A 72,089-nucleotide genomic window follows, 5' to 3' on the forward strand; every position below is an offset into this window, starting at 1 on the left:
ATATTAAAAGAAAATGCAAGTCATTTATAACACAAAAACAATGTATACAAATAGATAAAACAGTCAGTTTTGAAGGCAGAGAGACTTGCCAAGTGAGCCTGTCACTAAATATAGGATGCTCCTTTTATTCTGACTCCAGTGCTAGCATGCTCAGTCATTCAACAGCTTTTTTGTTTGTTTGTTTGTTTTTTCGAGACAGGGTTTCTCTGCATTGTTTTGGAGGCTGTCCTGGAACTCGGTCTGTAGACCAGGCTGGCCTCAAACTCACAGAGATCCGCTTGCCTCTGCCTCCTGATTGCTGGAATTAAAGGCATGTGCCACCAACACCAGACCCATTCAATAGCTTTGACATAACATACAATACCACATTATGCCACAAGGTCAGAATGTTTAGATAACTAGTTCCAAGTGAACCAAGTAAACAACCAGGGCAAGGTGAAATTGCTATCAGAAATACCTAAATAAGGCCTTTAAGTTTACCAGATCTTAAGTAATCAGGGATTAGTTTCCAACTAGCTTCACTGGAAACATCACTAGGTATGTATCCTAGAACAATTGCCTCGGTTGCTTTACAGAAACTTGAAGGCCATTTTTTGCTAAAAAATAAATAAATAAATAGCAAAAAAAACCCACAAACACAAACAAACAACAAACAAAACCTTTTTCTATAGCCTATGGATATCAAATGGATGACCGTAGTGTCTTGACATCTGTCTTCACATTGAATCTATTCCCTTGGTTGTCATACTTTTTTTCAGACATGGTTTCTCTGTAGCTCAGCTTAGCCTTTTTAGGCATGCCAATCCCTCTGCCTCATCTTTCCATATGCTGTGACTATAGGCATGAGCCAACACACCTGGCTTTGCTCGATTAAACCTCGAGTCTGACTCTACTCAGTCAGCTCTCTGTATAGAGATGTTGATATTTTGAGTTCAAGACTTAATGTGGCTTATTACCTTTGTAGCAGCTCAAGAGCAATATCCCTCAGCTTTATAATATGGAAAGGCCATGTGGTGACAGTAAGAAAAGGAACTTAACAGCTCCAGACTCAAGTTCCAAAAGCCCTTTAGAAAAGCAATGATGCCAGCAACAGGAGAAACTCAAGAGTTCCCTGGATAAATCACCTCAAACTAGCCCATCAGGTACAAGACCAAGATGTTTGCTGGAAAGAAGAAAGACGCCCACAATTAATACACAATTGCCAAACCACCCCACTCTCCCCCTCAAAAGAGTGAGTAAAAACATGCTGCTCCTTTTGTTCAACTAAGCCTGATAGATTCTGCTTAATGTTAGCTCCCTTCTGCTCTGGACCTCAAGTCCCAATAAAGCCTTGTCTGTCTTGTCTATCATATGCGACTTAGCAAGCAGGAAGTGGCAATAAGAGGGCCAGGAGTTTCTTCTGTTGCGTAGGGATTTGAGGTCAGTCAGAGATAGACACTTTGTTTTTTGTTTTTGTTTTTGTGGGGTTTTTTTTTGGTCTTTCGAGACAAGGTTTCTCTGTATTGTTTTGGAGGCTGTCCTGGAACTAGCTCTGTAGTCCAGTCTGGCCTCAAACTCACAGAAATCCGCCTGCCTCTGCCTCCTGAGTGCTGGGATTAAAGCTGTGCACCACCAACGGACATTTTGTTTTTAAAAAGAGAGAATGCAGCCAGGCGTTGGTGGCTAGAGGATGTAGTTCAAAGTTACAGTATATCCCTGACAGGCTCAAGGCCCTACGTCCTTACCTCAGGAAATGATCTAGGTTGGTGGATCTATACTTGGGCTACACAGCTACAAGACTGAGTTTTAAAACATACAGACTTAAGGCTGTTTCACAGAGTCTCTGATTTAACTAGTCCTGGCTATACAATAAGCATAAGGAATTTTAAACACCCTTGGTGAAGTTAACATGCACCCAAAGCTGAGAACTATACTCTACTTCATTGGGCAGATGTTCAAAGCTCTGATTGTTTTTTTTTGTTGTTGTTGTTGTTTTTTTTTGTTTTGTTTTGTTTTTTTTTTTTTTTGGTTTTTCGAGGCAGGGTTTCTCTGTGGCTTTGGAGGCTGTCCTGGAACTAGCTATTGTAGACCAGGCTGGTCTCGAACTCACAGAGATCCGCCTGCCTCTGCCTCCCGAGTGCTGGGACTAAAGGCGTGAGCCACCAACGCCCGGCCCAAAGCTCTGATTGTTAAAAGTTTCAGCTGATTTATTTATTTACTTATTTCATGTGTGAGTAGGTAGAAGGACAGTCTGCAAGGACTGGTTCTCTCCTATCAAGTCGTTCCCTGGGACTGAACTCAGGTAGTGAGGCTTGGCACCAAGTGCCTTTACCTGATGCGCCATTTTGCCAGTCCTAGAGTGTAGGCATTTCGGGCTGGATCCGGATGGGTCAGGTATTCTGGCACTCAGGAGTCACAGAATACTGAGTGTTACTCAGGTGGAAAGGTATCCTGGAGCTCGGGAGTCACAGAATACTGAGTGTTACACAGGTCAGATGGGAAGGTATCCTGGATTTCGGGAGTCACAGAATACTGAGTGTTACACAGCTCAGGTGGAAAGGTATCCTGGAACTCAGGAGCCAAGGACCACCACAGGTTGTAGTAAGCTTAGCAGCCTACAGCCCTGCCTCAGGGAAAGGCTTCCCCATTGTATTGGCTCTGCTCTGGCAGGACAGGGTCGTCCAGCTGGGGATGTTTGCCCAGTGTAGCAGTTTTGCTCCGCAGGAGGTTTCTCGGGCTAAGTTGCTATAGTTCAGCTCTGCTCCCGGAGAGCTGAGAGTGGAGAGCAGGAGTGTAACAACTCTGCTCTGCCAAGAGAAGGTTTCCCACCAAAAGTGTTACAGCCCTGCTCACTCTGCTCTGCCTAGGGTCGCCTCTGCTCCGCCCCCGCAAAAGAAGATCTTCAACAAAGCTCATCCAAGGGGTTTATTGGGAGGGAAGAATCCAGGAGAGTGACTGCCCTCTGCCAGAGTGAACAGACACAGGGTTTATATAGGGCTTCCAGGGTAGGGCTTGGTCAGACTTTAATGCTGATCTCAGATTAGCTAGAGCTCTGCTCAAAGATTGGTTAGTTTTCCGCACAGGATTAGGGCCAGATTTGACTCTTGTTTTAGGGCCAAAGTGTGTTCCTTTCTCTGGTCCTTTTTAGCCTTTTGGCTCCAATTTTAGGGCCAGGCTGCATTTCTTTCACTGACTCTGATTCCAGGGACAAAGTGTGTTTTTTTGGCACTGGTTTCAGGGTCAGGGTCCATTTCTTTAGTTCTGGTTGCAGGGCCAAAGTGTGTTTCTTTGGCTCTGCTCAGGGTGTGTTTCTTTGACTGGTCCCTTTTCCCTACATAGAGCACCATCCAAAATGTAATAGTAGCACCAATCTCAAGTTTTTGATGAAAAGTTTTTAAAAATTAATCGACAGCCAGTTGTTTTGGTGCAGGTGGATCTCTGAGAGCTGAAGGCCAGCCTGGTATACATACTGAATGTCAGGTCAGGACTGCATAGTAAGACCCTGTCTTAAAAACAAAGACAGTAATATAGACATATCTTTTTAAGCGTCGCGCGAAATAATCCCTGTTTAAATAATGTGATTCTATTTATGCAAAAATCAGATTATTAAAAAAAAAAACAAGAATGGAACCGGGGACAGAGATGACTAGGAGGTTAAACTAGGAGGAAATTCCAGGGATAGAAATGTTACATATTTGGATTAAGGTACACAGATATTTACACTTATCAAAACACGAAAACGGCCAACAGAGATTTCCATTACGATGTTGCCGTAAATAAACTGGTTACAAAGAGAGGCGGTTAATCTGATCGTGGGTGTGTATCATCCTGATAATCCCTTCTACATTAAAAAAGCACAACAAACTGGAGATAAGAATCAGTGAGAAGGGAGAGCCCACAGCTGGGAGGGTCAAGCCTAAGGAATCACTAGAAAACTCTGGCAGCCGAAGCCAGGTGCTTCTAAAACTGCCCAGCCTGAGCGTACCAGGAAAAGAAAACCGCGCTTTTTCCGGCCCGCACAAAAACCGGCGGAGTGTCCTCACCGGAAGGGTCCGGAGGGAAACGCTGCCACCGAGGCAAAGGGCCCGGTAGCAACTTGGTTCCTGCGCGGATGCTGGGGCTGTAAGGCGCCAGGCGGCCGGCTGGTTGTGGATCGCAGAAGGAGGACGCTGGGGCCCGCCGTCCATCCGCTGCTACTATGATTCCGGTGTCGCTGGTGGTGATGGTGGTGGGTGGTTGGACTGCTGTCTACCTGGCCGACTTGGTGTTGAAGGTGAGGGCCTCGGGCCTAAGGCCTTAATCGGCGGAGTCCAGGGCTGGTGCGCATGGTCCTGTGCTGCCCGAGGCCTGTCCTCCGTCCTTGCCAAGTTTCCTGCGGGGGGGGGGGGGGTTGGGACCCGCTCTGCCTGTGCGTGCACCCTTCCGCGTGGTGCATCCGTCCGGCGGAGTAAAGAAAGCAGGCCAGGCTGCGGGAGGGGTGTGGCGGCCTGCGCCGCTGCTGCTTTGCGGGCGCCCGGGTCCCTGCCGCTTTTGGCTCTTTCCCCGGGAGGAGCCTGTAGTGTGGGCTTGGGAGACATGCTGCTGGTACTGGGAGAAATCGAAAGCAAATCGTAATTTAAATCACCGATGGCAAACTCGAAACTGCACACGATCACCCAAGTTTCGGTTAAAATTTAGATTCTGATTCAGCAGGTCTGGGAGGAAAGCTAAGATTCTGTATTTCCAACCAGTTCCTCTGTCCTGCCGACGGTGCTGACCCACAGACCATGCTGTGAAGTACCACGCTGAAGTAGCAAGATAGCCACGTTTTCTACTACTCAAATTCTAACTTACACCCTCCACTCCCTTCTTCATAGTGACGACACACACCCTGGGCATACAGTGCGTTTTTTAAGTAGTGGGTGTTGGGATGGTAAAAAATTTCAACAGTTGTCTGAGCACATGGTTTAGACACCTTTGGAATGGAATGGGTGTAGAATGAGCATAGAAATTCCCAAGGGTTTAAAACTTACAATCATGAGTAGTAAGTAAAACCTTCATGTGTTCTTTTAAACAAAATGCCACATGGCGTTGTGTCTTAGAGAACAATAACACGAAATGGTCCCTGTGCTTCTTCCTCGTATTTAAACTTTAAAGCCAGATCTATGAAGTGTAGTCCTTAGGAGGGCTAGGCTCTACCAATTTCTAACCTTTGTGACCTTGGGCAGATTACTTACTACCTGTGCCACCATTTCTTGTTTTTGCATGGGGATAACAACAGGAAGGATCGCCTGAAATTATGGAGAGGATTATGTTAATGCACATCCATAATATATTACATAAATGTGAGATTCATTGACCAATAACACTTGGATGATCTGGGCACTTGTTAGAATGGAAGAATCTCAGGTCTCAACACAGACCTGTACAATCACAACCTGCAGCTTAACAGGAGCCCCCACTGATCTCTCTGCACATTAGTTTGGGAATCACTGAGGCGATTGATTTGGCATAGTCCTTAACAACATAGGCCACAGTCCTTAACAGCACAGGCCACAGTGATCTCTGGCGATTGGGTTCAAAAGAAAAAGCCATGTGATTTCTTATTGTCTTGTAAGTGGGGGAAAATCCAAAATAAAAAGAACTCATCAAACTTGTACAGTCAGTCTCAGGTCAAATAAATGAGTGATAAGGATGTGGCTTCAATTTCTGGAGCATCTTCTATCTTCATGAAAGCATCAACCCCTGAGCAATGGCACTGATCACAATCTGGGGAATGGAGAGGCCTTGCCTTAAGAAAAAGCGTATATGGTTGTTTTGTCTGCTTGTATGTACGTTCACTACATGCATTCAGTGCCTTGGTGAGCAGACGAGGTCGTAAGACCTTTCTGTGCCCCAGATCTTGCCTTTCCAGCACATTCACCTTCTCTTGGTCTCCTGTTCTAGCGTTGATCTTTCTAGCTTTCCACAGTAGACCGCTGCTGCACAGGTATGCCAATCTCCATTTCAAGTCCTGGGAAGCACACTTAAAATGCCATCAGAAGACAGGAGAGACAAGTACAGATACTGGCATTCAGACTCGGGTCATTTTTTTTATGATGGTAAAAGAGCTGAACTAGCCTTATAGGACAAATGCATTTTTCATATAGATGACAGTGCTTCCAATGCTTTCTGTAACTGCCTTGGTATTTATAGATCTACCTTAGTCAAGGACTTCAGCCTTTCTAAAAGATAAGACCCTTGTAACTGTTTATAAGCACCTAGCACGGTAACCCCTGGAGAAACTTAAGAGGACAGCAGGTAGATTTTGTACTTTGATTTGGTCAAAATTGGTTTAACTTGAGGCTTGCTTAGATGAAAATAGAAAATACCGATTCAACAAAAGAGATAGGCAAGACTTCTTTTCTTTCTGTGGCAATAAAATAGCTTGTGCTGTCGGCTGTGGTAGTCATTAACTGTATGTGGCTACCTAGCATTTGAAAAAGCTTGTTTGAGGATATTGGATACACCAAAGCTGGAGTTCCACATTTGTGAGCCACCTGGCAGGGGTGCTGAGTCTGCAAGACCAGTGTGTGCTCTTAACCTCTGAGACATCTCCTAAGGTCCTCGATTTAGTACACTTAAAATGTTAAATATTACAATTAATATGCAGTATAAGTTAATTATAAACAGTTTTTACCAGTTATAAATACTGTTATGCTAATAAATCACAGTACTCACTCTTGAATGAAAAAAAAAAGAAAAAGCTTGTTTGAATAGAGATGTGCTATGAGTATACTCTTGATACCACATTTCAAAGAATACTAGAAACAAGTGTCTCAGTGTTCTTATATTGGTTACACATTAAAATGACAGCTTGGATAGTATACCACAAATATATGAAAAGGAATCTCTCCTTTTGTAAATTTGGCTACTAGACAGTTTAAATTAGACGTGATTTGCGTTTTTGACTCATATTTCTTATGGACTTCATGGTTCTAATCAGAGGTCAGGTTTGGGTTGCCCCCCTCCTGCCTGAGACAGGATTTCTCTATGTAGTCCTGGCTGTCCTGGAACTGATCTGTAGACCAGGCCCGCCTTGAACTCATAGAGATCCGCCTGCCTCTGCCTCCACCGTGCTGGGATTGAGTGTACACCACCACCCCCTGGCAAGGTTGGTATTTATTTTAAGGGGTGGAATAGTAAGTACCTTAAACTTTATGGTTCATGGGGTTTTTGTTACATATTCTTGGGTTTTGTTGTTTGGAGGAGACAGGGTTGAGACAGCATTCCTATATGTGTATTTGACTGACCTGGAACTCATGATGTCAACCCTACTGGTTGTGAACTTGCAGAGATACTTCTATCTTTCCTTCTCCAGTGAAGTAATGGTATTACAGGCAAACACTACTGTGCTGGCTACTTTTGATTGTTGATTTAGAATCACTATGGAAACAATTGTCTGTGCTTGGCTGCAAAGGATTTTCTATATTAGGTTAATTGAGGGGGCCCCCTTAAATGTGATAAGTACTATTCCCATGGAATGGGGTCCTGGACTGGACAAAAAAGGAGAACACACCTAAGGGCAAGCTTTCATCTCCCTCTGCTCCAGACTGTGGATGTAATGTGACCAAGTGCCTCAACCACCATCTTCCTTCCCATCTAGCATAGCTTCTGCTCCATGATGGGCTATACCCTGGAGTTTTGAGCCAAATCAAACCCTTCCTAAAGCTGCCCTTTTGTGACAGTATCTAGACAAGTAACTAATATAACCCCCATCCCCAGAGGCTGTTTTTTTTTAATCCCTTAAAAAGTAAAAACCATTCTTATATTGTAGGTTATATAAACCAGATTTTGTTTTTAGACTATATTTCCCTTGGACCCTAAGTTAATCAGAGATCTTTAGTACTTTGAAGAATAAATGTAAGATTTTAAGATTATAAGCATTTGAGACTGGGATTGTAGCTTGGTTTGTGGAGTGCTTGCCTAGCATGCACAATGCCCTAGGTATGCTCTCAGTACTGCTTAAACCAGAAATGGTGTCAAATGCCTATAATCTCAGCACTTGGGTGGTAGAGGCAAGAGGATCAGAAATTCAAGGTCATCCAAGGGCTATTAGAAACTAGAGGCCAGCTGGGATATGTGAAATTATCTCAAAAATATATAAATCACTGGTTTCTCTCCCTTTGGGTTGAAACCCCTTTGGGGGGGGTCGAATGGCCCTCTAACATGGGTTGCCTAAGACCATCAGAAAACATCATAGCAAAATTACAGTTATGAAGTACCAACAAAAATAATTGTATGGTTGGGATCATCACAACATGAGGAAACATATTAAAGGGTCACAGCATTAGGAAGGTTGAGAACCACTGTTGAGCCACTAACATCTTGATTTCCTATACAAAGTACTTATTTTCTTTATTTTTTATCTTTATTTAGTTCTTTATGTTATAAATCTGTCCTTCAAATTTGAGTGATACTAAACTGTTCTTTCTCTTAGTCATCTGTGTATTTTAAACATTCTTATGAAGACTGGCTGGAAAAGAATGGATTGAGCATCTCTCCTTTCCATATAAGATGGCAAACTTCAGTTTTTAATCGTGCCTTTTACAGTTGGGGACGGCGGAAAGCAAGGATGCTTTACCAATGGTACTTTTTATCTTTAATTTTGGGGGTTAAATTAGTAATTTAATTAAATTATGATCATCAGAAATAGCCTATAAGAAATTCTGTCTCTGTGCTTTTTCATACATTAAAAATCATGGCACCTAATCATAGTGGTGCATACCTGTTGTTCCAGAAGGAACATGAGTTTGAGGCTATCCTAAGTTAGATTTCAAGTTTGAGGCCACTCTGATCTATATGAAAACCTTGTCTCAAACAAACAACAAAAAAGTAAAATGGGGGAGGCTGGAGAGGTGGTTCAGTAGTTAAATTTGCTGTTCTTCCAGAGGACCCAAATCAAGTAAAAATGAATAAAACAAAAACATAAATAAGTAAATAAGACACTGAGAGGAATTTATGATTTTGTGTTTTCCGTGGTCTTTGGGATACCTAATATCCTAACAATTTCTTTTAAAGATTTATTTATTTTTATTTTGTATGCTTGTTTTCCTGAATATGTACCACCTGCATGCAATACTCACAGGAGCCAGCCAGGTGTAAGATCCCCTGGAACAGGGGTGACAGACAGTTGTGAGCCATCATGTGGTACTAGGAACTGAACCTGAGTCTTCTGCAAGAGCAATTAGTGCTCTCAACCTCTTAGCCATGTCACCAGCTCCCCACAAGAGGTTCTTAATCCAGAGAATTTTGGGTTCATGAATAGTGTACTCTAAATTACTTTTTGTTAAAGATAAATCTCCAAGTAGGAAGCCCAACACTCAGAATATTGAGGCAGGAGAATTGAGGGAAGCCTGGACAATACAGCAAGTTCCAGGCCAGTCTGGGAAATCCCTCCCTCTCTCTCTCTTTCTCTACCTCTCTCTACCTCTCTCTATATATATGTGTATGTATATATGTGTATATATATATATCACAAATATACAAGTATAAGTTCCAAATGTGTTCAATCTAAATGTTAACAATTAGATAGTCAAAGTATACAGTAATAATTAGACAAACCTAAAATTCAGTTCTTTGAAAAGACTAATAAAATTGATTAAGCCTAGGTCATGACTAAGAAAAAACAGTAGCTAAAAATCATAATCGCAAAAGAAGACAATATTTCAAATTCTGTGAACAATAAAACAAAAAAATTATTACAAACAATTCAACAATTCTTATATTTTACAACAGAGCTCATGAAGAGGAACACATTAGTCCCAGCTGTAAAAGAGTAATTTTAATTATTAAAATAGTAGAATAATAAAACTATTAAATTAGAGTCCATTGATATTTAAATTAGTTTATCACAAAGTGAAGCTAAAATAAGATGCACATAGTAGAACAGATGAAAAATGAATGCAAGGCCCAATGTTAAGAGCATTCCTAGCTATATTAAACACAAACCAGTGCTATCTAAATAATCAAATGGAGAGGGACTCCCCAATCCCTTTTTAAATTTGGCAATAATCTGCAGCTTTTTTGGGTGTCAGAGTATTGTAGTTTGTTAGAACTGCCTATGAATCAGTCAGATAGTTTAGGTAGGGAAAAGAAGGCCAGCTATTTGTCTTTTTACCCATTGTTTAAAAGTTAGAAAACAACCCTGTCTCGAAAAAAACCAAAAAAAAAAAGTTAGAAAACATGGTCAGTTACTTTGTTAGTATATACATTGTGAAGAGTTGTACACTTACATGTTTGTTTTTGTCCTTGTTGCCAGGTTCAATTTTGGAATGGTGTTTGGTGTAATTGCCATGTTCAGCTCATTTTTTCTCCTTGGAAAAACACTGATGCAGACTTTGGCACAGATGATGGCTGACTCTCCCTCTTCTTCCTCTTCCTCTTCTTCCTCTTCCTCCTCTTCCTCCTCTTCATCTTCCTCCTCTCTTCACAATGAACAAGTGTTGCAAGTTGTGGTAAGTATTTTCTTTTTTTGTTGTTTTAAACTGCTGAAAACACAAATATGTTTTTCTGGCTGGTATAGCTACAATGTATAACATAACACTAAAGTAAAAACACCTCATAAGTTTTCAAATTACATTCTTAACCAAGAACCATTAGTAGGACATTAGCAGAAATTGTCCCAGTATTTGATGGCAGTGGCAGTAGCTGTAGTAGAGACTAAACTGACCACTAATGAGACAGACAGGCAGCCATTGCAGCTTACCCTTCACTCAGGGTGTCTTCTGGAGGTGTGAAATGAGTAGGCATTCTGACTTGAGGTCTCTGTAACATGGAAGAAAATGGGCAGCACTTCCCTGTGCTTCTCATCGTCTTCAGAATTTAACCAGGAATCTCCTTTTAATTAATAGTCGAAGGCTGAAGTTGGGGGTAAAGGTATAAGACATTTTTGAATGCTCACTGTCATTTCTTTGAAGTTGCCTCTCACTCTGTTAGCTGGATTAGCCTAGCACTTGCTCTATAGCCCAAGCTTCCCTCAAACTCATGGAGATCATCCTGCCTCAGCCTTTCAAGTGCTGAGATTTCATTTATGAATCACTACAACTATGCTGTGATATTTTTAAAGATTTACGTATCTTATTTGTGTGTGTGTGTGTGTGTGTGCACACGCGTGCATGCGTGAGTGTTTTAACTGCATGTATATGTACTATATGCATGCCTGGTACCTAGAGAGGTCAAAAGGTGGCATTGAATTCCCTGGAACTGTAATTACAGACAGTTGTGAACCACTGCAAAGGCAGTAAGGGCTCTTAACTGCTAGTCCATCTTCCCAGTCTGTACCTTGTGGTTTCTTAATATAAAAAATAATGTGCTAGGTTGTATTCCTTAGGTTGTAAGATATTATAGTAATTCTTATTTTAAAGTACATGTGTAGGCTTGTATCTTATATTTTGGCAGTTCTGGGGTTTGAAAGTACATCATCATGCACAGAAGCCAAGTGCTCTACTGAGCTGTAACCCCTGCTCTTATCTCTTACCTTTTGCCATCTTCAGTTTGTAAGAGTGTTTGATATTGGCTCACTTTTGCTTCATATTTTTTCAACTTTTTTTTCTGTTTTTACGAGACAGGGTTTCTCTGTATTGTTTTGGAGGCTGTCAGTCCAGCCCGGCCTCGAACTCACAGAGATCCGCCTGCCTCTCCCTCCCGAGTGCTGGGATTAAAGGCGTGCGCCACCACCGCCCGGCTCAACTTTATTTATGTATTTCTAACTCTCATTTTTAGACTTGTAGTTTCCATTCTATGATTTATAAAAGTTGCATTCGATCATATTCTTGTTAATGGGACATTTAAAGGTTAGGAACAGATTTTTTTAAAAAAAAGAAGAAATCTCATCTATGACTTCTGCTAAGCTGGGCCAATGGGGGGAAACTTGGAGAAACTTGGATGTGATTTATAGAGAGTAGTAAAGGATGGTCACAACTCTTTCTTAGAAGTTAAGGCGATTTTTTAATCCCAGCACTCGGGAGGCAGAGGTGGATCTCTGTGAGTTCGAGGCTGGGCTGGACCGACAGCCTCCAAAACAATACAGAGAAACCCTGTCTCGTAAACCCCCCCCCCCCAAAAAAAAAGAAGTTAAGGCAATTTGTCAGGTGAAGCTGCGTAAGACATGATGTATTTCTTCATTAAATATTGATGAGTGTGTCTTGCCTGCTAGCTACGTACTGGGTCCCATTTACCCAACAAAACCCAGTGCTCACACTCATGGAACTTTTAGTCTAGGAGGTGAAATGCTATGATTGTTATTTCATTGGACATTATACAAGGTGCTGTGGCAACAAAACTGAGTGTAAGGTGTACCCGGCACTAGGGAAGAAGAGAGCAGAAGGGTGAGGAACTCGATGCAAACTGAGCACCTCAGGAATAGAAGGATCTCTGAAACATGGAACACAGAATTATCATAGTAATCATAAATAAGTAGGTGACAGGCAATGTTTTCCACATGAGGTTTCTGTATATCTTTTATTTTGTTCTCTCAGCACATGGCCAATAGACAGGGTACCTCATGAAGTTTATTTTGTTCTCCCTGACTTACAGATGAGAAAACCAAAGCCCAGAGACATTACATCATTTGCCCATGATCACAGTTAGTAAATAGTGTGTACATTATCCACGATGATAAGAGTCTATGCACATTATGTTGTACTCTTTTAAAAAGATAAATAAGCCCGGCCTAGTGATGCAGGCCTATAATCCCAACTACTCAGGAGGCTGAGGCAAGAGGATTGCAAGCTTGACTTGGCTACAAAGTATGTTCAAGGACAACATGGGCAACTTAGTGAGAACCTCTCCCAAAGTAAAAAGTAAAAAAAAGTGTTGGGAGGCATAACTCCATGATAGATCACTTGCCTAGCATGCATTAGGCCCTGGGTTTAATTTGTGGCTAAAGGGGAGGGGAGAGGAGAGGAGAGAGAGACAGAGACAGAGACAGAGACAGAGACAGAGACAGAGACAGACAGAGACAGACAGAGACTAGGAGGAAGGGAGGGAGGCAGGTGAGTAGATAGGTTGGTTCATTCATTCAAAGAAGTATATATAATTTTGACCTGCCCCCATGAATAATATGGTGAAAGTTTAGGTAAGTGCACAATAAGAAAACAATAAAAAGTAGGAGATAAGATGGGAGATGTAGTATCTAAACCATGAAAGTCTTTTCTAGAAATTTTCTCTTTTACCTATAGATTAGCATTCTGTGCAAAATGGGCTAAAGTGAGTTAGATTAAAGATGGGGAGACTATTTAAGAGTACAGATGGAATGATTCTTGTTAGAAGTAATAAGGATTTAAACTAAATTTGTACCAAAGAGAATGAAGGCCCCTGAGAGGGTACTCATGCAGAATACGGTCCTACACTCATGCGCATACTGGCAACGCTAAGAGGATTCAGCTGATCAAAAACTGATGAGGTTGGGAGGGAAAAGTGGTGGTGGGATAAGGAAGGAGTTAAGAGTGTTGAGGATGGAGGGTGGACTTGATCAAAACACGTTATCTGTATTATGAAATTCTCAAATAGTTTCTAAAGGAGAGAAAAGAATAAAGGTGATGGTTTTTCATTACGATTCTCAGACAGTGATTAATTTAATGTGAAGCTGCATGATGCAGGGACAGTTTAAGGATGAGTCTTGACTTTACAACTAGTTAGTGTTCAAAATAGAAGAGGGAAGGGAGCCTGTGTAGAGAAAATCTGCTCGGTGGCCTGTCTGCCTGCTAGAATTCCAATGGCACTTGTCATGTAGAGAAGAAATTATTCTTCTCTTTGTTTCTCAGTTTATTCTGTGTTCATAAAAATACCAGGTGTGCCATGCTTTGGAGTCGTTAAAAGCCCAGAAGCATACTTGTGTATAATTTTAAGAATGCCTTGTCTCTTGTCTTTGATATAGTCCTTGGAGCTAAAGGAACATACTTCTGGCTTCCTCTCTAATTCCCTGCAGCCTTGTTTGGTATTAATTCCCACAACCCTGGCACTGTTTGCTGTTGAAAGGGTGTTCTGCTTTCAGTGTTCTGGTACATCTAATACTCTGTGCAATCGTGGCAGAGACAGATGGCCATCTTGTACTGTTGCCAGCCATCTGTTGCTGTAGTCAGTCACAAACTCAGACTCTTGTCTTCCTTATTAGTGTATTCAGAAGACAGTGTAGAGAAGGAACAAAGATCTGGTTGCATAAAATGAAGTGAGTTATCTGAAATAAAGGCAAACTGTGCTTTGGTGTATGTTGTTTTGTGAGCTAGATGGCATGTATGAAAGCTAATCTTAAGGGAATACATTTAAAGAGGTATCAGAAACAGGAAAGCTACTAATCTGAACAGATGACTTACCCAGCATGGGAGTGGAAAAATTGTGGAACACAAGGGACACTGATATTTGTGGAAGAAAGAAGTTGTTCAGTAAGGTCTGAATAAAGAGAATTCCAGATAACAAGACAGCACACACACATTAAGAATGTTGATTATGAAAATGGGTTTCATAAGGAGAGTATGCACTTGGAATCGGTGGAATTTCAAAAATGACTGAACCACATTCTGTAAACCCTCTTTGATTATAAGGCTTAAAACGTGAAATGCATCTGCTGTGCAGCCCCCAAACAAAGTCTGATTGAGAGAGTGGTAAAAACTCAGGGTCACAAAAGTCCTGGAAAGAAAAGGAAAAATCAGGTTCTTAATTCACTTGAACATAGAATGAAGAAGACACAAAACTAACATCAGAACTCTGGGATGTTTTTATGTAACACTAAATAGTATATCTTTGTTCTTAGTTATTATTAATTTTTAAAGATGTTATTTTTAGTGCAGGTTTAAGTTTATAGCAGTATTGAGAGGAAATATAGAGATTTCCCATGCACTTCCCATACAACACAGCTGCTCCAACCAGAGTGGTCCACTTGCTACTGTTGGTAAATCTAAACCAATGGACCATCATCACCCAAGGTCCATGGTTTACATTCACAGTCAGTCTTGATGTTTTAGAAAACGTTGAATATTGATATAGATTTGATAACCCCTAAGTTTTTTAATATCAAAAATTAAAAGCAAAGTAAGATTATATGTCAAATAAACTGGAGGATACATTTCTGACATATTATTACAAAGGACTTGTACTAGAGTTTGATGTGTAGTTAACAGACTACTAAAAAATAGAGGAAGACTGCTGAACATGATAGTATGTGTCTGTAATCCCAATACTCAGGAGGCAGAGGCAGAAGGATCACTGTAAGTTCAAGGTCAAGCTAGTCTCCCCACCAAATTACATGTTACCCTGTTTCAAATAAAACTACAAACATATGAATGAATTATATCAGGAAAAAGCCAGCTGGGTGATGAATATACTACTGAGATTACAGACTTGAATAAAATGAGCAGCTAAGTCTGTTTTAAAGAAAGCACCTTGAGGGCTGGAGATAATGGCTCAGGACTCAGGTTCAACTCCCAGCACCCACATGGCAGCTAACAACTTTCTCTAACTCCAAGATCTGACACCCTCACACAGACACACATGCAAGTAAAACACCAAATGAAAATAAAAAAATAAATATGTAAAAGGGAAAACAGAGTAGTAAAATGTATGTGTGAGTGCTAGCTAGTCTTATGCCAATTTGATACAAGGTATCGTTATCTGAAAGGAAGGAATCCTCAGTTTAGAAAATGCCTCCATAAGATCCAGCTGTAAGACATTTTTCTTAATTAGTGATTTATGGGGTGGGTCCAGCCCATTTTGGGTGGTGCCATCCCTGAACTGGTGGTCTTGGGTTCTAAAAGAAAAAAGGCTGAGCAAGCCATGAAGAGCAAGCCGGTAAAATAAGCAACACCCCTGCTTCCAGGATCCTGCCTTGTTTGAGTTTCCTGTCTTGACTTCCTTTGGTGATGAACAGCAATATGGAAGTGTAAGCCAAATAAACCCCAACTTGCTTTATGGCCGTGGTGTTTCATCAAAGCAATAGAAACTCTAGCTAAGACAAATACCAGCATAGCGGGGTGTTGCTGTGACAGACGTGACCATGTTTTGAGGAGGATTGTGGAAGGACTTTGGAACTTTGGGCTAGAAAAGCTATTGAGTGTTAAGAGCTCAGTGGGATGTTCTGTGGGATCTTCGAAGATAGGAATGTTGAGAGCAGTGCAGGGGATGGAGGCCTGGCTTGTGTCATTTCAGAGGGAAGATTATAAAGACTATCAGGGCCATTTGCTGTTTTGATTTAAGATTCTGTCAATGTAGTTAGCGTGGGCTGAAGAATCAGCTGTGATTAACAAGACACAAGAACTGCTAAAGTGAAACCTTTGCAGTGCTTGGATACTCGATGCTAGTCAGCTGGAGCTGAGAATCTGGCGTTGATTAAGAAGAGACCAGCATTGTTAGAGTGACATCTGGGAAGTGTTTCCAGAGAGCACAGAGAAGCTGTGCTCCGGAGGTGGCCAAGGTTGTACCTTGTGCTAGCAGGCAGACTTGGTAATGTGTAGAGTCAGCCAGGTAGTACTGGTTTTGAAGGCATGAAGGGGGTCATGGAGAGCAGCTGAGGCTTGGCACTGTGAGAGGCCAGGAGAGGTCATTGGGGAAGGTGCAGCCTCAGTGGCAGTTGAAGGCCCATGATTGAAGGGGTCATGCAGAGATGCTGAGAGTACAGCCCAAGAGAGGACCCCAGAAGTTTCGGAGGTGACAGTACAATGGTGTAACCACCAAGGGTGGCAGCAGCAGCAGTGGAGTGGAGCCAACCAAAGCCCAGAAGACAAACTGTGTATGCTGCACAGGGTGGAGCATAGGAAGTGGTCTTTGGAGGGGCCCAGAAGATCGTGAGTGGATCCCAGACATTGGACATTGCGTTGTTTCCACAGTTGGAGTTTGGTTTGCTTTGATTTGATTGTGATTGTGCCCTGGTTCTTCACTCTATCATTTTGATTTTTACAGCAGCCCGCAACTGAAAGACCTTGGACTTTTAAAAGAGGTTTTGGATTTTTAGAGAGATTAGATATTTTAAAGAGACGGAAATTTTAATGGATTTGGATTTGGAAAGACTGTGGTACTTTTAAAGTTACTTTTTATTTTAACGTGAGATATTGATGTATAAGAAAGGAAGGATTGTGGCCTACTAGTGGTGTGATTTTGTGTCAAGTTGACAAGGGATCAGTTGTGCTGGCTAGTCGTGTCAACTTGACACAAGCTAGAGTTCTTTATAATGAAGGAACCTCAACTGAGAAAATGCCTCCATAAGATACAGTTATAAGGCATTTTCTTAGTGATTGATGGGGGAGGGCCCAGTCCAGTGTAGGTGGTGCTTGTGTCAAGATAACACACAAAACCAGCCAGTACGTAAGAAAACAATTATAAGAAGTAGCACAGTGATAAGCTGATAGAAAATTTCACGGTGCTAAGTCAAATTTGTCACTTTTTGGATGAAGAGATTGCTTAGTGGATAGCAGAGTACTTGGCTGTGAAAGCAAGAGGCTCTGAGCTGAAATCCCCAGCACCCACGTGTCTTTGCAGCCTGCAACCCCAGTACCATGTGGTGAAGACAGGCCCGTTTCTGGAGTTCAATAGCCATCTAGCCTAACTGAGATAATGGAGCTTTGAGTTCAGTGGGAGACCCTGCTTCAAAACATAGGGTACAAGGGACCAGCATAATGGCTCAGTGGGTAAGGGCACTAGCCACTCAGCCTGATAACCTTAGTGCTATGTGCAGGATTCATATGTTGGAAGAAGAGAGCCAACTCCTTCAGTTGTCCTCCAGTTTCCACAGGCACACTGTAGCAAGTAATTACCCCCACACGTAATGCAACAATTAATTAGTTTAAGATGGAGAGTAATAAAGGAAGACACCCACCATCCTCCTTAAGCTTCTGCCATGTGTGTACAGAGAAAGGTGTGTGTCTCTGCACACACACAAAACTTCACACTTGAGAATTGAATCATCAAGTCACAAAAATAATCACAGAAAGCAAAAACTTGTAAAATAGTTAAATGACCAACAACCCATTCCACAGAATATAATGCGGCTGTTAAAAACCACATTGAGATGATGGTTTAAAACCAAAACAAACAAAAACCAGGCCTGATGGTGCACACTCACAATCCTATGCAAGAAGGTAGAAGTAGAATTCTTGGGACTTTCTGACCAGGCAGCCTAGCCTAATTATTGAACTGCAGGTCGTGTTGAGAGAGATCTTGTCTCTAAAAACAAGGTAGTGGCTAGAGAGGTGGCTCAGATGTCAAGAGCATTTGCTGCTCTAAAGAGGACCAGGTTTGATTCCCAAAACCTACGTGGTGGCTCACCACCATCCACGACTCCAGTTCCAGGGGATCTGATGATACATATATGGTACACATACATACATGCAAACAAAACACTCATACACATAAAATAAATCTGAAAATTTTTGATGTATTTTGTATTCAGGCAAAACATTCACACATCACAAAATACATCAAAGATAAAAAATTTCAGATTTATTTTATGTGTATAATACATATATGTACACCACATATGTACACCTGTTACATTCCCTGAAACTTGGATTATGAACTGTTGATATCCAAGATATGGGTGCTGGATCCTCTATAAGAACAAGTACTCTTAAATACTGAGCCATCTCTGCAGCCCTAAAAAAGGCATGTTGAGTTAGGTATTGTATAATGAAGACATGTAATGCCAGCCCTCTGGAAACTGAGGCAAGATTTTTCTTAGTAGGTAGGCTTGGCTGTATACATGACTGTCTCCAAAACAAGACAAGAAAATGTAAACATAGAACTAGAAAATAGATGAAAGGATGTTACATGAAAACACAAGTTTCAACATCATGTTTATAATTATAGTATACGTTCTGAAAGTAGGTGTGTAGGCAAAGACTGGAGAGATGGCAAAGCAGTAGGAACAGTTCTGTTGTGTTTGCAGAGTGAGCAGGGTCATAGGCTTCTATTCCTTTTCCTGTTTTGATTTTTAAGGATTTCTTTGTATTTTATGTGTAAGATTGTTTTTGTCTGCATGTGTGCACATATGGGTTTGGTGCTCAAGGAGGCCAGAACAGTGTGTCAGATCCCCTGGACCTGGAGTTACAGTTGTGGGGGTTGGGTTCTTAACCACTGAGCCACCTCTCCAGACTCCAATTTGCCAGTATTAAGCACTTTTAGTTAATATTCAAATGGCAATTCATAAATGAAGGGATTTTTCTCCAGAGAGATTTCTTTGGGCTTTTAAGTCTTTTACTGTGAGAAACATGTGTTTCATGGTTCAGGCTCTCTCCTTAGCAGATGATTTACCTTACTCCTGGGCTCTTTTCGCTATCAGAGAATTTTCCTGTTCAGCCTGGATAATAGAAAGCTTTCCTTATGTATACACTGATATTTATACGCTCATCATTTTTAGAGTCCATGATTGTAACACAACTGCTTCTTCCTTTGTCCATGAGTCTATTGCATTAAGTCATGCATCTTTGTTTCTGTTTTCTGATAGGCAGATTGATAAGGGTAAGAGGACTGAAGGGCCTGGTGCACCAACACTGACCAGGCGCTGTGTTATAACAGCTTCCATTACCTTTTATTACCTCTTATAACTTGTGAGAGTTAAAAAGAGCCTCACTGATTTGCTGTAAGGGAGAATATCCTGTATGGCTCAGTACAAGCTCTTGAAATTTTATAACAGTTCAAAGGCAGGGTCTCTTTGTGGTAACCCTGGCTGTCCTGGAACTTGGCCCTATAGATCAGGCTGACCTTGAATTCAGAGATCCACCTGCCTCTGCCTCCTGGGTGCTGGCATTAAGGGTGTGCACTACCACCTTCGGCTAGGACTAAGATTTTTAAGAAGCGCTCCCTAATTGAGCCTCCAACCCTGAAATTAAGGATGGATGGGACTGAAGAGATGACTCAGGTTAAGAGCACTGGCTGCTCCTCCAGAGGTCCTGAGTTCAATTCCCAGCAATCACATGGTGGCTCACAACCATATATAGTGGGATTTGATACCCTCTTCCTAAGGGTGTACATGCAGATAAAGCATTCATACATTAAATAAATAAGTCTTAAATAAAGGGATAGATCAACCACTAACACCTTCATTGTCACCCTGCTTTCTCTGACACTCAGGACACCCTCATTCTGTCCCACTGTGAGGCTCTTGGGAATCTAGATATGTAATTTTTTAATGCAGTCCTTCCCATTTTTTCTTTCAATTGATAATAAACCTGATTTAGCCTAGGTAAGAAATTGTGGTAGAAATAAAAATGGATCATTAATGGTCATAATACTTTTAGATCATGGAATATTAACTTTGAAGGTTTCAGCTGTAAGACAGGTGAAAGTCATGCCTCTTTGTTTACAAATAGGATTCCACTGTACCCACACTGATAATCATTGCTGTGTTATGTCTGTGAACAGGTTCCTGGTGTAAATTTGCCTGTCAATCAACTGACTTACTTCTTCGCTGCAGTCCTCATTAGTGGTGTTGTACATGAAATTGGACACGGTATAGCAGCTATTAGGTAATAAGGCTTACCTTTTCTTTTCTACTACATGCAAAGAAGTTTTTATTTAAAAAAAGATTTATTCCTCAAATATAGTATATTTTTGAGTTTTTTTTTCTTCTGGTAGATATCACTCAGTGTATGCCCACCACTTATTACTTTGGGGTAGTGTCTCTTTTATAGAAAAAAATGTTGCTGATTTGTCCTTCTAATCATGTGATCATCTATATTCTAAGTCTTTCTGTCTTTTGTGTTTTGCCAGCATGATTATGATCTGTGTGCTTCAGGGTTTTTCATCTGGTCTTTATTTTTAAAACTGTATTAATTCATTATATATGTGTCTGCCTGCATGCACATGCTGTGGCATGCTTGTGGAACCTGTGGGAGCCATTGTTCTTCTGCCATGTGGGTCCCAGAATTCAAACAGCTCACAGGATTGACAGAAAGCTCCCTTATCCACAGAACCATTGTGCTGACTGCTCTTATAGTATTCACTGAACTCAACTCTCTGCCACTGCTTAGAGTATTTTCTGGGGGGGGAGTAGGTATTCAGAAGGAAAGGTCTCTTTGGCCTAGGCTAGCCTCAAACTCAGGGTCTTCCAGCCTCGGTCTTCCACGTATTAGGATAGTAAGTGTGTGTCACTGTACATGGCTCTACCTTATCAACTGAAACAATTTCCTGTTTCTATTCATGTCCCATGTTGGCTAGAATAAAAAGCTAGAAGTGCTCAGTTCAATGATATCATATCTATACCTAACTAGAAATCCAGGTGGAAGATAGAGGATGAGACCTGGGACTGACTTTGGGAATCATGCTGTGTTGGTGGTTTTGACTACCCAAATGTATCTTTCTTTTTACACCCAACTAATTAAGATGGGAAGAAGGCAAGGGTGGTCACTACTTCCCTGATACCCCATGGCAATTCCTGCCATAATCAGAAACATGCCGACAGGCATCTTTTCTCCTTTGTGTATATGGACCAGGGAAAAGGCAAATCAGGAGAAGTTTGTTATTGTTTTCCAGTTGCTTATAAACAAATCTAGCTTCTGATAGTAAACATTCATCTTAACACAGCATGTTTGAACAGATGTGCATACTACTGGTTTAAAGAGGCAGTTATCTTAGCTGGGCAGTGCTGGCGCACGCCTTTAAGCCCAACACTGGAGGCAGAGGCAGGCAGATCTCTTTGAGTTCAAGGCCAGCCTGATTTACATAGTGAGTTCTGGGACAGCCAGTGCTGCACAGAGAAACTCTGTCTCAAAAAAAGGCAGTTATTCTAAAAAAATTTGGTATGTGTTATGTGATTGTAGGAGTGGGTGTGCATACATGTGCCACAAGTGTGGAGGTTAGAGAACAATCTTTTAGGAATCATTTCTCTTCGTACAGGTGGACTCCTAGAGTTGAGCTCAGGTTGTCAGGTTTGAAAGCAAGCAGCTTTATTACTGAGCAATCTCACTAACCCTGGTTACCTTTTATAAATTTCATTTTTGTTTCTATATATTTAGCCTTGTAACCCTTAAGGTTTTACATCTAGATGTATTATTAATAGTTTCATAAATTATAGTATTTTTGTGAAACAACTTGGATAACTTTTAAAATACAATATTTTCTATTTCTTCTTTGAGAATTTCACATCTGTGTATGATACATTTTGATCTTCTCTGTCCCTTACTCCTTGCCTCCAATTCCTCTCAGACCGCCCCCATATCTCCTTCCCAAGTTCTGGCCCCACCACTTAGTAACCCACTAAGTTCAGGTAGTGCTACCTGTTATGTGCATGGTTATAGTGCCTTCCACTGGAGCTTTGGCAATCTCCAGAAACCGTCACCTACCAGTAACTTCACAGCTAGGGGAAATGCCTCAATAACTTCTCCCCTGTTCATGCTGTACTGTTGACAGGTTTGATCTTGTGGTCTTATGTAGACAGCTATGGCTGTTGTGAGTTCTAGAAGACAATGTTTTGCAGCAATCCTTCCCAAACTCTAGGTCTTACCATCTTTCTGCCTCCTCTTCTGCAGTGTTTGCCTGATCCTTGAGGGAATGGGTTTGTGACTTCAGTGTCCCATTTACAGCTGAACACTCTCATAGTCATTTGTGCTCTGCACTTTGACCAGTTGTGAGTCTCTGTTTAACTGCCATCCATTGCAAAAATTAAACAGCAAGTATCTCTGATGATGATTGAGAACAGCACTAATCTATGTATATAAAGATGATTCATTATTTAGAAGGCAGGTTAATACTATATCTATTTAACAAAACAATAACAGTAAGTTCTTCCTTAGGGCCTGTGACCTGCTGCCATTGTTACTGCTCTATTACTTTGAAGAGACTATTACCAAAGCAACTCTTATAAAGGAAAGCGTTTAACGAGGGGCTTGCCTACCGTTTCAGAGGTTTAGTCCACTATCTTCAATGGCAGGGAACATGGAGGCACACATAGCACTGGAGCAGTAGCTGAGAGCTCTGATTTCTGATCTGCAGGCAGAGAGAAAGAGAAAGAGACTGGGCCTGGCATGGGCTTTTGAAACCTCTAAGCCCCCAGTGACACACATCCTTCAACAAGGCCACACCTTGTATCCCTTCTAATCATTTCAAACTTCTACTCTGTGGTGACTAAGCACTCAAATATGTGAGCTTTTGGTGGCCATTCTTATTAAACCATCACACCTCCCCATGCGCAGGATTTTAGCCAGGTTTAGTAGTAGCAAGAATGAGTTCCCTCCTGTGGAGCAAGCCTGAATCCAATCAGAAAAGTGGTTGATTATCCACATAACAATCTTGGCACAAGATTTACAGCTGGGTAAGACCATTGATGATTTTTCTGCCCTAACAGACTGCATAGCATTGTCTACAACCATAGTACCTGTTTGTCCTGTGAGACTATTAAATATATATATATATATTTTAGAAATGAAATGGTGGGAAAACTCCTTTTTTATTTTTTAATTTTTAATTTTTAAATTTAAATTTGAATTAGAAACAAGGTTGCTTCATATGTCAATTCCAGGTCCTTCTCCCTTTCCCTCCCCTCCTCCTGTGCCCTCCCACCAACCCTTCCAATATCCCCTCATTTCCCCAGGGAGGGTGAGGCCCTCCATGGGGGTGTCCATAGTCTGTCATCTCATCCAGGGCTGGGCCTAGACCGGGAAAACTCCTTTTAAGAATTATTTTGCTGGGCTGTGCTGGCGCACGCCTTTAATCCCAGCACTTGGGAGGCAGAGGCAGGCGGATCTCTGTGAGTTCGAGGTTGGGCTGGACCAACAGCCTCCAAAACAGTACAGAGAAACCCTGTCTCATAAAACTAAAAAAAAAAAAAGAATTATCTTACCACTGATTATTTTTAAAAGCAGTAAACATTAGCTCAACAGAAATATACTTACATAAATCTTGAGGATTATTTATAATAACTAAGACAAATGTGTTTGAGTCATATATTTGAGTTATGTATTCCGTCTTGTCCTCCTCTGAAAATAGTTTATAGTACTCTATGAATTTCTGTCATTGATTTTTCATAGACGTATTAGCTGCATGTTTATATGTATCAATTTCAATAATATATTCAGCAATAGCAAATTCCTAAAAATTTGGCATTTTAAGTATATTTCAGAGTTCTCTAAAGCCTAGGCCAAAACTTTATTACACTATTTTAAAGTTATTATTAGTTTTTATTTTATGTTTTATTTATCCAAGGAGATTATTTTTTAAAATTTTAACTACAGTGAATTTTAAGATTACATCATTATTAACTTAACAAATACTATAATATCAGTAAATTCCTTTTTCTTATTGTGTTTTCTTACATGTTTTCTTAGGGAACAAGTTCGATTTAACGGCTTTGGAATTTTTCTCTTCATTATTTATCCTGGAGCATTTGTTGATCTGTTCACCACCCATTTGCAACTTATATCACCAGTCCAGCAGCTAAGGATATTTTGTGCAGGTAACAAATTGCCTTCATTGTTTTTTAAATGTTTATGTGTTGTTTGGGTTTTGATTTTCTGTGGTTAGTGATTTTATTGAAAGTACTTTCGTGAAAAATAACATTTGCTTAATAAATTCAGCTTCTCATACTACCTCAAAAGCAAATTTTTTGGTTTTGTTTTTTGTTTGTTTGTTTTTTGAGACAGGGTTTCATTGTGTTGAACAGTCTTGGCTGTCCTGGAACTTACTCTGTAGACCAGGCTGGTCTTGACCTCAGAGAGAGCCACCTGCCTCTGCCTCTGCCTCCTGAGTGCTGGGATTAAAGGCATGCACCAGCACCACCTAGCCAAAAGCAGTTTTTTTGAAACCAGCATAAATTATAAAATATTTAAATTAAAAGCAGAGGAGAAAAATTCATGTTTACTGAAGCAAAGGAATGGTCAAAACCTGAAACTACAACTATGAAGAAGGTCAACTTAGCTGAACTACACGAAGAAATGTGCAAAAGTCAAGAAAGAACATGAAAAGTCAGTCACATGATAAATCATAATTCAAGAGCGAAGAAAAGATGGTATGCAAGGATTGATGCTGAACTCTAGCACTGTTCGAGTTCAACTAGACAGAAAGACTCACCTGGAGATATACAGTTATGTAGGGGAGAAATTCTGGGAAAAACTGATCCATCTCAGCTACAGGAACCCAAGACAAATCTACCACAATTCTACATCTCATTAAATGGAGTAACTAAGGCTAAGCAAGTGTGGAAATAGAATTATTGAACAGAATGTGGTATACGATAACTAACCCATGGGGGGGGAAAGAATTGAGGTGGGAGCCAATAACATGGCTTAGTGAATTATTGCTGCCAATCCTAATTGACCTCAGTTTGATTTCTAGGTTCTATGTGGTAGGAGGGAGAGAACCAACATCTACAAATTATTCTCTGAATTCTGTGTTCATGCCATGACATGTTTGCATGCACAAAGTAAATAAAATATAATCAAAACTTCTTTAAAGGCTATAGAGATGGCTTAGATCTTAAGAGTACTTGATGATCTTGAAGAGGACCTGGATTTGGTTCTCATTACCCACATGGTGTTTCATTGCTATCCTTAATTCAGTTCTAGGGACCTCAGTGACCTGACCTCCATAGGTCAAGAGGGCAAAATATTCACACATATAAAATAAATTACTCATAAAAATTAATTTGTTTCTTTAAAAATAAGTGGAGATGAGCCGGGTGGTGGTGGCGCACGCCTTTAATCCCAGCACTCGGGAGGCAGAGGCAGGCGGATCTTTGTGAGTTCGAGGCCGGGCTGGACCGATAACCTCTGAAACAATACAGAGAAACCCTGTCTCGTAAAAACCAAAAAAAAAAAAAGTGGAGATGAATAAAGTAAAAGCAGCAAGTCTACGTGCTAATTCCCTCATTTCCTTAGCTGTGTGAATCAGATAAGTAAGATAAAGTCAAATAGTGTTTTGAGTGTATAAGTACACATTAAATTATCTGAAAAATACATTTAAATATTTCAAGTGATAATAATGAATGAAGAAAAAAAAGACCTTATATCAAGTGATAAAATAAACCAACATTAAAAAACAAAATATTTGTTTTCCTTATATCATTATAAATTACCCCAAATACAAATGATATTAGTTATGTTATTAAAATGTCAGGCTAAGATATAGTTTACTGGTAAGGTGCTTGCCTACCATCTGTAAGGCTCTGGGTTTGATCACCAGCACTACAAAAAAGCCATTAGTTTAGATTTTAAAAGTATCCCAAATTTGTGATGTGTAGAAAAATCTATCTAAAATTACTCAAATATTGGAAAGTAAAACATCAGAATATTCTATGCAAATAATAAAAGTCACTTAATAATAATAAGGAATATAGAGTCTTATTCTATGAAATACTAAATCAGAACACCAAACAAAATGGAAAAAGTAAGAGAACAAATATAAATATGTGTTCATCTCATAAGATAAGTATAAAAAAGTAAGACCATGGGATCTCATAATTAGTTATATAAAATAGGTAAGTTAGGTTATATGTTATAAACACAGACAATTTCTTTTTAAATGCCCATGGAGTTGACAAACAAAAAAGTCCATATATTCACAAATCTCAAATATAAGAATAATAGCAGGATAATTTAGTAATGTGTCGTAATCACACATTGAATCTGTTGCTGGATTTTCTTATCCCATCAGGTCCTGCCACCCTTAAGACTCAAATAAACACACAGAGACTTGTATTAATTATAAAACTGTTGGTCAATGGCTAGAGCTTCTTATTGGCTAGCTCTGTCTTAATTGTTAACCTATAACTACTAATCTATGTATTTCTACATGGTCTTTTCTTACTGGAGAATACCTGGTGTGTCCTATCCTCCTAGTCCCTCCATAGCATCTTTTTCTGCCTACCTTTCCCAGAATTCTCCCCATCTCCTAGCCCCACCTATCTTCCTGCCTCTATCAGCCAGTGTTTTATTCATCAACAATAAGAGAAACATATATACAGAAGGACATCCCCCATCATGGATCCATTTAATTAAACTTAGTAGCTTGATATGATAGTTATGATTAATTATTCCTAGATACTAGTAATGAGATCCTCTTACTAGAATATAGTATAAAGATTTTTACTAAAAGAAATTCAATGCCATACAGCTATTATAAAATTAGAAATGGAAATAAGTCAGTTAGGCAATTAACTTAAGAAATATGAAGACAAGTATGAAATAAGTAAGAAGTAATAAGGACTAGAGAGATGGCTCTGAGGATAAGAGGATTTGTTGCTCTTGCAGAAGACCTGGCTAGCTTAGGACCTAGTTCCCAACACCCACATGGAGGTTTACAATTTATCTTTAACTTCAGGGACAGGGAATCTGATGAATTCTTTAGACTGCTACAGATACCAGGTATGCATGTGGTCCATGTACATATATATATATACAGAGAAAATAATCACACAATGAGGTAATTAATATTGATATAATCAAAAATAAGAAATTACAGAAGACCCAGAGTGTTAAATCCAAATTATTTGGAAAAAATAAATAAAACATTAAGCAACAGGGAGAAAAACATTATTGACAGAAACTATATTCAGATTGGTGAATAATATTTGATATATAGGGAGCAAATTATATCATTTTAGTATTTTTGTTCACTGACAAAAGTTTTCACAAAAAATGAAGAATTATAAGAATATAAATTAAATAGACTAATAATTACAAGAGAAGAAATTATTAAAATTGATAAAGAATTTCCCTAAAAGTTTTATAGGTAGAATAATAAAATTATGAATAAACTTTTTTCTTAAAAAAAGATTATGTGTGATATATGCCATAGTAATCAAAAATATATCATATTAAGTATGTTTTTAAACATTAAATAATTGCTGAATGTCATTGTAGTAGTACTTTTCCTTTGATATTATAGTACAAAGCAGTTATAATACATAGGAAACAATGTTTATTAGTTCACTGGCAATGTTTATATCGAAGCAAGTATTTAGATATACACAGCAGTTATGGTGTATTTTATAAAGTTAACTTTCCAAAGTATTATCATAATTCAAAAGTTTAAGTGGCATGCATAGCACTCAGCAAATATTCTCAAAATAGTTCAAGCATATTTTATAGTTTTCTCTACAATTTTGTCCCATATACATGCATTTTTATCAGTAATAAAGTAAAAAGGAAAAGAAAATTTAGCATAAACTTTTTTCAGATTGTATACAGAAGGCGGCTAAGTTTTTCTATCGTTTTAATTGTTGTAGTTGGATTTTTGTGGAGGATTTGGGGTTTTTTATTTTGTTTTCGAGATGTGATCTCACTATGTAGTCCAGTCTGATCCGAACACAAGATCTTCCTGCCTCTACCTTCAGAGAGCTGAGAGTGTAGGCATATGCCTTCTAATGCCTAGCAGAAATTAAGTTTTGTTTTGTTAAGAAAATGCAGCACTGATAATTTTTTTGTGGTAAAGCACAAAGTATTTCAAGAATACTTTGACATTTGTGACATTTGAAAATGAAAATGTACTATCAGGGAGAATTTTCCTCATCTAAGATGTTGATTAAAACAAAATTAACATATTAATATTTTTAATATCAGTTGAATATTTCATGTATTTATTATAATAAAGGGCAAAGCCGGGCATTGGTGGCAGGCACCTTTAATCCCAGCACTTGGGAGGCAGAGGCAGGTGGATCTCTGTGAGTTTGAGACCAGCCTGATCTACTGAGCGAGTTCCAGGACAACCTCTAAAACAAAACAGAGAAACCCTGTCTCGAAAAAATAGAAAGACAGACAGGCAGGCAGGCAGGCAGGCAGGCAGACAGACAGACAGACAGACAGACAGACAGACAGACAGACAGATATTAGATATTAGATAAATAAACAAATATATAAATATTAATGGACAAAATAACCATATTATTCATGGCATGTATATTAGTAAGTCTTGTGGTTAAATAAGGGGAAATAAAAATTATAACGGGGCTGAGGGTATAGCTCACTGTTAGGGTGCTTATATAATAAGCAGACACAAAGTGTAAAATTAAAGAGGAATAGACTTTTCATTTTTTCTAGATGTGATATAAGCCTGGCTGAGGGGAGGTAAGAAAATCAACTGAAATAAAATAAGGAAACTTCATTAAAGAACCTAGAAGAGAAATTTATATTTAGTCAGCAATTAGACAGGACAGCACAAAAAACCAATGCAGGCTTCACAAGCCCTGCAGAAAAGTGGTGCGATTATTTAGACATACGTGGAAGATGTTTGACGGACGGTCTGTCGCAGTACAGTGACGTATATAGTGGCGCGTCAAGTGACGTTGCAGTGATGCATACAACGCATGCGTTTTTCTCCTCCCGGAAACAGCACTTACCCCCTCAGACGACGGCAGCTTTTCTCCGAAGCAGACGCATTTCGTCAAGCTCTTGGGTTTGTTTTTCTTGTTGTTTTCTCGTTGTTTTCTCATTGTTGTTGTTGTTGTTGTTGTTGTTTCTAAGCACGCAAGAGCGTGCTTTTCCTTCCTGATTTTTTTTCTACTCCACAGCCATCTCCCACCTGCTTGCTACCCAGCACCGCTACGTGGGTCTCAGCCATGGCCTCAGAGAAACTTCTCTGTGTCACCACAGAAAATGCAGAGATTCCTTCCGACCTTGTGGAGCTGCAGCCACTCAATGTAGAAGCGGTTTCTGTGGAAACCAATGCAGTTCAAACCATCGAAGTGTACCAAGACGCAGGTGTCGATTGGGCACATGGTGGCCACTACCACTCTCCTCTTATCGCTCTGCAGCCCCTTGCTGCCAGCACCCTGAGTAATGGGGCCCATGATCAGGAAATGATCATCGTGCAGACACGAGAGGAGGTGGTGGGCTACCAGGACTCAGACAACCTGCTAATCAGTGCTGAATTTGAAAGCCAAATGGTTGTTCCAGCTGTTAATCAAGGTGACTATCTCCAGCCGACGACTGCCTCTTTGTCGGGCTTCGTGGCATCAGCGCATGGTCAAGGTGAGCTCAACCCCTGTGAAGGGAATCTCTGTGGTTTGACGACCGTGATCGAGGCTGGTAAAGAAGTCGCGAGCCCTGACCTGGTCGACAAACAGTGGGAGCAGAAGCAGGGAGAAATTGAAGCTCTGGAAGGAGAATTACCCTTTGCTATGTGGGAGGTTACTGAACAAGAAGATCTCATGGCTGAAAAGCAGGCTGGCGACTCGCCTCCTGATTATTCCGAGTATATGACAGGAAAGAAATTTCCTCCTGAAGGAATACCTGGCATTGACCTGTCCGATCCCAAACAACTGGCAGAATTTACAAGCATGAAACCCAGAAAGCCTAAAGGAGACTTTCCAAGACCTATAGCTTGCTCTCATATAGGCTGCGGGAAGATGTTCAAGGATAACTCTGCTATGAGAAAGCATTTGCATATCCATGGGCCTAGAGTGCACGTCTGTGCGGAATGTGGCAAATCTTTTGTTGAGAGTTCGAAGCTGAAACGTCATCAGTTGGTTCACACTGGAGAGAAGCCCTACCAGTGTACCTTTGAAGGTTGTGGGAGACGGTTTTCCCTGGATTTCAATCTGCGCACTCACGTGCGAATTCATACCGGTGACAAGCCCTTTGTGTGCCCATTTGATGCCTGCAACAGGAAGTTCGCTCAGTCGACCAACTTGAAATCGCATATCGTAACACATATTAAGAGCAAGAATGACCACTAAAAAGAAGTGAGAAGATCCTGGGAACTATTTTACACTAATGTGCCTGGGGATAAATATGCCTCATTTGAAGTTTCTACGAAAGTTCTTGCAAATGAATTCTATATATCTGAGGTTTATCTTTTGATAGAGTAAGAGTTAAAAGTTTATGTTGGTAAAATGCCCTATTTTGTGCTTCAGTGGTATTTTGTGAAGTTTGGTTTCAACAGGATAGACTAATTTACTAACTTCACATTGTTGCTGAGATGCCACATGTTTTGTACTGATATTTCTCAAAGCTTGGTTTCAACAAAAGACTAACTTACAAACCTTATATTGTAGCTAAAGATGGCCTGTGTTATTTTACCCTGTGGTTTTGAGAAGTTTGGTTTCAACAGGAGACTAAGTCATGAACCTTATATTGCTAAAATATTCTGTCTTCTGCAGTGGTCTTTTTATGAAACTGGCTTCAACAAGAGACTTTCACAAACTAGATATGCTGAAATGACCTACTTTATTCTGCTGTGTTTTTATGAAACTTGCTTTCAAAAGGAGACTAACTCATGCACCACATTGTTTCTAAAGATGTCCTGTGTTATTTTGCTCTGAAGTATTTTGAGAAGCTTGATTTCAACAGGAAACTAAATCACAAACCTCATTGTTGCTAAGATGCTCTGTGTTTTCGGGGTGACTTTTTGTGGTTTGGTTTCAACAGGAGACTGTTATAAACCTCATATTGCTAAGTGTTGAAGTTTGTTTTCAACAAGAGACGATTTCACGAACTTCGTATGCTAAAATGACCTGTTTTATTCTGCAGTGGTGTTTTTATGAAACTTGCTTTCAACAGGAGACTACCTCATATTGATAAGGTGTCCTGTATTCTAAAGTAGTGTTATTGTAAAGTTGGTTTTGACAGGAGAATAATTCATGAACCTCACAACATAGTGTTGCCAATATGCCCTGTTTTGTTCTGCAGTGGCATTTTTGTGAAGTTTAGTTTCAACAGGAGACTAATTCACAAGCCCCATATTTGAGATAAGATGCCCTGTCTTATTTTGCAATGATGTTTCTGTGATCTTTGGTTTTGGAAGGAAAATAACTCTCGAAATTCATGTCAAATTATATTTGTTTATACAGCTTAAAAATGGGACTTTTGCATTCTTGGGAGCCTACTTACTACTTTTTTGTTAATTATGTGTTCATGTTTATACTTTTAGGAATATGCTTAGTATTTGTATATATGGTTTCTGTGGAGTTGATGTATGTAAAAGGAAGTCTTTAAAGCATGGGTAGTTTTATACATACATATTATCCTGCTAAAGAAAAATTCTAGGTTTGCTGTCTTAATTTTGGCAGCATTCCTTAATGTCAAGACATTTTGTGAAAATTTCTTAGCCATATTATGCAGTATAGAATATTAGGTGATTAACATATTAGCCAATTTAAGCATCTTTTAGTCGCTATATACCCTCCCCTCATACTACCTAAGATGCTGTTGTTGAATGTAATTTCTTTGATCAAATAAGAGTAGTGTTTGATTTTATAGTATTTTATCTTCAAATTGATTGCATGTTTGATGTGTATTTTTGTGTGATAGAGAAAGCAAAAATAAAGTAACTGTTTGAAGAACTAAAAAGAGCTTGCTTGTGTGAATATGTTAGCTAGAAACTAAGGCAAGGGCAAAGTGTTGCTGGCATCAGGACAGTAACAATCAGTAATACTAATGATAACAAAACATCTGGAAGTGCACAGGGCAGTCAGCAGTTACAAGAAAATCATATTGCAAAACTGTCTTTTGTGTCACTATTAAAAAAAACTGTGCTCTGGAGAAAGCAAAAGTGGTAAGAAGTATTTCAGAAGTATACTTACAAACAAAGCATTAATGAACAAGGGGTTGTTTAGATGAACTAAACGTGTCTATTTCACACACATCCATTCTCACCTAGCCATCATTGGCAAATTCAGAATTTAGAGGGATAACAGTACCAACTACAAGCCTGAAAGACATCCATAAGGTCAAGAAATCAGTGTTATTGTGTGACCCCACATCTGTTCACTTGTCCATGCCTGTTTCTGTTACTAGCAACAGGGCAGTGGAAGGGCAGTATTGTGCATTAGGGTTTTTCCCCAGAGGAAATTTTAATTCATGAAATCAAAAGGGGGGTTTCCTTGGTTTTGATTGTTCTATTTGTTTTTTAGGCAAGATTTTACTCTGTAACCCAGGCTGCCTTGAAATTCACAGTGTAGTCCATGCTGGCCCGTAACTTGCAGCAACTCTGCCTCAGCTTCCCAAGACCTGATATTATAGGCATGGCTCACCATGTTTAGATTGATTTATCATTTTTTAATATTCTGTTTATTTAGTGAAGTTAGGGAGAGGCGGGTGTAACTGTGTGCACGCTGTGGCATACAGTCGAAGATCAGAAGGCAACTTAAAGGAGTATGTTCTTTTCTGCCATGTGGGACCTGGGAATGGAAACAGGTCATCAGGCTTGGCAGCAAGAACCCTTACTAATTTTGTAGTGTCATTAGCCTTTTTTTATTTCTTTTTTTTAAACGAAGCTTTGAAAGTGCTATAAGAAAGCGTGAGTATATTATTAGAAAGTGGGAAAGATTTATTACAACATGGCCATTTGACTATATTGTGGTTTGGGGTTTTGTTGCTGCTGTTTATTGGCCCAGGTTGGTCTCATTCTGATCCTCCTCACTCTGTGGACTGTTACATTGACTCCCAAGACATCCATAACTTTCCCTGATTCAGTTTCCCACTGTTTGTACCAAAAATAATTTCATCACATTAAAAAATTTACATTTAAAATAGGATGAGGTAGAATTCCCCCCTTTTATAGATGTTTGGTGGATCTCTGTGAGTTCGAGGCCAGCCTGGCTTACAAAGCAAGTTCCAGGACAGGCTCGAAAGCTACACAGAGAAACCCTGTCTCGGAAAAAAACAACTGGATTTACAACATAGTTGATAAAAATATTACTGTGGAAAGCTGGATGGTGATGGTGTACAGTGTACACCTTTGATCCCAGCACTTAGGAGGCAGAGAGTTTGATTTTGAGGTCAGCCTGGTCTACAGATGGAGTTTCAGGACAGCCAGTGGTACACAGAGCAACCCTGTCTAAAAAAAATTGCTCTGGATTGTACAAGTAGGGAGACAGACAAGATGCATGGTTTGTTGGACTTTCATACTTCAGAGGCTGGACTCGCGTTTCGGTCTCTTGGTTGTTTTTGTGCAGATAGATATTTAGTTTCTGGTTGTTTTTCTGCAGATAGATCTTTAGTTTCTTGGTCAGCCACTTCAGCCGATTTGTCCTTTGCTCTCCTCTTCCCTTGTGTTTGCATTTTTGTCTAATGAACCATCACTCTCCTCCCCAACCTCCATCCCACCCCTCTTTTTTTTTTTTGGCTTCGGGCTGGCTTTGGGAGAAGCAATTGCCAGCCCCCTAGTGGAGTATCACTTGGACTCTTTACCCCAGCTGTAGGCCCGCCTTCCTGGGAGCCCGCCTTCCTGGGAGCCCACCTTCCTGAGGCACCGCCTTCCTGGGAGCCCGCCTTCCTGGGAGCCCGCCTTCCTGAGGCACCACCTTCCTGAGGCACCACCTTCCTGGGCCCGCCTTCCTGGGAGCCCGCCTTCCTGAGGCACCACCTTCCTGAGGCACCACCTTCCTGGGCCCGCCTTCCTGGGAGCCCGCCTTCCTGAGGCACCACCTTCCTGGGCCCGCCTTCCTGGGAGCCCGCCTTCCTGAGGCACCACCTTCCTGGGCCCGCCTTCCTGGGAGCCCGCCTTCCTGAGGCACCACCTTCCTGGGCCCGCCTTCCTGGGAGCCCGCCTTCCTGAGGCACCACCTTCCTGAGGGCCCGCCTTCCTGAGGCACCACCTTCCTGAAGGCCCGCCTTCTTAGGGTCCGCCTTCCTGGAACTATCTTCATACAGCTCTTGCACATGCATCCTTACTTAGATATACAAACAGTAAAAGCAAGCTGTTTATGACAACGCTATTAAAGCAGGTTAAGTGATCTTAGTAGGGAACTTGATAAGTAAATAGGTAGGTTTATGGGTTGGAGAAATGTCGGAGCCCTTAAAAGCATGTTCTCTTCTAGATAACTTGAGTTAAGTTCCCAGCATCCATATAGTGCAGCTTGCAACCTCCTGTGGCTCCAGCTTTCGATGATACCATATATCTGGCTTCCACAAGTTCATACATAGTAATTATAAGATTTAGGGGGGAAGGGGTTGGGACACAATTTCTCTGTGTAACAGTCCTGGCTGCCCTGGAATTCACTTTGTAGACCAGGCTGGCCTCAAACTCACAGAGCCCCATCCACCTCTGCCTCACGAGTGCTGGGATTAAAGTCATACACTACTACTGCCCAGTTAATTAAAAGATTTTTTCCTCTTTCTTATTTAAATTAGAAACAATCTTGTTTTACATGTCAATCCCAGTTTCCTCTCCTTCCCCATAATTAGAAGATTTTTTTTTCTGTTTTTCTTGAGACAGGGTTTCTCTGTATTGCTTTTGAGCCTGTCCTGGAACTCGCTCGGTAGACCAGGCTGGTCTCTAATTTACAGAGATCCTCCTGCCTCTGCCTCCCGAGTGCTGGGATTAAAGGCATGTGCCACCACTGCCAGGCTTAGAAGATTTTTAATGATAAGTTTATAATGATTTCATTTGTACCAGATCTAGGTCATAGGATCGATGAGACTGCTATAATTTTGATATTTTCCATATTTGCTAACTGTATTTGATAAATAATTTTATACTGCAGCATTGACACAATTTGGTGGATAAAGTCATTTGCTGCCAAATCTAATGACCTGAGTTCAGTCAACAAGACCCTCATGGGAGAAGTAAACAACCTTCTCTGACAAGTTGTACTTTGACTCCCATGTGTATGTATACTATAGCATACATGAGCGTGCACATGCACTAAAAAATATATTTTAAATTTTTTAAATGGCTGTTTTCAAAATCTTTAAAATATTTTTAGTGTGTGTGATGTATGCACTATATGCACAGGTGTGCTCACCCAAGCATGCACTTGTGGAGTCCAGAGACTGAGGTCCGCACCTTTCTTCCTCTGCCCCATTTGGTGAGATGGTGTCTCTCACTGAACCCAGAGCTCATGGTTTTAGACTGACTAGCCAGTGAGCCCCCAGGATCTGCCTGTCTTCACCCCCAGTGCTGAAATTACAAATGGGCAGCTCTGTGCTCTACTCTTATGCAGATTCAAGGGATCTCAGTTCAGATTCTTTTTTTTTTTTTTGAGTTCAGATTCTTAAGCTTGCCCAGCAAGTGTTTTACCTACTGAACCATTTTCCCAGCCCAAAGAATTTTGCTTGCTAATTTCACCTTGACTTTCATTTGTGTATACTTGAGGTTTCTATCAAAGAACATGAGCGTGCTTAAGGATTTATATATATAATTAAGGATATGTATATATTCTATAAAGAAGGCATAGTTAGAAAATGTTGCTTCGATTTTTCTGCTCTCCCTGCTCTCTTCTCTTTCTGCTCTCTTTTCTGGTTCTGCTCTCTTTCCAGCTCTTCTCTTTCTCTCTGCTCTCCTCTCGTTGTGCTCTTTTCCAACTGTCTTCCCACTGTTCCCCTGGGGCAGACAGGACTTTTCCTGTCTCCTTTTTCTCTTCTGTCCTCTCAGTCTCTGTGTCTCTTTACCTCTTTTCTCTTTCCTTCTCCCTTCCCTTTCTAATAAAACTTCTCACTTAAAAAAGAAAGTGTTATTTCTATTTATATTAAACAATAATTGCATACAGTCTTCATAATTACAATATTATGTACATTTCAGATTTTAGTATCTGAAATGAAGGCAAACTTAGTGAGCATCTGTCTGCTGCAACAGTAAGTGGATTCCTCTGCCTCCTAGCTCCTGTTCTATTTATAATCCTACTGGAATGCCATTTGTTATGAAGCCCAGCAAACTCTCTTATTCTTTTTTGTTATATTATCCTTGCTACTCTTGAACTTACTACTTTTATTCTCTTTTCAGGTATATGGCATAATTTTGTCCTTGCTCTCCTTGGAATTTTAGCTCTTGTTCTCCTCCCAGTAATTCTCTTGCCATTTTACTACACTGGAGTTGGGGTACTTATCACTGAAGTCGCAGAGGTAAATAATGGATCACTGAGGGTGTTGTCTCACCAGATCCTCTGTGGAAATTCTTAAAATTCCTTCAAATGCAAACATAATGTTGGGAAATACATTGGATTTTTTTTAATGTCATGAAAATTGTTTTTTGTTCTGAGCTAAAGAGGTAATATCAAGATTTTGTATATGTGGCTTATTGATAAAATGCTTTGTTTATCTTTATTGTTTATTTTTATATTTCTGCTTTTCAACACTACTGAGAAGAATAATTAAGCCTAGGTCCCCCAGCCAAAACATTTTATAGGAGTTTTAAGTTATTGCCAATTCTGAGTTTTAGTAGCAACTATGATGCTGTCAAGTCTCTGTTCAGATCTTTTCAAGAGGAACATTGCTTTGTCTGTATATTTAGGACTGTGGAATTTCTCTTGAAGTTGTAAAAAAAAATTGTATTTTTTGAGACAGGGTTTCTCTGTATTGTTTTGGAGGCTGTCCTGGAACTTGCTCTGTAGACCAGGCTGGCTTCGAACTCACAGAGATACGCCTGCCTCTGCCTCCCGAGTGCTGGGATTAAAGGCGTGCACCACCACTGCCTGGCTGAAGTTGTAAAAATTTTATTTATGTTCATATATGCTACATGTATATGCGTGCCAATGGCATTTGAGCCCCTGAAGCAAGAGTTAGAGGTGGTAGTAAACTGCCTGACATGGATTCTGGGAGTCCTCTGAAAGAGCAACAGTGCCCACAAAGTCTAAAAGAGTGTCTGGGATCCCCTGGAACTGGAGTTAGTACTTCTTGAGGGCCACCTTACATGGGTACTGTGAACTGAACTCAGGTCCTTTGGAAGAACAGCTTAACTGTGGAGTCATCGCTCTTGAATTTTAATTAGATATTTTGTGTGTTTACAATCTGTGTTCAAGTGGATGTGTGCATGTGTTTGTGTTGATGCATGTGTTCAACATCAGGTGTTTGCCTTTATGCTCCCTCCCTAATATATATTTCTTTATTGAGACAGGGTCTCGCTATGTAGCCCTAGATGTGCAAAACCTCACTATGTAGAGTGGGTTGACCTTGAACTCATAGAGATCCTCCTTCCTCTGCCTCTGCCTCCTATTCCGCCTATACTTATTTTTTAAAGTGTATTATTTTATGTGTTGGGGGAGATTTGCCTACACACATACACAAACATCAGGTACCTGCTTAGGTCCCATGGAAGCCAGAAAAGGGTTTTGGATCCCCTGGAACTGGAGTTACAAACAGTTGTGAGCCACCATGTGGGTGCTGGGAATCAAACTATGAGTTTCCTGGAAGAACAGCCAGTGCTCTAGCCACTAAGCTATCTCTCTAGGTCTCCTCTGTAATTTTTGAGACAGCATCTCTCACTGAGTCTGGAGCTCACCCATTTGACTATGCTAGCTGGCCAGCAGGCCCCGGGCATCTTCTTGTCTCTGTTCCTCAGATATAAGATACTATATCTGTTTTGTGTGTGTGTGTGGGGGGGTACGTTCTGGGGATCCAAACACAGGTCCTCAAGTTTGCATAGCAAGCACTTTTCAACAGCTGCCTCTCAAGCTCCTGTTTCTGTTCACTATGTTTTTAATTTTTGTTCCCCCTGAAAGACTTGAACAGATTTTCATTTTTCTTTTTTAAAATTTATTTATTTTGAGACAGCATCTGATTGTGTAGCCCTGGCTAGCCTCAAACTCACAGAGGTCTTCTGTCTCTGTTTCCCCAGGGCTGAAATTACAGGTGTGTGCCACCAAACGCAGCTTACATTTGTTTTTAGAATGGCAAAATTTGTTTATATTTATTAGCTACACATTTATTCTGTTATTCTGTTTGGTTTTTGGTTTTTTTTTTTTTTTTTGGTTTTTCGAGATAGGGATCCTCTGGGTAACTGTTTTTTTATTTAAAAAATATTAATGTATTTTGATAGTATTCACTCTTCCCCTTAGCTCCTCCCAGATGTACCCCCACCTCCCTGTCACCCCCCACCACTTCATGTTCTCTTTCCCTCCCTTTACTTTGCTAACCCCTGGGCTCCAATTTGTACTGTATACTTCTGAATGTGGGGCCAACCACTGGAGAGTAGTTTATTGTATCTTGGCTTTTTTATTCTTTTTCTTACATTAAAAAGTTTGGGCTGTTTTTTTTTAACTTTTGAATTTCATTTTATGTGCATGGGTAGGTATTTTGCCAGGGTGTCTGTGTACCACTTGGATTCCCTGGAACTTGAGTTAATGACTGTTGTGAGCCACTGCGTGGGTGCTGGCACTAGAAACTGGATCCTTTGGAAGAGCAGTCCGTGCTCTTAACCACTGAGGCATCTCTCCAGTCCCTCAAAGTGTTTTTGATTTTCACCTTTTTATGCTGCTGGCAATCAAACTTAGGACCTGGTACATACTAAGCCTGTATTGTATACCTTACTTCTTTGTTATTTTAACCTTAATAATAAACAAGTAGGGTTTCTTTTTTTGAATTTGGGAACTGTGGAATGGAATTAAAATGGTTTGACTGAGAATTTTGGATTTAGAGATGGATTGCTTTATGCATTATTCAAAATATTCTACTTTGAAGAAAACTCCAAGCTGAATGGAAAGGAATGGGAGACTGGAGAGGGGCTTTAGCGAGAGTTGGGGGAGGGATGAAGAAGTTCAAAATACAGTGTGTGAAATTCTCAAAAAACTAATAAAAATGTTTAAAAGTATTCTACTTTGAGTTAGTGCAGTGTCTATTATTATGGCTAGTTTAGATTGATTATAGTAGCTTGCTATTATACATTGATTTGATTTTCCTTCTTCCCAAGGACTCACCTGCCATTGGACCCAGAGGCCTTTTTGTGGGAGACCTTGTCACTCATCTTCAGGATTGCCCTGTGACTAACGTGCAAGATTGGAATGAATGTTTAGATACCATTGCATATGAGCCCCAAATTGGTTACTGTATAAGTGCATCAACGTTACAACAGTTAAGCTTCCCAGTTAGAGGTGTGTGCATTTTCTCAATATAACATGTTTCAAATACCAGTCCTTTCCATTACTAACCCTGAGACCATATCTATTGGTTAATTTTGTTCAATTGTCTTAAAGCACATAATTAAAATAAATAGGCCCAAACTAATAGACATTCTTCTTGGTTTGCTGGGTATCTGTTTCCTATATTATGAATTGTTGAACTTCTAATTTCTTTTATAATATTTGACTTTTAGAACTCAAAACACTTTTTTTCGGACTGAGTGTATAACTCAGGTGATAGAAGATTTGCATAATGTGGAATTCCATCTCTAATACCACAAAAATAATAATTTAAAAATATTTTTAAAATGTGTAAAATCATTTGGATATGGTGGTGAAGCCCTTTAATCCCAGCACTTAGTAGGTAGAGGAAAGAAGATCTCTGAATTCAAGGACAGCGTGGTCTACAGAGTGAGTTCCAGGACAGCTAGGGCTACATAGAGAGAAACTGTCTCAAAAAAAGAAAAAAACAAAAAAAAATCCCAAAAATGTGTAAAATCAGCATCCATGCTCAACAGTATGTACTCTGGGCATGTAGCTCAGTAGTAGAGCGTTTGCCTGCCTTTGCATGAGGCTCAAGGTTCAAACCCCACTATAACCCAACACCAAAACCCAAATTCAAAACAACCATCAACTATAATTAATCAATCACATTTTAGTAAATAATCCACTGTAGTATGATATTTTCACATGTGTAGACACATAAATGTATCTAAATGTAAGTCTAATTTTTAAGCACTTTAAAAGTTTTTGAGATTATGGTCTGGGTGGTGGTGGTGGTGGTGGTGTACACCTTTAATCCCAGCACTCGGGAGGCAGAGGCAGGCGGATCTCTGTGAGTTCGAGACCACCCTGGTCTACAAGAGCTAGTTCCAGGACAGCCTCCAAAGCCACAGAGAAATCCTGTCGCGGAAAACCAAAAAAAAAATTTTTGAGATTATAATATGCTTACATTTCTCCCTTCCATTTACTCCCTCAAAATCCTCCTATATATTCTTCCCCACTCTCCTTCAAATTCATGGCCTCTTTTTTTCAATAATTGTTATTGAATATAGATTTATATGCATATATATTCTTAAATATAACCTGTTCAATCAATATAATGTCACCTGCATGTTTTTAGTGCTGACCATTCAGCACTAGACAATCCGTTGATATGTTCTTCCTGGGGGAGCTCATCCCACCCACTCCTAGCTATGTCTAATATTTTAAACGTAACAATAAGCAATCCTTGGCAGAAGCATTTTTCCCTTTGGTGCTAAATGAACACTGAGTTAAATTTGTATATGCTATTGTATGAACAGATAATCAACTAATAGCTAACAACCAAAGAAATAAGTCAGAAGGCTTGAAGCAAGTTTCTTCTGAGAACCCGCTAAACTTATTTAACTCTGAAAAGGTCACCTCCTAATTTTTTTCAGATTTAATATTCCATATATTCATGAGCCTTTCATTATAAAGCATTTTCCTTCTTTCTACATTCATTTATTGTGTGCATGTATGCATGTGGCAGAGGTTGCAATAGTGTGGGGATCAGAGGACAACTTGGTGAAGTTGTTTCTCTCCTTCCACCTTCCTGTGGGTTCTAGGGATGAAACTCAGGTCACCAGGCTTGGGTGACAAGCACTTTGACTCACTGAGCTATCTCATCAGCCCCTTCCCTTTTTTTAATGCTTACGTGTTTTTTTAAAGTTATAGTGTTCTTATGCCCTCTGAATCTCATCGATTTATCACAATACCCCTTGTTTTTGAAATGTCATGTGTTTATTGAAATGGAGGCACTTATTTTCTCAAGCTTTACCTAGTCTGTCTTTTTCGAATTTAGAGGCTTATTTGATTCATGATTCCTTCCCTCACACCTCCCTCGGCTTCTCCTTGCCTCTTCTTCTCTCCCCTTCTCCCTGTTTGTCTCTGTTGCTGTCTCTGGCTCTCTGGCTCTCACTCTCTTTCCCTCCCTCCCTTTAAAGTATTTCATAGGTAATGGTTGGTACTTTTTTGTGTGATAGTGGGCGATGTCCAGATGTCTGGTATTCTCTTGTTCACTGGTATTAAGATTTTTTTTGAGTGACCAATCTGATTCTTTAAGGTTGAAACATTTTTCGGAGCCCCCTTACTCACAAAAGTCCCTTTTTAGAAGTAAATGGATAGGCCTTTCTTCACTATGTACTTCAGAAAGAGCATGAAGTTACTATCACAGAACCTGAAACTCACTCTAACTTTGGCTTTATGGGTCAGTTTATAAGGACACCTAACCTGGGGTAAGTGAAGGTTTGCTTGTTTAATTTTTGGACAGTGTCTCATGTAATCCAAGTTGGTCTTAAACTCAATACTTAGTTAAAGATGTTCTGGTCCTTCTGCCTGCACCTCCTATGTGCTGCGATTGTATGTGTGTGCCACCTTTCCTGGTTTATAGGATACCAGAGATCAAACCCAGGGTTCCACATGTGCTAGACACTGTACCAACTGAGCTATATTAATGCCAAGACCCTGAGCATAGCTTCTCATTTCAAATTGGATCTTTTTAATATTATAAAATCAACTATAGCCAGTAGCTGTCAAACTAGATACTGCACTATCAGTTGCTTCCAGATTTATATGCCATTCTACTTATGTTTTTCTCTTTAAAAGCAGAATTTTTTTAACAAATGTAAATGGATTCTTATAAGTACTGTGCTTCTTTTTAGCATACAAACGACTAGATGGTTCTACTGAATGCTGTAACAATCACAGCCTCACAGATGTGTGTTTTTCCTACAGAAACAATTTTAATAAGCGTTTGGTAAGTTGTCCCCAAGGCAGTCTTACTTGTCTGATATAATTACTAAAATAAACAGATAAAGCTAAAACAAAAGCTATAAAACTTTCTCTCTTTATTCTGTTTACTTTGTGTCATTTAATAAGACCACATGTCTCATATGTCACATTTTACCTGAGAATCTAAAAATCTATAGTGGTATGATATCCATATAGCAAAATGGAATATTGATATTTAATTTATAGTATGTGCACATTAATAGCATTCCTTTTATATGAAGGACATTCCTAAACCTCTGGGTGACAACAAAAACATGAAGGAATACAACCTAGATTTTTCTTGTTAATAAATATTTTTTAATATTGACCAATATTGTCTTTTTAGCATACATGTCTACCTGCCCGAAAAGCAGTTGAAGCTACTCAAGTTTGTAGAACCAACAAAGATTGCAAAACAAGCTCAACTTCAAGTTTCTGTATAGTACCATCATTGGAAACTCATACTCGATTAATAAAAGTGAAACATCCACCTCAAATTGATATGCTGTATGTAGGGCACCCACTACATCTTCACTACACAGGTGAGTATTGTTGGAGTAGACTCCTTTGTTTTTTTGTTGTTGTTTTCGAGACAGGGTTTCTCTGTGGCTTTTTGGAGGGTGTCCTGGAACTAGTTCTTGTAGACCAGGCTGGTCTTGAACTCACAGAGATCCACCTGCCTCTGCCTACTGAGTGCTGGGATTAAAGGCGTGTGCCACCAACGCTATTCGTTAAAAGACTTTTCTTTGTGTTTTTTATGCTTTTGTTTTTAGTGAAAGACTTACTATGTAGCCCTGGCTGGCCTGGAACTTGCTACATATAGCAGGCACACCTTAAACTCATAGAGATCTGTCTGTCACTGCCTCCTAAATGTGTGCACCGCCACACATAACACTACTTCATAGTTTTTGTTCTTTTTGCTTTTTAAGACTGGGTTTCTCTGTATAGCCCTGGCTATCCTAGAACTTCCTCTTTGAACCGGGCTGGCCTCAGACTTACAGAGATCCACCTGCCTCTGCCTCCCAAGTGCTGGGATTAGAGGTGTGCTCCACTCAGTGCAGCTTGCCTTATAGCTATATAGTGAGAGGCAACCTGCAGCATTTTCCTTGCTTATTGGTTTGATATTAAGTGACTCCAGGCAGCTATTGAGTATACTCTTAATAAATGAAGAATGGTTCTAGTTGGGGTTAATTTAGAAATGTGGACTGTGAGTTTTTCCTAATGATGTGATACATTTTAGATGCTTTGGACCAAAACAGGGTTGTGGAATCTACAGAGTGTGGGAACTTTAACGATCCCCTTGTGTTGATCTCTATCTTACCAATAAAGAAGCAATCAGCAAATAGCATAATAGTTGTAACAAATGCAATTTTTAGAATACACCTCTTTGAAAGGATAATAATGCTTTAGATATAAATTATATTTTCAAGTCCCACTTTATATTTGGTAGTCATAATTGATTTGTGGTCTGCTTTATCTTAGTTGTACCTCACAAAATAAGTATGCATTGGGACATGAGATTTTCATTCCACTATATTTAGTAGATGTTTATGAACTGCTTTCTCTTTATCCTTTCTTTTTTTTCTCTTTTGTTTTGAGACAAAGTCTTACTATATAGCCCTCGCTGGCCTGGCACTTGCTATATAGACCAGGCTAGACTCACAAAGATCCTTCTGCCTCTGCTTGCCAAGTAATGGAATTAAAGGCCTGGCCCAGATTTCCTTATAAATAAGGTATAGAGCTTACTCACACATATGTAGGAAAGGTTTGCTCATCTATTTTAATAGACTAGTGCAATTTTGATCATATAGTAAATATATAGTGTTGCTACTTTGCTTCTGTGGATAATATTTATTATTCCTTGTTTTTCATTTTTAGTGAGCATCACAAGTTTTATTCCACGTTTCAACTTTCTAAGCATAGATCTGCCGGTGATTGTGGAGACATTTGTCAAGTATCCTTTCTGGTTTGAAAAATACTTTAAAAGTGTGTTATTTGTAGCTTCATCATTTTTACCTTGAGTAGAACATTACAAATAGAGTCCTTATCATTTAATTGCTTACAACCGATAAAAAGACTTTAAAGATGAAAGACATTAGGTTTTACATACGAGGGAAATGTTAGTGAAGAAAACTCGATCAAGTATGGAGAAAAACTAAAACACAGAAAGGAGAATTGTGGGAAGAGCAGCAGACGGGCATCACAGCAACTTGACTCCGGGGGAGGAAGTGCCTGAAGCTCCAAGAGAGGGTGGGCTCTCCTCACAGCATCTTCCGTTTTCCTCTGTTCTAGCCTCAGTTTTCCTCAGAATTCCAAGAAGCGCTCTTCCGAGACACAGGTGTGCCATGTGCATGCAGTGCCCACGGAGGCCAGAAGAGGGTGCCAGACATGAGTTGAATATGGTTGTGAACTGCCTTGTGGGTACTAGTAATCGAATCTAGGTCCACTCAAGAACAAGCCCTGCTCTGCTGAGCCATCTCTCTAGCCTCACAAAAGCATATAGTTTTACAGAAATATAATGTAAATATATAAATATGCCTGTAAAAAAAAGGTGCAGAAATGAAGGAACCCTTAATACAACTCGAGAGTTTCATTTATTTATAAGAAGTTTATAAAGGATAAAGTTTCCATTACTTGTGAGGTGATGCATTCTGCCTGACTTGAGCTTTTTTTTTTTTTTTCCTTTTTGAGGCAGGGTCTTGCAATATAGCCCTGGTTATCCTGGAACTTACTCTGTGGGCCAGGATGGCTTTGAACTCACAGAGACCCACCTGTCTCTGCTTCCTGAGTGCTGGGATTAAAGGCATGTGGCACTTATTGCCTAACCCAACTTGAGCTTATTAATAGATTCCGGACAGTGGTGGCGCACACCTTTTATCTCAGCACTCAGGAGGCAAAGACAGGCAAAACTTTGTGAATTGAAGTTCAGCCTGATTTACAGAGCGAGTTCCAGGACAGCCAGCGCTACACTGTGAGACCCTGTCTGGAAAAAACATATTGGGGGGCTGAGATGGCTCAGCAGTTAAGAGCACTGACTGCTGTCCCAGAAGATCCAGGTTCCATTTCCAGCACCCACATAGTGGCTTACCACTATCTATAACTCCAATTCCAGGGAATCCAAACACCTGTTCTGACCTCTATGAACTTCTGTATGCATGTGGTACATACATTTACACAGACACACATATATATACTTACAATTTAAAACAATTGAAGTAATTTGGGGACTGGTGTGTTGGTGCGTGTTTGTTATCCTAACACTTAGGAGACTAAGACTAGAACATCACCAGCCTGTGCAGCAAGACCCAGTCTCAAAATTTAAAAAACTAATAATGTGGGGGCTGGCATTTTTGTTCAGTAGTAGAGCATTGCCTAGTGTGCCCAAAACCCTAGGACTGCAGCAATTTTTCTCTTTGTTTCTTAGCCCTGCTCTTCTCTCCCATTATTATCATTAAAGATTGGAAAAACTAATTTTCTTAGGAATGCATTGTAGACTGTTTAGTTTGCCTTTGTTTTTCCATTCAAAGTTTTTGAACTTCAAGGAAATATTAACTTGTTTTAAATAGAGCTATAAGAAAGAATGTTAGAGACGTAAAGTAGAAAAATCTACTGTAATCTCACCTCCCAGTCCAGTGTCTTTTGGCTTTTCAAAAGATGATTTCCATTTGCACCTCACAGCTAGCTCCTTAACTGATCTTTACCCAGGTATCTGATTTCTCTTTCCGGAGCTCTGGCTATTGTTAATGCAGTGCCCTGCTTTGCCTTGGATGGTCAATGGATTTTAAACTCTTTCCTGGATGCTACCCTTACCTCAGTGATTGGAGACAATGATGTCAAAGATCTGATAGGATTTTTCATCTTGCTTGGTGGCAGTGTACTTTTGGCTGCCAATGTGACCCTGGGACTCTGGATGGTTACAGCACGGTAATATTTGTTCTCATCCAGCAGAAAGTATGGAGTACAACTGTGTGGGACTATCTTTTGCCATTGAAATTCTTACTAGGTATGAAGTGTAAAATGTTTCCTTAAAACACCTTGGCCAACACCTTTGAGCTCCTCCTATCTCTAGAGCATCCAAACTCTGTAGTGGAGAAGTAATGGAAGACATGAAAAGCATAATTCCTGACTACATTCTAGTTTCAAAGATTGAATGTGCAAATTTTGAATGTTTGTGGAACAATTTGTAAACAAGTGAAAATTCTCTCATGTAATACCATTTTGTGTGACTATATAGCATTTTAGGGAAAGCAGAATCTGGTGGTAACGTGTGTGTGTGTGTGTGTGTGTGTGTGTGTGTGTGTGTGTGTGTGTGTGTTACTAGAGTTTGAAACCAAGGCCTCACTTATGCTACTTATGCTAAGCAAGCTTTTTACCCCTAAACTATATCTTCTGCCCCAGGTAAAATTTATTGAAAAGTGCCATTAAGATGATGTGGTGGTGCACATCTATAAATCCAACACTTGCCTATGTGTTTGGGAGTCTAGGCAAAAGGATCATGAATTCAGGGTCATCCGTCTTTAGCTACATAGTGGAATCCAGGCCAACATTGGCTACATAGCAAGACCCTGCTTCAAACGCACGTGTGTAAGCACGTACACACACACACACACACACACACACACACCATTAAAGATTTAGGCATACTGGATTTTGGTTAAATGGAAGATTGAGCAAGTGTTCATGGTTTTATAATGCTTGTCTTTATCTTGTTTGGAAAGTATTTTAAAGCTTAATGGTATATTATACTATACTCTGAATACCAAGGTCTGATTACAATTAAACCAGTAAAATTCTATGAAAGTATCTGCTAACATGAAAGCAAAAACTCTGTGCAAGTGATACCAAGTAAATAGACAAAGTTGAAAGTAGATAAGGCCTGTGATGTGATAAGACAGTTTTGTCGCTCAAGTATTCCCTTTTTCATAGAGGATCTCTACACCCTCACAACACACTAGCCTTGTTCTATACAGTTTGCTGCAGGAAGAACCTCCCACAGCAGCATGTGAGCTCAGGCAGTTAGAGGTGAATTTGATAACTAAGATGAGTCCTCTAACAAATCACAACAGAACAGACACTGCAGCAAATCTAGTAAGCACTTTCTAGAGTTTTGCATCTTGGCACTTTTCCAGAGTAGACCTTTTCCTTTATGCTGCAACAGCATTCAACCCTGAGCCATACTCTGTCCTCACCAGCATCTAGTATGTTTCTCTCTGTTGGGGGATCAAACACCTAATCTTTGTTTTCTGTCTCCCCATGAGCTACCTCTGTGAGCACACAAAGACTTAGTAGGAAGTGAGAATGGCTGCACAAATGTAGATTTCCCAGAGTCTAGGAACAGACTCTTGAGCCCTAAAGAACCCCCGTTGGTCTTGTGGATAGCAATTGAACCCTGAGAAATCAGAGTCAGCTGGCCTGTGTGAAGCTGTTAGTCTTAGGGATATGTGCACACACTGTTTCTTTCATGAAAAATACACATTTGATGAAACACACACACATTAGAAGTAACAAAAGGCAGGCCGGGCGGTGGTGGCGCACGCCTTTAATCCTAGCACTTGGGAGGCAGAGGCAGGCGGATCTCTGTGAGTTCGAGGCCAGGCTGGACCGACAGCCTCCAAAACAATACAGAGAAACCCTGTCTCATAAAAACCAAAAAAAAAAGAAATAACAAAAGGCACTAGTTCATTCATTGCTAGCCAGACATATATACCTCCTTCCTGAAGTACTTCATGAGGTTACCTTTTTTAGAACATTAATTATCTTAAGCTCCTAAAATTTTTAAATCAATTTTTAGAAAATTTTTAGACTTTATTACAAATTTGCCTTCATTCTCTAACAGGAATCATACACTGAATATCATTTTGAGACTTTATTAATGATGGGCCATTAGTTGCTAACAGTACTAAAGGCATACAAATGTAGTGCTTTTTAGTTTTTATCCCAGAAAATATGGCATTTGTTGTCTTCTGTGGTCACTCAGGACCAAAATGTATTTGCATACTAAAAATGCACAGACCTTTTCAGGTAAAACTTTGAAAATGCCGTGAAATACTCACATAAATAACTTGGTCGCATGCATTAAGCAGTTTACTAATGAAATTGTATGTGTAAATCATGTTTTTCAACACTGAGGAAAACAATTATTGTTTGGTGTGGTACTTATAGAACCCAGCATAGATAGCTTTACACATGCTAGCAAGCACTCTGCCACTAACCAACCCCATAGATCATGAAAATATTTAAGAAGAGGAAATTTTATCCACTAACTTCATTGTCTGAGTGAAAGCAACAACAAAACAAAACCTCACTTCATATTAGCTGCTAAACACCTCTGTCAGCTAATACATAGGGTCAGGGTGTGGGAACTTCTCTCCTGGAAGTCCAGAAGATTTGTATACAAATGGCTTCACTGATTAAGAAAGGACATGTTACATATTGTCTCTTCAGCTTCACTGTGGGCTCTTCTACTGTGAGTGTGTCATTCATACTCAGCTTTGTCTCCCTGCACAGTGCATGAGATATTAGAAGTACTTAATATGCTTGAATGGATGATGATTAGTGTTTATTTATGGATAGGAAAGCATGCTTCTATTTAAGTAAGCTGTAAAAAGGATTGTTGAATATTTACTGTACATATATGTTAACATAAAAAACACTTGGAAGGTCTTTATGTCCCTGGTGTATTACCATCTTTATGGAAAAAAATCTATTTTGATTTCTGTAGAGCAATGAGAAAAATGAATTATATAGGAAAAATAATTTATGTTGGTGATTTGAAGTATCTTTGTGTTGTCACCTTGTTCAACAGTAAAACTTTGTTCTCAGTGTTCCTATTCTGCATTGTTTACATTTTAAGGTTTTTATTTTAATCATCTGTAATTGTAAAGAATGTATATATTATTTTCAGCATCAGTTTGGAGAGATATGCAGTTAAACTTGACTTTTTGATAATCATTTCTAGGTCATTGTGCTAACAGGAAATTGTAAACATATGCTTCATAGTGATGTGGCTCTCTGTCATCATTGTGTCCTTGGTATTTGAGCATCCACATACTAGTAGCACACAGATAATTTTTTCAATAACTCTTTTGAATGAGCTGTAATTCCTTTTTAGGCTTTAACTTGATGGTATAGTAATTGTCAGAATTTGATGCTTAGCAATAAAAGAACTCATGTAAACCAGCATTTCATGTTTATCATCTGTGTCTTGTCATATTTTATACTTGATCATAGCCTAAAGATCAAGAAGCAATTGATTTTTTAGTGTATGTTTTTGTATAGGAATGTCCCCCTTACATAAAGAAGAACTTAGTTGTTCTTAAATTCTTGATTCTAAAAATGGCCTTCCATTACCATTTATAGAATTTGTATATGACAGTTACTACTGGCCTCAGAAAGAAATTTTTTAAGTAAGGTGCCCAAATATTTCTCATTTTGGAAATGTTACCTTTAAGGTAAAAGGCAGCCACATTTCGTTAGTGGCGCGCGTGCGTGCATGCATGTGTGGCGTGTGTGTGTAAATCGGTCTATCTGTCTGTAATACTATTATATTAATATATTTGCATTGTATCGTTACAAAAACATGCTTTGGAGGGAGGCTGCATGTGCATTTAGGGGATATCTAGAGTCTGTCATTTCACTCAGGGCAGGGTCCAGGCACTCCCCTAAGAGTCCAGGTTGAGAGAGCATCCCTCTTTGTGTTATGGAAACACGATGTCTGTTTGTATTCCAGGGATAAACACTGATCCACTGCCCAGGGCCCCATTGGTTGCCCAGGCCTCCTCACTTGGCATGCTTAATATACTGTGTGTGTGATGCTGCAGGTGGGATTTGGGATCTCATGGATCCTAGGCAAGTGTGCTATCACTGAACTACTACCCTAGTCCTGAACTGTGCTTCTTTTTAAAATATTCTTTAAGATTTAATTAATTTATTTATTATGTACAGAGTGTTCTGCCTACATGTATGCCTGCACACCAGAAGAGGGCACCAGTTCTCATTATATAGTTGTGAGCCACCATGTAGTTGCTGGGCATTGAACACTGGACTTCTGGAAGAGCAAGCAGCCAGTGCTCTTAACCTCTGAGGCATCTTTCCAGCCGTGCACTGTGTTTCTTAAATCTCGAAACAGAACATAATGAGGTAGTTGCACTGAACTTATAACACTCTTGTAATATTCTAATGTTATATTGTAGTTTTTGTTTGGTTGTATTTTGTTTTGGTTCTATTTTGTTTGGAGTCTATCTCCTATGTAGACCAATTTGGCTAGACTTAAGGTAGTCCTGCCTCAGCCTCCCAGCCTCTGGGATTACAGGTATGTGCAACCAATCTAATTTAGTTATTTTTTTAAAACTGGAAAACAGCCTGTCAAAATATGGTTCGGCACACAGGAAAAGCAATCTTCTCTTTCTTTTCTCTTCTACAGTATGTGCTTCCTGTGACAGAAATTTAAAGTGCCAGCTACTTTCTCTCCTTGCAACCCTGCAGCCCTGCAGGTAGGACTAGTCATGTAGCCAAAATTGCCAAGTGAGCTTTTTGGCAACATTCTCCCCAGAGGCTTCTAAAATGATTTTCTGTCTTGATAAAAACAAAACCTATTCAGGGCAGGGCAGGGGAGATGGCTCAGCAGGTAAAGTGTGTGCCCTACAAACAGGAGACTCTAGTCTGAATCCCCAGCCCACATATAAAGTGCTCTTACAGCTAGACAGGAAGAAGAGACAGGAAAATTTCTGGACTCTTGGACCAGATAGCCTGGTGTATGTAGTAGCTAGTGAGTTTCTCTAAAAAGGTGGGAACTCTCATGCAGTATTATCCTATGACCCCTGTACTTGCACTGTGTGGCGCGTACTCACACACATGAACACACATATTCATGAATACACACATACACACACACACACACACACACACACACACACGGTAGAAAGAATGAGAAGAAGGGAGGGAGGAAGGGTGGTTCAGGGAGTTGTGCAAAGCAAGCATTGTATCAGCTGTGCCACATCCCCAGTCCTCCTCCTTGTCTTTTCATGGGCATTTCATATAACTGAAACTACAGGAGGAATATTGCATCCATCAGGCAATAGACAAAAACAATTGTTTAATATGACTACATGTACAGATGCAAAGACCCTGGGTGGCTGATGGCACTATTTAGCCTAGGACTATGGACTTCTACTGTCTTTAGGTTGGACAACTGAACTTCTTGTTAAATGTACACTTTTAGTTGGATATTGTTATTCACAGGTGAAAGAATCTTACTTGAACAACTAGAATAAAGGAGGAAAACGTTTCACACCAAGTTTTTACTACTTTCCTTCATGTATTGGTAGAGTGTATTTTTAAACATAAGCGTATAAGAAAATCCTGTAGTGAAAGGAGTAGTGTACCAGGTTAGACCCCCTCCCAGGAGGAAAAAGTTTCACACCAAGTTTTTACAACTTTTCCTTCATGTATTTGTAGAGTGTATTTTTAAATGTAAGTGTATAAGAAAATCCTGTAGTGAAAGGAGGAGTGTACCAGATTAGACCCCCTCCCAGGCTTTCCCTTCAAGTCTCCGGTGTGGCAGACTCAAAGAATTGCTATCATGGTAGGAAGAAAGATGTGGAGCAGGAATGAAAATAAAGGGGCTGCAATGATGCTTTAGAGCACTTGTTACAATTGCAGAGGACCCAGGTCCAATTCCCATCACCCATATGGAGTCTCACAGCCATCCATATCTCCAGTTGCAAGGGATATGACACCCTCTTCTGACCTCCATGAGCACCAGGTATGCATGTGGTAAGCATGCATACATGTAAGCAAACATTCATAAACATAAGGAAATCTTTTAAGAGGTAAGAATATACATATTCTTTTGAAGCCAGGCACTGGTGGCACAAGCCTTTAATCTCAGCGCTCAGGAGGCAGAGGCAGGCAGAGAGCTCTATGTGTTGGAGGTCAGCCTGGTATACAAAGTGAGTTTTAGGACAGCCAGGGATACACAGAGAAGCCCTGTCTCAAAAAACAAACAAACAAAAAACAAGAAAAGAAAAACCAAAAAAAAAAAAAAGTTCTTTTGGGAGCAGGGATATGATGACACATGCCTTTATCCTGTCACTCAGGTGGTAGAGGCAGGGGGATCTCTCTTGAATTTGAGGCCAGCCTGTTTTACATACTGAGTTCCAAGACAACCAGGGATATATAGTGAGGCCCCATCTTATAAAACAAACAAACAAATAAAAGCAAAAACTTTTTTGTCAAAACATATTGCTAAAATTAGGTACAATTTCCCCCAAAATGTGGCAGAAACCAGAAGCCATTTTCTCCCAAACTAACCACAATATCTAAAGACTTTGTCTAATTCTCACTGTTTTCCTGTGTTAAGAGCTGGCTGTAATAGGCGGATCTCTATGAGTTCGAGACCAGCCTGGTCTACAAGAGCCTCCAAAGCCACAGAGAAACCCTGTCTCGAAAACCCAAAAAAAGAGCTGACCGTAAAAAAATGGTCTGGTTTGTCTTGTCTGGCTGTACAGCGAGCAACCCTGAGCCATTTCTCTAACATCCCCTGCCCTTTGTGTAGTATTTTAAAAATAAGGCCATTGAGATGGCTCAGTGGATAAAGGTGCTTGTTGCTAACCCTTGCGGCTCATTCCAGAAAGGAATCTGGATAGGTCTTGATGTGGCGGTGATGCCACCACCGCTGCGCTGCCCAGCCATCGTCCACCCACCATGTGTAGTCATTTGCCTTTTTTTGGTATAATCACAGTTCTACAAGGCTGTCCCTGCTTCATTAAACTTAAGCAGAAGAATGGATGTTTCACACAATATCTTTGAACCTTCAGTCAGAAGATTCCTGTGTCACATTTTGAAACTATGATCAAGTTAATGTGTTAATTATTTCCTCTTATTAGTTCCTTTGGTTATAAGAGCATTATCCCCATCCCTTGTTTTGTTATTATTATTATTGTTATTATCATTATTATTGGTTTTTCAAGACAGGGTTTCTCTGTGGCTTTGGATCTTGTCCTGGAACTCGCTCTTGTAGACCAGGCTAGTCTCAAACTCACAGAGATCTGCCACTGCCTCAGCCTCCCAAGTGCTGGGATTAAAGGCATGCACTACCACCACCCAGCCCCTTGTTTTATTCTTTATTTGTAACGTGTAGTTTTCCTGCTCGCCACCTGGGTCATGTTGTCGCTTTCAGCCCCCAAATAACACACAGGACACTGTATTGATTATGAAGCCGTTGGCTGTTTGCTTGGTTTCTTAACGGCTAGCTCTGACTTGATTATTAACCCATAATTACTAATATATACACATATACATATACATACATTATAAGGACTTATCTTTTTTGAGGACACACTCCTGAGCACCAGTTGCTCCCAGGAGATCACATGGTGACCAGTCTCTTCACTACATTTCCCAGAATCATCCTAGACTCCTAGTCCCACCTATATTGCTTCCCTATTGGCCAACAGTGCTTTATTGACATATACACAGGACTTCCCCATAATTTATTGAAGAATAAGGCCAGTATGATGGCTCAGTGCATAAAGGTGCTTTCAATAACCCTGACAACCTGAGTTCCCCAGAACCATCTTGGTGTAAGGAGAGGACTGATTGCAGGAAATTATCCTCTGGCCTCCACACACACTGCCATAAAGCTAGGAACTGGGCTTGAGAATCTGAAGTACTCCAGAACCTCAGCATATTCATTATATGCAGTTGGACAGAAAGGAAGGGTTATTGTAAAGACCTGGACAAAGAGTTATTATAGACAGATAAATAAGGAGGCAGGGTTGATGTTTCACAGCTGGATCGAGGACCCAGGTTTAGCCAATCTAGGCAGGAACAGTCTCTGTAGGGGAGCGGTGTTGAGGCTGTACACATCTAAGGAGAAAAAGCTATGGTGGACATTTTCTGCACAAACTATCAACATCCACACTTGGACCAGAGGAAGGCTTTGCCATTTCTCCATGGATCTGAAGCTCTGGGAGCTTTAGACATGGCCAGCTCCTGTCAACACATACATTTACTCAGGAATTCACTTACCTAGGGCTTTCTCCACTCCCTACAGTACAGCAAGCACTTTGCCCACAGAGTCATCTCCTTAGCCAAGCAATCCAATTTTATAAAATGACTTTCCTTTATCTGTATAAGTTATAGTGAACTTACATCTATAGCTCAGGTTTGGAGGAGGACTTTTGCCAATGTTAATAAAGTTCACCATAAAACAGATACAAGGTAATTTGCGTTATCTAAATTCCATTTATGCCATAAAGAAAACATAATATAGCTGGGTGGTGCACGCCTGTAATCACAGCGCTCAGAAGGCAGAGGTAAGCAGATCTCTGTGACTTCAAGGCCAGCCTGGTCTACTCATGGAGCTAGAGAGATAGCTCAGCAGTTGAGAGCATTACCTGCTCTTTTGGGGGACCCAAGTTTGATTCCCAGAATCCATATCAGGTGGCTCACAATGACAGATCCAATGCCCACTTGTGACATCCAAGGGCATCCTCACAAAGATAAACATAAGTTAAAATAATTGGACTGACACATTACAATGATGACTGACATGACTAACTTGGAAAACAATTTATCAGTTTACCAAACCTAAAAAGGTGCATGCTTTTTGAAGTTAATTCTTTTGTGATAATGTATCCTAAAGTAATAATGCTAAATTTATACTAGAATGTGTACAAAGTGAGTAACCGGAAATTATCTCTCCAACTACCAAAACAGAATGAAAAATTAAGTTGGATCATTTAAACTAGCATTATATTACATAAAAGGACTCTTATTAGACAACGTATGTGGAAATACTTTAAGTAAAAAGTACAAGGGAAATGTTAGGGAGGTGGCTCAGAGTTTCTTTGCTTGATACGAAAGTATAATGACCTGAGTTTAGATCCCCAGTACACATGTAAAACTGTGCATGGTGATGTATGCCTATAGCCCCAGTATTAGGGGACAGAGCCAGGTGGATTTTGGAGGCTCACTAGCTAGTCAGGCTAGGGATAAATGTGAACTCTAGCTTCCATGAAACAGCCTGTCTCAGAAAGATAAGATGGACGCACTTTGGATGTAGGACACAGGGAAAGCAAGGTGAAAGATTCCTCCCTGAAGGCTAGTATTCATAGTGCTGGAAGATGCTATACAGTCTTCTGGAGAGAAAAGTCATCAACAGGCTTTCCCTGCGGTGGACCCTCAGTATATGACCTTCCAGGCAAGAGATGCCCACTACTGAAATAATGGCAAGAATATCCTGTGGGTAACTGTATTAGTCACGGTTCTCTAGAGTTACAACTTATAGAATGAATCTCTATATACACAGAAAGGGAATGTATTAGAATGACTTACAGGCTGCAGTGAATGGAAAGTCCAAGAATCCAGTAGTTGTTCAGTTCACGAGGCTGGATGTCTCAGCTGTCTTCAGTATATGCCAGAATCCTGAAGAAGTAGACTCCAACGCCAGCAAAGGAATGAACTTGCTAATGAGCTGAGAGCAAGCAGGCGAGCAAAAACTTCCTTCTTACATGTCCTTACATAGGCTTCCAGCAGAGGATGTGGTGAAGATTACATCTGGATTAAAGGTGTGTCTTCCCTCCTCAAGATCTGGAATAAAAGGCATGTCTTTTCTCAGCTCAAAAGCTCTGAACTAAAGACATGTCTTTTCCCAGCTCAAAAGGTCTGAATTAGAGGCTGGAAAGATGGCTCAACTGTTGAGAGTACTGGCTGCTCTTCCAGAGGACGCAGGTTCAATTCCCAGCACCTATATGGCAGCTCCCAACTGTCTGTAACTCAAGTCCTTGGGGATCCAACACATTCACACAGATACACTTGCAGACAAAACACCAATGCACATAAAATAAATAATGTTTAAAAAAGGATCCAGATTACATTTAGTCAAGTCGACAACCAAGACTAGCCATCACAGTAACCAATCACTTTCTTATTGGATATGAGGCCTGCTCCTAGGGAGGAATATAACATTCCTGGCACCAGAAACCTAGCCAAAAGCCTGTAGCTGGGGAGGTCACAGGCTCTAGGGAGAAATTTGATACTGTCTTTTTCCCTTCTAAGTGTTTGTATTTGTACTCAGACTAATGCTGGTCAGAGAAGTTTTTTCTTTTTCTTTTTTTTGCGGTATGAAATGGTTAAAGCAGAGAACTTTAATTAGTCAAAGTACTGACAGTAAATGACTGTTGAGTGCTCAGCACCAATTAGGTCATCTGTGTTGCTTCCTCCAAGGCCCAGGGAATACCTCAGAAAGAAGGGGGAAGACCGTATGAGTTGGAGGATATGAAGCATGTCTTTGAAATGCTGTCTTCTGGGTACAGCATGACTTTTGCAATTATGAGCACACAGCAGTGGTGACCACCTGCACCACACCTGAACATACGAAGACATGAAAGTTTGTCACAAAACTGTGAGGACTGGAGTTCAGATCTCCTGCACTCATGTAAATGCCCGTTGGCTGTAGTAGCCCACCTGTAATTCTAGCCTCAGAGCCAGGGGATTCCCCAGCACAATCTGACTCATAAGACTAGCAGTGTGGCCAGTGGTGGCACATGTCTTTAATTCTAACTCTTGGAAGGCGAGAGCAGGCAGATCATAGTGAGTTCAAGGTCAGCCTGGTCTACAGGGTGAGTTTCAGGACATCCAGGGCTGTTGCACAGAGAAACCCTGTCTCAAAAAAAAAGACTATATCAACAAGCTCTGGATGGAAACGAGACAGCCTCCGTCAACAAATAAAGTGGAAGAGAAATCACAGATGATTCTCAGCATCTACCTGGGCCTATACATGCAGCCATACTCATATGCGTGTGTATCCATATACATGGAAACCATGCATACACAGATGTACACATATATAAAAAGGAAAAAAGAATAAAAATGCAGATTTGGGCTAGCAATGTAGTTCAGTCCTAGAGTGTTTGTTCAACATGCCTGAGACTACGGGTTGCATTTTCAGCACGACAAGAGAAGAAAAGCAAGTGGGCACAGTAAAAATTCCCTTGGGGAAGAAAAAAAGGGGGACCAGGTGGTGGGGGTACACATCTTTAATCTCAACACTCAGCACTCAGGAGGCGTAAACAGGCAGATGTTTGTAATTTCAAGGCCAGCCTGGTCTATAGAGTGAATTCTGGACAGCCAGGAATACACAGTGAAACTTGCCTCTAAAGAAAGAAAGGAGGAAGGGAGGGAGGGAGAGAGGGGAGAAAGATAGACAGAAAGAAGAGAAAGAAAGAAAGAAAGAAGGAAAGAAAGGAAAAAGAAAAAAGAGTTAAAACTGTCTACATGGCCAGGCGCTGGTGGTGCAAGCCTTTAATCCCAGGACTTGGGAAGCAGAGACAGGATATCTCTGTGAGTTTGAGTCCAGCCTGGTGTACAGGACAGCCAGAGAAACCCTGTCTCTAAAACCCAAGACTGAAAACAAAAAATAAAGAATAAGTGGTGTCTTCTCAGTGCCATGATGGACTGAGAGGGACAAAGAGACCCAAATGCAGTCCCGGGGCAGAGAAAACACAGGCCTGCCCAGCACCTTCCAATGTCGGGCAGACAGGCACTGTTACAGTAAGCAAATGTATGTTGTGGAGAGCAGAATGGTTCACTTCCTGTGGACAGAGGCATATCTGAAGCAGTGAAAGTGGTGAGGAGCGGGGGCTGAGGTGATATCTGGGCCTGGGCGGTGTGAGTGAGCCAGTCCCCAAAGTTGTGAGCATGGGAGACCTGTCCCCACTACTGTCTGTCATACATCAGTATGGGTGGGGGAGAGATTCCTCACCCCTCACCGCCTGTGACAGACAAGGGAGCTGACCCTCCCCCTTACCAGCTGCAGCACTTGGGAAAGTGGATCCTGCCCTTCGCCTGGGCAGCACAGTACATCTGACCCTATTGACTGGGGTGCAGGTGAACCACCCCAAGGATGTAAGCCTGGGAGATCCGGCCCCGCCCCTCATCTGCCATACAGTGGTGTGAGTGAGGGAAAGATGTCCCCCCACTGCCCGTAGCAGGTGGGAGAGCTGGTCCCGAGGTCATAAGACAGGGAGAGCTGTCCTTTGCCCCTTACCAGCTGCAGCACTCGGGAGAGTGGCCCCTATACCACCTCACTTGGACATCACAGCAGTGCTGGCCCTGAAGGTGGAGGTGGAGGAGAGCTCACCCAGAAAGCTGGAGAACTGGCCCCGCCCCTTGCTCACGCTGCAAGGGATGAACTCGCCAGGGCAATTCAGGGGGGAGCTCACTCTGGTGGTGAAGACCAGGGAGAGCTGTCAGGCTGACCAACCCTGCAACTACCCAGGTGTTTCTTACCCTGCTCAGACACCCCTTGGGGGAGGTGGGGGGGTGAGAAGACAGCACCAACAACTCAGTCACCTGGAGTCAGGGAGTAACAGAGCCTGCCTTTAGACCCCCTCCCAAGGTCCTATTGGCTCAGGGACTGACTCTGCTATGTGACCAGGTGTCTCTCCATAGTCTCTGGGCTTTGAGGCAGGCTTGGTGGCCTGCTGAGCACAGCCAGGGAGGGGTGGGGCATTGAGGTTTGGGAAGGCTGGCCTCAGTTTTTCCTACACCCAGGCTCAGAACTGGGCTTATGAGTTGGCCCACCCCAACATACACCTCAACTATGTTCTACTCGAGCATGTGAAGGGACCAGTCGTGCAGATCCAAAGCTGGAGGATCTCCACAATACAGGGCAACAGTAGGATATCCAAGAGGAGTCCTAGTGAGGGCCCAGCATCCATAGTATAGCAGAAATCAGAGGCCTCGAACCAAACCAATGACCCTCTTCAGGGAACACTTGCAAGTGAAGATATATGGACAAAGGGGCTTACTGCATGACTCACTGTCTTACACTACAGCTTCTATGATGAGAGTTTCCCTTGTTTTCTTTTTGTCTCTTAAATTTTATTTTAGTGGAGATGTTGCAAGAGCAGAGGGTGGATGTGAAGGGACAGTAAATGAATGGAATGGAGATTCATGATGTGAAAAATACAAGAATAAATGAAAAGAAAGTTTAATAAAAAAACAGACCTAATGGTTTGGAAGGATAATAGAATTTTCAAAATGTTCTAAAAGTTAAAAAAAAGACTTTCTACACATGTATGGTGGTTTGAATCTGTGGTGTGATTATTAGTAATAACATATGTAAGTCTACAATGAAAAGTAGCAAATGGGGCAGAAAAGATACAAAATATATAATTTGGAGGAAAAACTGAACAGTAGGAAGCTTAATGTTATAGCAAAAGCATGTGCTGAAAAGAGCCTGCAACTGTTAAGGAGATTATACAGATAGGGAGAGGCCTCCTGCAGAGGAACAAAGGTAAATGTACACACTGTGCTGCCTTTGGAGATAGGAAGGATGCACGTGTACAGAGATCATGGATTCTTCCTTTGTGGTTGCAGAGACCCACTGAGACCAGGCAGCATATGGCATGGGAATCCCTGCTTGAAGGCCATGAGAGGCCGTTGTATGAAGCTGTGAAAGTGTAGCCTGGTTTGCAATGGAGACACCAACAAGACGTTGGAGATGCCAGAGCTGTGAAGCATCTGTCGAGTAAAGTTACATTTAGGGAGTGCAAGAAGTTCACAAGGAAATTATATGTTAGAAGCTATAAGAGCAGAGTGCTTTAAAACTAAAGTCCCAGACAGCAGGCATGAAGTTACAGAACTTGGTATTTGCACTGCTGTGTTTTGGTTTTGCTTTGATCCAGTGTTTCCTCATTATGGCTTCATTCATCCCTTTGAAATGTTAATGTATATTTTGTCTCATAAGATACTGGAAGTATGCAATTCATTTTTTTTTTATTTTACAGGGGTTACATTTAAGAGATCCTGACTCTCAGAAGAGACTTTGGGTTTCTGGCCAATATTGAGACTATAAAGGACTATGGGGATTTTTAAGGTTGGATCAAATGCAATTAGCATTATATGTTTGTAAGCCTGTGGAGTCCAGAGAGTAGAATATGATCACTGGAATGAAAATGTCTCCCATAGGCTCAGGTATTTGAACATTTTGTCACAAGTTGTTGCTGGTGTTTGGGGGACGTTACAGGAAGGTAGAGCCTTTATGAAGGAAGTGCGTCACTGGGGGTGGGTATTGTGGGTTATTTGTACACGGTGGGAAAATGTATTTCTGTGATTGGTACAACAAAAAGCTGAATGGCCAATAGCTAGGCAGGAGGTATAGGTGGGACTTCAGGACAGAGAGAGGACTCTGGGAAGAAGAAAATGGGATCACCAGCTGGACACAGAGGAAGTAGGACATGCAGGAAGAGCAGTAAAAGTCACAAGCCATGTGGCAGCACATAGATAGAAATGGGTTTAAGATTATAAGCACTGGATTTAAGTGATAAGAGCTAGTTAGAAACAAGCCCAAGACTAACAAGGTCAAGCTTTCATAAAATAAATCTCTGTGTCACTACTGGGGAGCTGGCTGGTGGGACAGAAAAAGACTCCTTACAAGTGGGCTTAGAGAATTCCTGTCCTGGCTCCATTTCCAATTCACTCTCTGATTTTTTGTGGTTGAAGATGTAACCGCTCAGCTTCCTGTTCCTATCTCCATGCCTGACACTTGCTGCCATATCTTCCTGCCATGATGGATTTTTATCTCATTGGAACCGTAAGCTGAAACAAACTTTCCTACTTAAATTGCCTTTGGTTATGGTATTTTTATCACAGCAACTGAAAAGTAATTAATAAAGTATGTAAATATAAATTTCAAAGGATATTCTCCTCCAAAGTGGCTGACTGTCTTTGAGTGGTAGAATCATAGGAAGATTTTTGATTAATTTTGATTTTGCTTATTTACACTTTTGAACATTTCTCCAAGAAAGATGAGGTAGTTGTGACTTAAAATGGAAAATTTTGAAAATGTTTACAATGCCTCCCATGGATCTGATTTTCTTGCATTTTGATTCCTTCATGTTCCTAGTTATAGTTAGTTCTTTTCCTTAAGAGAATGAGCCAAAACCCGAGGCCTCAAGCCAGACCAATGACAGACCATAGCAATAAACACAAGTAATGATGTATGGCCTAAAGGGTAAACTGTATGTCTCAATGGCCCACACTACACCTTAAATGACAAGATTCTTTTTGTTGTTGTTGCTTTATTTTGTTTTTGTTTGGTTTGGTTGGTTTTTTGTTTTTTTTTTTAATTTAGTTTTCATGGGTAGAGAACAGGTAGATAGGGATCATAGGATCAGAATGAATGATGTGAAATCCACAAAGAATTAGAAAAAAATAGAAAATTTCAAAAAAGAAAGAGAGAATGAGCTAGTAAGACCTTGGTTCTCAACCTTCCTGATGCTGCAACCCTTCAATATAGTTCTTCATGTTGTGGTGACCCCCAACCATTTTTGTTACTACTTCATAACTGTAATTGTGCTACTGTTATGAGTTATAATGTAAATATCTGATGTGACCCCCATGAAAAGGTTGCTAGACCCCTCCCCAAGGGGTCAAAACCCACAGGTTGACAACCATTATATTAAGAGAAAGTACCATCCAGCTGGGTGTGGTGACACACGCCTTTAATCCCAGCAGTAGAGAAAGAGAGGTAGGCCAGGCTGAGCTCTATGAGTTTCAAGACAGCCTGGTCTCCCCCCCCCCCATATATGTTTTTATTTAAATTAGAAACATGAATGCTTCACATGTCAATCCCAGCTCCCTCTCCCACCCCTCCTCCCTTGGCCCTCCACCAGCTCCCTTCTAGCACCCCACCCACTCCCCACATCATTCGTCCTTGGGGGGATCTCCAGAGTCTGTCATTTAATCCAGGGCAGGACCTAGGCCCTTCCCCATGTGTCCAGACAGCCTGGTCTTTGTAGTAAGTTTCAGGCCAGCCAAGGTTACATAGTAAAACCCAGTTTTGAGAGATAGATAGATTGTGGTGGGGGTTCTTCTCAGGTCAGTCACTTTATTCCTTTAAATTACCTGTCCTAGATAGGACAGACCGAAATTAGCTGCCATAACAAACAATCTAAACAACAAAGATGGATTTCCCATTCATACCATATGTCTGTTATGGAGTTTGTCTGGGAGTCCTACCCACAATAGTGATCTAGAAAGTGAGTTTATAGCTCAACCACTATGTTAGATTTTGCTAGCTGCTACACTAGAAGGAAAATTAACTCGGGAAAGGCATTATTATTAATTAAATGCCTCCACCTAAAATTTCCATTTATGATAGATACAATGGCCACAATTAGTTACAGTGCCAACATAAGGGAGCCAGGAAGTGAACAGAGCAGGATGTATCTGTTGAATGACAACAAATAGCATTCAGAATACAATAAGCAAATGTTGGAAGAACTATAAGGAGATAATACCAACTCTATAATCACAGTGGCCAGATTCTTGGCACTTGCTACTCCAGTCTGTGGCCAACTTTAATTGGGTAGATGCAAGGATTGTAGAAAGCACATAGATGTGTCCAATGGAGACAAGAAGTCACAGACACAATAGAACCTGGATTTCTGTGAAATCGGAAGCTAACATGGGGCCTGGAGAGATGGTTCAGCAGTTAAAAGCACTGGCTGTTCTTCTAGAGGTCCTGGGTTCACTTCCCAGCACCCAAATGGCAGCTTACAACTGCCTGCAACTCCAGTTCCAGGGGATTTAATACCTTCACACCAAAGCACATAAATTAAAGTTAAATTAACTTTTAAAATCAGAAGCTAACAATGCCTTTGCTAAAGCAGAAAGAGGATGGATGGAGGAGCATTTATCTCACACAGGGAACTGTATTTTCAATTGCCCCAGGATATACTTCAGCTGTCTGAAGAAAATAACATCCTGCTTTCTCCCTTCCTTCTTCTCTAATGTCCTTATATGCTTCTGCCCTCTGTATAGAAGGAGGATAGAAGTGGATTAGATGGAGTCCAATTTATTAATCTCAGTTCATCCATGGTTTAAAATGTTTTTGTAGATAAATGGTCAAATTGGATGACTTAGTTAAATGCTCAACCCAGGAAGAGTTCCATTCCTCCCTCTGCACTGTACAAGATGGCATCAGGTAGGTCATGACGGGGTTGACTTCTATGACCTGGTGGAAAATTGCAGATGCTTATCTCCCTTCTTCCCCCAAAAGAGAAGGATCCAGGCCCCCCCCCTCCACCAGTCTGTGCTTTCTCAGCAATGCAGCTATCGCTGTCATACTTCTTGACCTAGGATTCAACCTGGAGCAGGGAGATTGGAACAGTTAGAATTCTGGACCTTCTCCCAGACTTTGCTCTCTTTCCATACAACCGAGCCTAGAAGGGGATGAGGGGTATCTTTTCTTTCCTCTTTACAACAAGGGACATCTCCTTTCTAGAAATGCCTTAATTAAAATGGCTGGGTTTTATATACAGTATCATGCTTAAAAGACATTAAGAAAATCATCTTTGAGTTTCAAAGGCAGTGAATGAACTCTGTGTTTTGGCAGTTCCTGTCTGTTTTCTATTTCCTGGAACAATAAGCTTAATGAAACTATCAGAATGCTTCCAGAAATGGGACTCATAGGTGGGAGATCTCATCTCATGCACTGGTTAAATTCTTTTTAAAATTCTTTTTATCTTTTATGTGTGAGGTTTTTATGTATGACTTTTTTGCCTGCTTGTATGTCTGTGTACCATATATGTGCCTGGTGTCCATGGAAACCAAAAGAAGCATTGGATACCTTGGAACTGGAGTTATAGATGGTTGTAAGCTGCCACGTGTGTGCTGACAATCAAACTCTGTTCCTCTGGTCGAGCAACTTAACTGCTGAGCCATCTCTTCAGCTTGCATTGGTTAGAGTCTTACAAATGAGTTCCCTAGAGAGGTAAGATTAGATGAACTTAAATCAAGAGTAAATTACTTAGAGCTTGTCATAGCTTGTGAAACCAGTTTCCTTCATGAAGACAATGTATAATTATTAAAATATGATTACAAACATGCATGGTAGTGATCCGAACACTTGGGAAATGGAAGTAAAAAGTTCAGGAGATCAAAGCCATCCTTGACTACAAGGAAGCTCAAATCCAACCCGGGCTAGATGAGATCCTGTCTCAAAAAAACAAAACAAAATAAAAAAAATCAACCAACCTACATCTACAGCTATGTCTATAGATATATGACTCAATATAAAAGTACCAAATATTGTAGGCGTTATGCATTCATGAGAGAAGCAGACATAGAGTAAATCTAGTTGAAAAGAGCATTCAAAAGGAACAGAATGCTGAAATAAGTTTCCTAAATGAAAAGCAAAAAAATGTATAATTAAGTCGTTCCCTTTGGGGCTATCACTTCTCTTGCACAGATATCATTCCCATGTCTACTGGGTCAATTCCTCTAAGTTAATGTGACTGGATCTTAGTCCCAAAAAGCTAATTGCTACAGAGACCTGAATAATCCTTGCATGGGACCTGAAGATAAAGGCCATTAAATGAAGCTTCAGTCAGGATTTTCAAAATGACAGAAAGTCAATTGGGCATTGGTGATATAAGTTACCATAGCACATGAAATGAATGCTAGCCTATTAGGTTACTGAAATGGCAAACATAACTGTACTGACAGCACATATTCAGTTGGCTCAGTTCCCAACAGTAGTTTTCAAAATAAATGTGATTTTTTTTCAAGAATCTCTTAACAGATCATTTGTAAGGCCATCCTCTGTTCTCAGATTTTTTTCCAGGTCTCCTCTTGGGTAGAAAGAAATAAAAGCAAACAAATGTTATAATAGAACAAAGACTGCTCTGAAGCAAGGTGCTCATGGAATTTCATTTTCTGAATAGAAAATAGGATCATCTGATTAAAAAGCTCAATTTCTCTGAAACTTTCTGTCAAAGACCATAGTGTGTAACTCAAGCACACTTCCATATCAAGGTCATTCGGCTAAGGAAACACAAGAGTACATGCAAAGGTTATCCTTTAAAAGCTATCCCTTTGGAAAAGTTGGGGGAAAGTAAAAATAAAAATAAAAAAACACTACGTGATGGTGCAGACACAGGAAAACTTTTTCTTTCTTTCCTACAGAAAGACACAGACAAACATTTGAGGAAGCATAACTCAAGAATCATGACCCAAGCTCAGAAATGCAAGTACCTGTGTCACAGCAACACAAGAACACACATTTTGCTGGCTAATCCAAATAGATAATTAATCATACTCCTGACATCGTGGAATGAAGATTCGCCTGCTCTTTGCAGAGACTTTAGCAGCTAGTCCAAAAGCTTTCTGAAATACTGGGATCCGAGACAACTTGAAGAATTGCATGTCAGGGATTCTGAGAGCTGCAGGCAAGTATGCTACTAACAACTTATTTTGATAAATAATAATATTGGAGCAAGCATCATTTTTGTTGCCATAAGATATGCTATCACAGATTCTATTTTATAAAAGATAGCAGGCATACCAGTTCCTTCTTTCTTTCCTTCCTTCCTTTCTTTCTTTTTTGAGACAAGGTTTCTCTATGTAGCTCTGGCTGTCCTGGAACTAGCTCTGTAGAACAAGCTGGCCTCAAAATCACAGAGATCTTCCTCTTGAGTACTGGGATTAAAATTAACAATGAAGGTACCACCAGGCTAGGTGCCTTCTTTCTTTAATTTTTCATTGAAGTCTATTGAAAGTGCCTGCCAGTGGCTTCTCAAAACATACATTGTGACATAATCACTGGCACATTCCTGTGCTCTAGGACATGACTTCCCACCCATGCTCATGTAAGTAATCCTAATTAAACTCCTAGGTCATCAAAAAAGATAAATAAATAAATCCATAAAAGTAGAGGGATGGGGTTCCTTGGAAAGAGGAGATCAGTATGAGGGGGATGGGGATGAGCGAGCATGATCAAAGTACATTATATGGGTTAGGAACATGCTTCTAAAAGACACAACATTTTATACTTTTTTTAAAGAAAAATAAAACTTATATATATATATATATATATATATATATATATATATATATATATAGTCTTCATGCCACTCTTCCACTCTTCCATGCCAAGAAGGACTACAAGACCTTGCAGATGAGTAGGAGGTCATCATCATGAAGGCCATGCTTGACTAGAAGGTGGACAAGTCTGTGTTCTGTTCCATGCACTGGTTGCTGCCACAACTGAGCAAACTGTACTGGCTGTGCCCCAAGGATGAGATGAACACGATCAACTTCATCTTCTTATGTAAAGGGCCCAACCACGAACAGAAGTAAGTCAAGTAAAAATGATGATAATTATAAAGCAAAATAAATCTTTTTCAGAATAATTTATTTAGAAAGTTGAAGGTGTAGGTGTTTCAGTTTGCCAGCAAGGTTGCACGTCAAAGGAGATATGAAATGATTAAAATGTCAGTGTGACCTTGTCACTGATTATTATCTAGGTTGGGAGTCATTCTCTAGAGAGGGTAATTGAAATTGTGTGTATGCTGTCTGGGATAGTAGAAGCAGAGCATTTGCTTAGAATATGCAGGTTCTGTGTTCCATTTCTGACACTGAAAAAATTTCGCATATACCTCCATGTAAACATAGAAAACTATAGATCATTCAAAGGCTGGGTCTGATGATGTATACCTTTAATTCCAATACTTGGAAGGCAGAAGCAACAGATCTCTTGAGTTTGATTGAGGTCATGCATTGTGACATAGTGAGACCCTGTATAAACAAACATCAAAAAGAAACAAGCAGTTAAGAGCACTTGCTACTCTTACAGAGAACCAGCCTTCTTCCAACACCCACTCACATGGCTCACAACTGCCTGTCAACTACCTGTAACTCCAGATCTAGGCATACAATACCCTTTTGGCTTCCAAGATCATTGCATTTATGTGTAGAATCTACACACACACACACACACACACACACACACACACACACACACACACTCATACACCCACACACAGATTTTAAAAAATACTGAAAATCGTAAATGTAAGACAGCACTGTATATGTTCCTTTAATTAATCTGTTAACTAACATGACCTTGACGAGGTCTGGTAGTATTGTTCATTGTTAGAGCATTTGCCCATCATATAGGAAGCCCTGGGTTTGATCCCCAGCACCACAAAAATATCTAGTAGGAATCTGATTTTAAAGTGGCAATAAGCATAAATATATTTCAACACATTTGTAATAATTGTTATATGATATGAAAATATTTTTGTTAAATCAATAACTTTATTTGTAAATTTAGTCACTATACATATCCTAAACATTTCAGTAGGATAAATTTAAGAACCATGTATAAGTCCATCACTGTAAAGGGGTTTTTCTCAGCACAGCAAGTAACCAGATACACCATCTTAATTGGCAGAGGTCACATAAAATGGGACTATGCTCCTCCCCTATGCAAGTTTACCTAGAAATATACAAGAAAAAGAGAGAACTTAGTATTTTTCAATCCTTGAGAAAAAAACTTCAACCTAATTATGAGATCAACAGGATGCAAATCTGCACTTGGTAGTTTAGAAAATTAATAATAATAATAGTAGTGTGAATTTGTTCTAGAGACAATATGAGTAAGTTCCCCTGCTAATGTTTGTGTTGTCAGAAGATTACTTAACATGCAGTAGAATTAGGATTTGTCAAAGGTATAAAACTCAAAGCATTTTACTATTACAAAAACAAGTTCAGTATAGTTTGGAAAAAAGTCAACTAGACTCCAAACTTAACACACCTCAATGGCAAGTTTTCCTCCACTTGGGAGTGTAAGTGATTGATTTTGTTAAAGTTTAACTTTTAATTATGCATGTCTGTGTGTGGGTTTGCACATCTGTGTGCAGTGTCCTGGAAGGCTAGAAGGCAGAGACAGATCCCCTGGAGGTGGAGTTACATGTATTTGGGAACCAACCCACATGAGTGCTCAAAACTGAGCCCCAGTCATTAGGAAGAGAGTAGTATGCACTATTAGCTGCTGAGCCATCTCCCCAGCCCTTAAAATATTTAATTTTAAAATGTTGCACTAAGATATGATAAATCCATGCTGCATGATCCATAGCAATAAGGCTTACTTTTTTCTTTTTCTCTCATTCTTTCTATTTTATTTATTTTGAAACTGCAGGTTACATTTTGCTTAAGATTTTTGTCTTTGCTAGTTCTAGGACAGCCTCCAAAGCCACAGAGAAACTCTGCCTCAACCCCCTCCCACAAAAAAAGACGTGTATCTTCACTCTTGGGGGAAAACCCACACTCTTATCACAATGATATATGGTTAGTTAGACTTGACAACCCCAATTGTTAATACATTTGCATCAAATTGTGATTACATTTTTAATTGTTTTATTTTGTGTGTATGTCTTACTATTTTCTGTTGCTTTGAAAAGACACCATGGCCAAGGCAGTTTATAAAAGAAATCAACTGAGGGAGGGCTTGCTTACAGTTTCAGGGAGTTAGTTCATGATCATTGTAGCAGGAAGCATGATGCTAGAGCAGTAACTCAGAACTTACATCTGATCCATAAGCCAAGGGGTGAGACTGGGTCTGGCATGGGCTTTTGAACCCAGACCCAGAACATCTCCTCAGTAAGGACACACCTCCCGGTCCTCCCCTACATGGTTCTACCAATTAGGAACCAAGCATTCAAACATGAGCTTCTGGGAACCGTTCTCATTCAAAACACCACATTCCACTCCCCAGCACCCATAGGCTTGTAGCTATATCATGATACAAATGCACTTAATACAACTTAAAAAGTCTTCCTGGTCTTTCACAGTCTCAAGACTATTTAAAAGTCCAAATCTCCTCTGAGACTCAAGGCAATCTGTTAACTCTAATCCCATGTGGAATCAAAAGCAAAAAGCAAATTACAATATCCAGTGTTACAGACTATACATCACCATTCCAAAAGAGAGAAAGGGGCTGGGCGGTGGTGGCGCACGCCTTTAATCCCAGCACTCGGGAGGCAGAGGCAGGTGGATCTCTGTGAGTTCGAGGCTGGGCTGGACCGACAGCCTCCAAAACAACACAGAGAAACCCTGTCTTGTAAAAACCAAAGAGAGAGAGAGAGAGAGAGAGAGAGAGAGAGAGAGAGAGAGAGAGAGAGAGAGAGAGAGAGAGAGAGAGAGAGAGAGAGAGAGAGAGAGAGAGAGAGAGAGACAGAGAGAGAGAGAGAGAGAGAGAGAGAGAGAGAGAGAGAGAGAGAGAGAGAGAGAGAGAGAGAAACATAGTGAGCATGGACCAAAGCAAGACTGAAAACCATCAAGGAAAACTCCTAATTCCCCATAGTGTTAAGGTTTTGGGTATGCATGTGGCCACACCACAGGTTTCTTTAAATATTAATTTTGTGGTTGTGTGTGTGTGTGTGTGTGTGTCTGTCTGTCTGTCCGTCTGTCCGTCCATCCGTCTGTGCCTGTATCTGTATGTACCAAGGTGCCCATGATGGCCAGAATAGGACACTGGATCTCCTGAAGCTGTAGTTATAAAAGGTTGTGAACTACCCTGTGTGGGTAAGGGAATGCAGGTCTTCTGCAAGTGCCACACTATGATGGTTTGAAAGACGATGCCCCCCAAAGGAAGTGACACTGAGAAAGTGTGGCCTTGTTGGAGTAGATGTGGTCTTGTTGGAGGAAGTGTGTTACTGTAGAGGTGGGTTTGAGTTCTCGAATATGCTCAAGATACCACCCAGTGTCTCAAATTCCTGTTGCTAGCATATCAACATGTAGCAGCTCCTTGAGCACCATGTCTGCCTGTGCTTCACCGTGCTCCCTGCCATGATAATAATGGATTAAACCTCTGAAACTGTAAACTGCAACCTCAATTACATTGTTTCTTATATAAAAATTGCTGTGGTCATGATGCTCTGATTTCAATCCATAACAGTCTAAACTACCTGTAATTGCAACACTCAGGAACTGAAAACAGAAAAAGCAGTTTAAGACCATTCTCATCGACACAGCAAGTCTGACACTTACATAAGGTACTGTCTCATGAAAGAGAAGAGTGGAGACTGGAAGGGTATTTTAGCATGAGGACCTAAATTTAATCCCAGCAAACTATAAAGCCAGCAAGACTTGGTGGTGTACACATAATTCCAGTGCTGGAAGGTAGAGACAAAAGGATCCTAGGGACTTGCTGGCTGGGGATCCTAGCCTAATCAGTAAACCTTAGGTCCCAGTGACAGCCTGTCTGAAAACAACAACAAAACAAACAAAAAAAAACAATGTCAACGGCATCCAAGGAAGAAACACATGGGAGCACTGCCATAGGAATTACTGTGCTGCTGGGTGGTGGCACACACCTTTAATCCCAGTACTCAGGAGGCAGAGGCAGGCGGATCTCTCTGAGTTTGAGGTCAGCCTGGTCTATAGAGTGATTTCCAGGACAGCCAGGACTGTTTCACAGAGAAATCCTGTCTCAAAAAATAAAAAATAAAAAAAACAGTTACTTTGCCATTTTAGATATACAATCTGGTTGAGTCTCTCCAGTCCAAGACATCATCATTATGGCACATGAGTAACCCTAAGCAAGAGTGTTCAGTTGATCCCAGTCAACCCACACAGCATCAAGACATAATAACTCAAAACAAGTCATTGACACAACTCCAGACTTAGGAGAAGCTACAAGAACAGAGATTATAATATCCTAGCTATCTTGACTCCCCTTCCATAATTTTAACTTCTTTGTCTAAATTTGAACCTCCTGACACACAATATATTTATTTACTTTGAAAGGGGTAAACTGAACTCAAAGGCTTCACTTCTAATAATCTAGAAATAAAGGGACCAGACCCTCACTCAGCCCCCTGCTTTAGTAACCATGACAGGCTACAGAAAAGATTCATAGGCCTCTGACACAAGGAAACTCCAGATTCTCTGGCCTCCCAGAGCCTAGGGCCAAAACTGAACACAAAGAAACTCCAGACTCCCCACCCCAGCCTCCTAGATACTTAGTTCCTGGGACCTGTTTGGTGACAAAAGAAACTCTAGGGGGACCAAAACCTCCCCTGTAGTCTCCAGGATATAGTTCTGAAAACTATTGGTATCTATATAAAATAGGCCACCTGCAAGTAACAAGACAATGCCATAGAAACCACAGAATGTTCCTTCTCCCCCCCAAAGAAGACTGTAGAGTCCAAAATCTTTGATGTTTACTCTCCAATGCGATTGGGATATTTGTTTGGAAAAATGTTTCAGCTCACTTGCATTTTATTATTTTTTTTTTTGGTATTTCGAGACAGGGTTTCTCTGTATTGTTTTGGAGGCTGTCCTGGAACTCGATCTGTAGACCAGGCTGACCTCGAACTCACAGAGATCCTCATGCCTCTGCCTCCCCGAGTGCTGGGATTATAGGCGTGCGCCACCACCGCCCAGCTTCACTTGCATATTTTTGTGGTCAGGTTTTTTTGTTTTGTTTTGTTTTGTTTTATTTTTCGAGACAGTATCTCATTTAGTTATTAATTTTAAATTTATGTACTTACTTTCATTTTATGTGCATGTATTTTGCCTGCATTAATATCTGTGTGCCACTTATATACCCAGTGACCCTAGAAGGCCAGAAGAGAGCATCCGATCTCCTGGAACTAGAGTTACTGTGAGTCACCATGTGGGTGCTGGCAATCAAACCCAGGTCCTCCACAAGAGCAGCAAGTATTCTTAACTTCTGTACCATCTCTCCCTCCCCCTGTTTATTTTTTGTTTTTTCTTTCTATCGAAGTGTAAGACCATCACAACCAACACAGGG

General features: G+C 40.4%; 2 protein-coding genes across 4 annotated transcripts; both read left to right on the plus strand.

Annotated features, from left to right (window-relative positions):
- The first annotated feature begins 4,033 nt into the window (after positions 1–4,033).
- Positions 4,034–49,660, plus strand: Mbtps2 (membrane bound transcription factor peptidase, site 2). 2 transcript variants are annotated; one of them, XM_005074251.4, is made up of 11 exons: positions 4,035–4,252; positions 8,438–8,586; positions 10,259–10,454; positions 20,347–20,450; positions 24,246–24,373; positions 36,577–36,695; positions 39,478–39,658; positions 42,370–42,464; positions 42,825–43,020; positions 44,357–44,432; positions 46,184–49,660. In XM_005074251.4, the coding sequence occupies exons 1-11, from the start codon at positions 4,178–4,180 to the stop codon at positions 46,404–46,406; spliced, it is 1,542 nt and encodes a 513-aa protein (XP_005074308.1). In that variant the 5' UTR covers positions 4,035–4,177; the 3' UTR covers positions 46,407–49,660. The 2 variants fall into 2 exon arrangements, with proteins under 2 accessions (XP_012971902.1, XP_005074308.1); XM_013116448.3 differs by lacking the exon at positions 8,438–8,586 and having other exon boundaries at positions 4,034–4,252.
- Yy2 (YY2 transcription factor) lies at positions 24,247–32,201 on the plus strand. Of its 2 annotated transcripts, none has more exons than XM_013116449.3 (2): positions 24,247–24,373; positions 29,423–32,201. In XM_013116449.3, the coding sequence occupies exon 2, from the start codon at positions 29,471–29,473 to the stop codon at positions 30,587–30,589; it is 1,119 nt and encodes a 372-aa protein (XP_012971903.1). In that variant the 5' UTR covers positions 24,247–24,373; positions 29,423–29,470; the 3' UTR covers positions 30,590–32,201. The 2 variants fall into 2 exon arrangements, with proteins under 2 accessions (XP_012971903.1, XP_021085269.1); XM_021229610.2 differs by lacking the exon at positions 24,247–24,373 and adding an exon at positions 29,245–29,307.
- Positions 49,661–72,089: the final 22,429 nt, after the last annotated feature.

The sequence above is a fragment of the Mesocricetus auratus genome, unplaced genomic scaffold (genome assembly GCF_017639785.1).
Source record: "Mesocricetus auratus isolate SY011 unplaced genomic scaffold, BCM_Maur_2.0 Super-Scaffold_100003, whole genome shotgun sequence".
In the NCBI taxonomy this organism is placed as follows: Eukaryota; Metazoa; Chordata; class Mammalia; order Rodentia; family Cricetidae; genus Mesocricetus; species Mesocricetus auratus.

Bases quoted from the DNA above. Each gene is read 5' to 3' on its own strand.
- Yy2 (XM_013116449.3), top strand. From the start codon at position 29,471: ATGGCCTCAGAGAAACTTCTCTGTGTCACCACAGAAAATGCAGAGATT.
- Mbtps2 (XM_005074251.4), top strand. From the start codon at position 4,178: ATGATTCCGGTGTCGCTGGTGGTGATGGTGGTGGGTGGTTGGACTGCT. The intron at 24,374-36,576 runs GTAACAAATTGC...TTCTCTTTTCAG, and splicing joins GCTAAGGATATTTTGTGCAG to GTATATGGCATAATTTTGTC. The intron at 42,465-42,824 runs GTAAGTTGTCCC...TTGTCTTTTTAG, and splicing joins ACAATTTTAATAAGCGTTTG to CATACATGTCTACCTGCCCG.